Below are 60,948 nucleotides of genomic sequence, written 5' to 3' on the forward strand. Positions count from 1 at the left end.
ATGCCATGTCTTACACAATTAAAGTCATCGTCATCCACCTCTTGTGCCCCACCCCTCATAATTGCTTACTCTGCTTTTACAATACTTTAGGGAGAAAAAGGAGATCAGGGGGAGAAGGGAGATACAGGCGCTTCAGGTGCGGCCGGTCCTCCAGGAACCAGGGGTCCTCCAGGGGAGGATGGAGCCAAGGGCAATGCTGTGAGTGACCCTAATATCAAAAACCCTTTTAAAAACAATGCAACACAAACAACTGTATTAAAGTATAAACTATATAATGAATTCTAGTTCAGTTTGGTATCACTTTGTTTGCCTACTGAGTTTGAAAAGTACTAAATAATCGACTAAAAACAGGTAAAATGGTCAAATTAATTAGGTCATTGTTAAATCCAGATGTATTTAGGTTATATTAAGCACACAATTTCAGCAAACTTTTCTAAGAAATAGCTGTGCTTGAACAAAGTTATATTTCTCAACAGAGAGTTCAGGAGATGTGTGGTTTGAGGGATATGGATGGTCTCTATCCCCTCACAGGTCCAAAAGGTCCAAATAATTGATCAGAACCTGTGTTCCTTGGATTCAGTAGATCTAGAAAGTACAACTGGTGCCATAAAGGGGCATGCCAGTTGGGGAAAAAACATGTGAGATGGATAAGGAAACAACTATTACGTTTTGTTGCCTCATTTCTGAACAGACTCGGTCAAGGGAAATCTTGCTGGTGAGGTAGCTAAAGCTACCCGGCTAAAGACAAAACTTAATAAACTGGGAAATGTCTATAAGAAACCTGGGGAAACTGTATGTTGAACTGTCTTCTTGATACTTGATTAAATGAAGCAGTTTATCCAACTATAGTTAACTAGCTTAATACATCTCAGCTCAATTTAAAATACGAGTTAATTCTTTACCATATATAGTAACGTAAGAACCCATACCCACCTAAACAGAGGTACTTTTTATCTCTGACAGCTACAGACAATAAATAATCCAGCTAAAAGGATGAAAGCACATATTTAGTTGGTAGAAGCTCTGGTCTCTCCCAGTTCATGAGGATTATCCATAGCAGTGAGATATCTGAACATTTTTGTTATCATAGGCTTTTTTTTAGATAAAATGTACTCAACAGCATGTGTCTGCCATCCCAAATGTCTTAGCTTCACTGCTTCTGAGGTTACTACTCTCTGCCTCCTTAGTGTAGCGCATTATGTAAATGTTCTATTTAATGGTGTCCTAGCTCAAGTTCTTTCTTCCCACAGGGTCCGATAGGTCTGACTGGTGACCTTGGCCAACAGGGAGAGGCCGGTCCCAATGTAAGTGTCTGCTTGTAGAAATATGAATTACATCTAACTTTGAAATTATATCCAAATTTAAGGTGAAAATACAGAGCTAATATGTGTCATCACATAAACTTGACATTGTCGTAATACCTCAGTTGCTGATGTTTTCTCAACCAGTCGTCTACTCCAAGGTAGATCTTTATGTTGTGCAGTGAAATTGTGCTTTAGGTCACGGTTTTCTGTTCCTCATTAGGGTGTTGATGGCCTCCCTGGAACTAAAGGAGACACAGGAGATCCTGGAAAATCGGTGAGCTTCCCCCTCTTCACTACATACCCATAACAACTGTCAGTTCATTAACATGAAAGATGTTATCAACATGGTAAATGACAATGCAACTTGATTTCTTTCAATTTCTCAGGGACCACCAGGAGCAGCAGGGGAACCTGGACCATCTGGCGCGCCTGGGCGACGGGTGTGTACCTAAAAAAGAAAAAAACGAAACAAGGACCAAGATTTGAACCAAGACACAACCATACAGCCCATTCAGCAACATAAAATAATTATGTCAGATGCCATGAATTAATCTGATTCAGAATGTTTAGGGGGGATTGAGGGAGCATGCAATATGTTTTTGACACATAGACCACCTCAGAGTCCAAACCTTATTCCCATTGAAGATTTTTGGGATGTGCTGGTGAAGACTTTACAAAGCGGTCTGATTATACAATCCTCAATGCAAGATCCGGACGAAAAACTCATGTAACTATACATGGAAATGAATGACATTGTACAGGCTTATCGAAACAAAAGCATGGCAAATGCATGCTGGAATCAAAGCTGAAAGAGGAAAAACAAAATACTAGAAAGTAGGAGGGTTTTTTTTCCAAGTAGTATATTTTCTGTTTCTTGTCTCATTAAGTAAAGTTGAAAATGTCTTTACCTGTCAGAGTAAAGTTGGAGTGTTTGACTTAATGCATTATCACAGTTTACAGTATGTGAAGATTCAGATTAAAATGTTTTGATATATTGTTCTTCAGGGCCACCTGGGCAAACCCGGAAAGGAAGGGAAAGCAGGTTTGAAAGGAGCAAAGGTGAGAGTTAGAAACATCTCTTTGAATAATATCTCCTTACTGCTCACAGTTTCTGAGGGTATCCCTGTTTTCTGTTACTTCAGGGGGCTCCTGGATTGGAGGGTCCCATTGGAAAGACAGGGCCTATAGGTGCTCAGGGACATCCTGGGAGGCCTGGTCTCCAGGGCCTAAGAGGGATCCCTGGCCCTGCAGTAAGTACATTTAGGCACGCAAAGAAAAAAGAAGCGCACCATGGTGGCAGACCAGTCATGGCTTTTTCTGTGTATTTTTGACAGGGTGAGCAAGGTTTAAATGGACCACCGGGCCAGACAGGACCACCAGGTCCCATGGTAAGATTACCCCTAGAATAAATTATACATACTTCTGCAAAATAAATTTGTTTCCCAGACAAGAGTCAAAGGAAAAAAACAAAACCTAAAAACACCCAAAAAACAAGCAGATTAAATGTGTTTCATTAAATAATGAAGTAATAATGAAAATAAAAGCGCATTCTTCAGAGGAGATGGATAAAAAGTGAGACTTCAAACCCAATACTTTACGTGCATTTATTTAGGCCAGAACTTAAAAGGAAACATATCCAACCTCATCGAAGATTGACAGCGAGGAAAGACTAGAAAAATAGTTTTATACTGTCTTAAGACGTAGCTTTGGTTTTAGTCAGCTGGAGCTTTAGCTCCTGCTATAGTGACTATCAGAGGGGGGAATCAAATAAAGTGAGCAGTCATCTTGACCTAACACACAATCTGGCCCCAAATGCTTACTTCCCCTGATACTTCTCTGAGAGAAAGATTAGTTTACTGCCAGTATTACAGAAATTGTATTGGAAGCTGTAATCTATAGGTATCAACTCCAACTATTCCACTGATAGACTGTCAGCAGGACTTGCTGATGTTATGTTGCCCTAGAGTCTCCTGTTTTTATGTTGCTATGCAGCTTAATGACCTCTCCCATCTCTGTCAGGCTGATAAACATTTGTATTTTTATTTGTCTTGGCCTATTGTTTGCATTAATCATAACGTCTTCGCCTCAGGGTCCACCAGGTATACCGGGACTAAAGGGGGACCCTGGCAGGAAGGGAGACAAGGTGCGTTCAATTTACACACCAAAATTTACACTGACCCTTGCAGTGGCTTTGTTTTTTTATCTCATCCATGGTGTCAATGCAGGGACATGGTGGTCTAATAGGTCTCATAGGGCCACCAGGAGATACTGGAGAGAAGGGGGACAGGGGACTACCAGGAAACCAGGGACTACAAGGTCCAAAAGGAGATGAGGTGCAAATTACACTGAAACACACACACACATGCTTACACGCACTAACACAAGCCCGGGTCTTGGTCAAACAATCATCCACTTTTTTTGTAATACATTTATAAAAAATCTTTCAGTCCTGACCGCAGAGAACACACTTTTTTAAGACTACTGGAGCTGGAAGCTTGGAAACCTCTCTGTTATTGCATTAGTAGACGTTTTGTTATCAGCTTTACTTTTCAGACCAGTTACCATTGGTTTGTGGAGCTCTGTTCTGTATTATGCACAATAAATATAAAAACTGAGACCCCAGGTTCAAGTGGCTTGATTCAACTATGGCCTTCCCATATAAACACCCATCAGCCCTAACAAATGGCAGCGCTCACCAACAGTGGCACATTTCCACAGCAGGAGGAGAACATGACCAAGAGTCAGAGGTGTTCACCCACCTCCAAATTCCCCAGATACCATTCTGCAAACCCAGTCCACAAAGTTGCTTTTGTCCCCCTTTAGTTCCTATTATCATGCAATGTGTACATCACACAAACATCTGTAAATATGTAAAATACAAAACTAAAGTCTGTATATCATGTTAAAATCACAGGCAGCACCGACTTGGATTTCAGTGCTGGCTTTTGGTCGAAGATTTTCTGTCATTTGTGGTCGTAACTTTTGTGCATTTTGTGTATATATGTATGTATATATATATATATATATATAAAAATATATATATATATAGTTATAGCTCACAAAACACACAGCCACTTTGTTTGGTGGTGAGTTTAAAGAGAAACAGTATTAGTTCATTTGAAAATATTTTTCTAAACTCATAATTCACCAGCACATGAAATGTGGTTTTCAGCACAGTTCATTTGTCATTGAATCATAAATATGGAAGCTCACAAGCTGTTTGCTGACAACAAGGTGCCTCCGGACACGATAAAGGCAGCAGCTGAATACATAAATATAAAAAGCTGTAATGATCTGTGAGTAACAACTCCCAACTATTTTACTGGCAGGCTGTGATGTTTTATTGTGTATCCTGTTTTTGTGTTGCTGTGCAGCTTAAAAGGTGGTGATAAATGTGAGTCCCACATCGAATGGTGCACAGTTATATTGCCAATCATGGTGAAATATGGCATCACTGTGGAAACTGAATCAACATCTGCAACTAAATTTTGACATCTGCAACACTTTTAAACTAGATGTCTACAGACTATTTACGTCATTTATAAATATCTTTTCAACCCCAAAAAAATGCTCAGTGGGATCACTCACAACATCTCTCATGGTACTGACCTCCACTATATCTCCGTATTCTATTCATATGACTGTTTTCTTTCTTTGGGTTATACCAGGGTCCAGTTGGCCCATCAGGTCCTCCTGGCCCTCCCGGCCCCACAGGCCTGTCTGTGAGTAAAAAGAACAATCTCGACAGTACACAAACTACAAATACACAATACATTTGTTAGTGTGAAGATTTCTGGAAGGGTACTTATCTTTTACCTGCGTCTCTCTGTTCTGTCAACCGCTCACAGGGTGCTATTGGTTTAAAGGGCTCGAAAGGAAACCAGGTATCTTTGATGTTTATTGCCTTGCTGGATTTATTCAGTGATATTACTATGAACCTAAACAACTCCATGTTACTCCCATAAACTGATTTTTTGTTTCTGTTTTCATTTAGGGCCCTATTGGTCCCAGAGGAGACACTGGACCCTCAGGGCCTCCAGGACCCCCAGTGAGTTCCTCTTAAAGAAGTCAAGTGCATTCTGATTTTATTTCCTCTACTAATCTTTATATTCTCTGTACCTATTTCTCCTCTCTTTAGGGACGGCCAGCGATTGGGATTGCACCTCTGCCAGAGAGAGGAAGGAGAAGAAGAACTCACACTATGGTGGATGGTGCTGCATTCGACACTGAGGAGGAGGACATAGACGGAGAGGACGGACTGATACAAGGGGATCAGGCAGAGCAGCATGGTTGGATGAAGGATAAGGAGGACCAAGGCATGGAAGAAGTGTTTGCGTCGCTTTCTTCTATGAAGGTGGAAGTGGAAGGCCTGCGAAACCCACAGGGAACATACCACAGCCCCGCCCGCACCTGCAAAGAACTCTGGCTCCTCCACCCAGAGCTCCCCAATGGTATCAGTTTGTGTCCAGATATCTGTTTATCACAGCTATATCCCTTCTCCTCATTTATCTTTTTTTGTGTGTTTCTTGATTTATCAGCTGTATCGGAATGGTTTTTTTTCAACCTTGCTACTAGCCTTAAAGATGTTTGTCTCCTTTCAACTGCTCTCTTTCTGTTTTTCTCTCCAGGTGAGTACTGGATAGATCCCAACCAGGGTTGCCATAGAGACTCTTTCAAGGTGTTCTGTAACTTCACTGCACAGGGAGAGACGTGTCTGTACCCTGATAAGAAGTTCCAGTCGGTGAGTTTACACAGACGTTAGCCAAATTTCGATATCTTCATCATCCGTTTTGTGAATTAATGACCTGAGTTGACTTTTTTTGTGTGTGTGTGTCTTCAGGTAAAGTTGGCAGCCTGGAAAGGAGAGAAGCCTGGCACCTGGTACAGTAAATTCAGGAAAGGAAAACAGGTATAGTGTGATAATTCAATCATACTGTATCACCATTTCATTATATCACTGGAAAAAAACCAAATGGGCCATTATTTGATATAGTTTCTGGACAGATAGAGGACTGAAACTGTAGCAGCTTTAAAGGGAACTTCCCATTTTATGAGTGGGGTTTGAAAGCAGTGTTTTTCAGAAGTTGGCAGACACTGCAAAGCAGAACTACTCAGCTTTTCAGGGAAAAACATCAGACTGTCTAATGTTAGTTATGATGTCGGTGATGAGTACATTAGGAGCTGCTCCTCTGACTCAACATCTATGATTTTCTACCAGGCTTTAGCTATTTGGGAGAAGCACAATTTCAAAAATGCAAGTCTACATAAAGATTAGGCCTTAATGTGCCCACAAAAACTCTTTTCTCTGCTGTGATAATCCATTAATGTATACTGTTAAGACACATGTATGGTTCCGGTCCTCTCCTCCAGTTTTCCTACTCCGGATCAGATGGTGTTTCAACCCACATAGTCCAGTTGACTTTCCTGAAGCTTCTGAGCGCCACAGCTAAGCAGACATTTACCTACCACTGCCTCAACTCTGCTGCTTGGCTGCACACAGCTACCTTTAGTTATGAACATGCACTGCGCTTCAGAGGCAGCAACGGGGAGGAGCTCACACAGGAGAACTCACATTACATCAGCGCACTGTATGACGGGTGTCAGGTGAGTAACAGACATACAGCGTGAGTGCAAACACGCGCACTTTGTTTTCCAATCTTTTAATAATCTTTGTCTGCTGCAGACACGCTCCGGGCAGGAGAGGACACTGTTGGAGTTTGACGCTCCGCAGTCTAACACACTCCCCATCATCGATGTAGCTGTGTCTGATTTTGGAAAAGGGAGCCAGAAATTTGGTTTCCAAGTTGGTCCGGTCTGCTTCAACGGCTAACAAAGTTGGGGGAGCCATCAGCAGGAGTAATTTAATAGAAAGAAGAGCCATGGACACTTTTTACATACAGGGAAAAAACTACATTCAAGAAAACATATTTATAAGTTGATGTACCTACAACCGTGTTCTCTCGGCAAAATATTCACGCTTTTATACCTACACATTCTGGCAGTCTGTCTCTAGAGCACACACATTGATTGTTGGCCTATCCTCAGTGACATATTTTTTTTTCCTCTTTGAAGGAGTACATGATCCTCTCATGGTTTCACTCATGTCAGCTCATACAACTATCGAGCAATGCACTCAGTTCCCCTTCTATACACAAACATTATGAATCACTTTCTAAAAACACAAAAAAACCTCACTGTACTTCAGCAACACACACCAACCCATTTCTTTTGTTGTCAAATATTGTTTTGTTGTGTTTTGTTTGATGCTGTAAGTATGTGGTAATAACTATGTTATGTGGTCTACATCAATGAGCCAGAACATTAAAACCATTGACAGGTGAATTAAACAGCAATGACCGTCCACTTTGTCACAACGTACTTCTCTGCTGGTAAACCATGCCACCCCCCCCCCCCCCCCCCCCCCACCCCCCCTTCCATGACAAGTGGACTTCCTGAGTATAGCATTGAGATGCATCCCATCCCACTTAAAGAACAACTCAGGAACAGCTGGAGGAGCACAACAGAGTGGCCAGACTCTCCAAACTGTCCCGATCCCAATTTGATGGAGCATCTGGGACGCAACGGAACCGGCCAGAACCATGGGGTCCACAATCAATCCCTCACAGAAACTGAAGAATGTCCTGTGAGCGTCGTAGCTTCTAAGAAAAAAAACACATGACATCCCCAGAGGTCCTGTGTGCATCCCCTTTGGCAGAATTAGGGGGCCCTTAACAGCAACAGACAAGTGGTTTTAATGTTTGAGCTGATTAGTGTATATTGCAGTGTAATTCATCATGGTGCTATTATGTAGGTCCTAGTGAGTGAAATTATTTGTAAAAGGGATTTGGGGCAGAGCATTTTTTTTTTTTATCTTGTGAAACTATGTTTTATATTTTGTCAATATAATGAACCAAACTGTGGTACGTGATTGCCTCAAGGTCTTTCTGTTCATATTTGTGTGGCAAGTGATGAACACATTTTAATAAAAGTACATAATGTACGTTTAATATGACATTTTATTGAATACAATTACTAATCAAAAGCAAGTTGTAAAACAGGCTCCAGCAACAGAATCTCAACAGAAATAAACATTTGCTGCTGGAGTTTCCATTAAATTATGTGCATGTCACTTAATTGTTTAATGGGTTACCATTAAGTTTCGCACATCCACGGTCTAATACTTAATGACTTTTACATTATTCTGACTTTTCTTCCAGTGTAATAAGCAGGTCAAAGTATCTTTCAGCTTTTTGTGGCTGACGAAAAAAGTTTACTATGTTTATGAATTTAGCAGACACTTTTATCCTTAATTTTTTTTAGCAACTTACACTGATAGGCAGTCTTGCCTGAGGACCCTCACTGGAAGTACCTCTGCATGCAGGGGATTTGAACCCAGTTCACCCACATGAAACACTTGTTAATTCTTTCTTGACAACATGCCATTGCCAAGACGGTAAAAAGAAAGCAAATCCGAAGGATAAAATTATGACCCCCCAAAGTTATTGTTTGATTTACGATAACAACAATGAAACTCTTTAGCTAATTTGTCTCCTACAGGTTTCTGCTTTAGCTCAAAACTGTGGTGTTTGGTGACCATTTGAAAAAATAGCTGGAGGGATAACCAATAAATACAGTCTGAGGATAAGGACCTAAAAAATGTACGTCACTGAAGACATTAGCCAATCAAGGCAGAGTAGGGTTTGGAGGTTTTCAGCTGGTGCAGCTGACTGGCAAACAAATTAAACTGTGGAGTGTTTAAGTATATCCCTGTACATATATACAGAGGTAAAGACTAATGAGAATCAGATGATGGATAATTAGACTATCAGAAGAAAGATGTGATGCAAACAGACACAGGAAGCAAAACAAACAAAATATGCTTGATACAGCACAAAATATGAACCTAAAAAAACAGATAAAATAATTGAATATTGCATCATTTCCAAAGTGCATTCTAAGTACAGGAAGTAAAAGATGCCATAATTAATTTAGTCAGTAAAACACATGAACTTAGGTTATTAGTACACTAGCCTTCGGTTCTTCCTGTTTAACCTTGAATCAAATATGACTTCCGAACCTCCTGAATGGGTCTGATGATTGGTTGAAACAAAGGTCATCAGTTCCTGTCGTCTGATAAAACTGTAGCACTGTAGTGACAGGGTTGTGTGGGTTTTGTGCCAGTAATTTCATGTTCAGCATCTGCTGCAGCCTGATCATGCATCATTCATACATCTCTTTCCCTGCTTCAGTGTTTCTTTCTTTTTTTCAAGCTCACCCTCATCTCAACCCAGTCATTTATTATCCCTATGCCTGCTCATGTGTTTAACAAAACATCTGGATTGGGAACATTTCCAAGAATGATGAAACTGAAGAGAGGAGGCACACGAACAGTTAGCACATCCAGAGGTGTTTAGTTGCGGTTGGTGGGACATGAAGGTTATCACACTGTGTTTAATTAAAGTAAAAGTAGCAGAATGTCTAGTTTAAACTAGATCTTCCTGATGGCCAAATATTTCATTCATGCTCATTCCCAGTTTTATGGCAGGTTGAGAAACATGACAGTTGAAGTACCTTGTAGCAGAGCCTAAGATGAGGAAGGATCTCAGTTTCACGGTTTTACTTTTTTCCCCACACATTTAGGAAAATAACTTTTGATAATTACAAAAATAAAAGACCAAAAATCTATCACACTGTTTTATGAAGCTATAAGAAGTGCAGGGAAAACTCCATCTGTCTGTTCACATACAACAGACAGACTTCCTAGCTCATAATCGAACCAAAAAATACTTTTTTTATTATCAATTTCAGTCAAACGTGCATGAATTTGTTCTGAGCTTTCACACAGCATTCAACCTTTGTCAGTACTGTACTGTACTCCTAATAGTCATCACGACTGACAGAACAGTGAAGGAAAGAAAGAGCTGGTCTTTTCCAACTTCGGCAACAGTCACACAGACACAGTCTGTTTCTTGTTACTTGCCTTAAACCCATTTAACTCCTCACTGAGTTTAATCCGAGACGATTTACCCTTAAATAATTCACAGGACACAGCGAGAGGTTGGAGTTGTTGGTTGCAAAGCAGCAGACACAAACTGTAGATGTGAACATGAGCCTAAATCTATCTTTCTATTCTTAACTAACTCAAGGATGCTTTATTGTATTTGACATCGGGAAATATACGGACATTCCAAATTATCAACTGAAGCACTTTTACCTGTCAATAAGAGAATTTACTGGAGGGGATGGGTCAGGTGCTCATGTTATGTGACTGTATTCCAGTATTCAAAAGATAGTCACCGTTTTTATCAGAATACACATTTGCAGCATATGTTGGCAAAATCAGAAGTCTCAAGGAAATAATTGTTAAAACAAAATTTTCTTCTATCCTTTAAGGGTGATTTTCAGCGTACGTTTTGAAATATTATACTGTAAATATTCACAACTCTAATGCTCTGTCAAAGAATATCTGTCATTGAGTATTCAGATGGATGCAGACAAGAGAGCATACAACAAGGACAGATACATTTTTTGAGCCCCGTACTCAGATAACTTTATGATTCATCAGAAGTTGGTGCAAAAACAGAAATGAATATTTTCTCAGTAAGTGTCCACAGCGTGTTCACTATTTATAAAGTAGATTAGTTTCCAGTATTTGAAAAGAAGTTTTTCAGTAAGAACATCAAAGAAAGCCGTTCATTTATTGTTCGTAGATTATTCAAAAGTTGGCACATTTGTTTTTAAATATTATATAAAAGATTAGTGTGGTAAATGGACAATGTATTTCAAGAGCTAGAAAGTGTAAGTGATACCAACTATGTAGCAAATCTCTAATCATGAAGCTAGAAAGTTGCTTCAGGCCAAAACCAACAGTTTCCAACCATTCTGTATCACGCACACATCTGTCACTCCCAAGTGCCGAAACAGAGCTTTCATATTCACACTGTCTGTAGTAACGTAACACATAATCCCCCTTTTTTCTCCAGCTCCTCCTTCCCTATGCCTCTCATCAAACATTCTCCAAGACAGCTGCTGATTCCAGTATGAGCCCGAGCGTTTCTCCTCAACTTGCAGCCAACACCAAGGCTGTGCTCCTCTCCCACAGCTGGAGGCGATTCAGACACTCGTCCTTAACCTTTGGGCTAATGAAGAGAAGTGTGCAGTCTCCAGGCATACCTGAATTTATATATATGTAATTTTTTTTGTTTTGCCATGCCAGGTTTGGGAATCAATTCAAGGGAGACCCGAGGAAGAGAAAGGGACAGTGATGGGTCCACTTGAAATCCTTTGGGTGCTGCAGTTGCTGGTTTTCATCAGTTCATGCAAGGTAAAATACTGTGTACCCAAACTTAAATTTTACAACTCTTTGTTGTAGCATGGGATGTCAGACAAGCAAATATGACTGTAGTTTCTTAAGTATGTATGAGACATTCAAATCTTTGATGGAGCCTACTTTGGTACTGGTGATAATGTTTTTTTTTCTTTGGACTTTAAAGAGAGGAAATAGCTTCATAACAGCAGTCTTTTTCAATGCCAGCAGCAAAAATCCTGTCTCACTAAGAATTTGACATGTTGAAATATTTCACTGGAAGAAATCTTGGATCTCACTGAGCATTTTCTTTCATGAATGTTTCCTATCGTTCATGGATCCACAGTGTTAAATAGTCAATTACTATAATCAGTGCCGGAGGAGTTTAGACCAGAAAAGTCTTTCTTCTTAGTAAGCCTTAAATCACATTATTATAGATTGATCGTATTCAGTTTTGAACAACCCCAATTCCAAAAATGTCCGGACTCTGAATGAAATGTAGATGGAAACAGAATGAGGAGACCAGTTGAGGGACCTTCGGCAGAGGAATGCTGTCCCATTTTTTATTGATTGAGGATTCTTGCTGCTCAACTTCTTTTTCAAAATTTTGTGCTTCATGATGTGTCAAATGTTTTAATTTGGTGAAAGGTCTGGATTGCAGGCAGGTCACCCCAGTCCCCAAACTCTTCTGATTCAAAGTAATGCAGTTGTAAGAGATGCAGTATGCGGTTTGGCATTGTCTTGATGAAATATGCAAGGCTTGCAAGTCATCATCTGCATGGGAGCATATGCTGCTCTGAAAAACTGTATGTAGCTTTCAGCATTGATAGTGCCTTTCCAGATGTGCAAGTTGCCAGGTTCATCGGCATTAATGCACCCCTATAGCATTAGTGATGCAGGCTTTGAACAGAAAACTAATAAAAAGCTGGCTGGCCCAGTTCAATTGAGCTTTGGCCTTGAGAAGACTGTGAAGTTTCTATTTCATGTTCTTATATGGGTTCTCCTTTGCATGATAGAGCTTTAACCGGCATCTGCTGATTTGTGGAATTATTATCTATTCCAAAATGATTGTATTTAGAATTTTTCTTCTGATAATGTCATTGCAACCAAATATCAATTCAAATGTCCTTTGAATATGTGCAAAATCAGCTAACATCTATGTCTCCACAAGACTAAGCATTGTTGGATATCTCATTGATGTTAGTTCCTTCCTTTGCGAATAGTTTTGCTGCAAACCGCCCATGTCTCAAATGTGGGGAAGTCAGAAAGTCATTGCCACTGTCTCTGTGGAGGCAAATGTTCAGGTTTTGAATCACCTGCTGGTCAAGTTCTCCTTGCATGTACAAATAATGAATGTGGTATGTTCACACTGATGCTCATATTTCAAATACTCTAATACTGCCTGGACTCTTATCATTGCTGTTAGTGGATATGTTATCTTATTGTTAGGTCTCCTTTGTCATTGTTCAGGTTGATTGTTCTGAGTTTTCCTTATTTTCTACTCTGTTGTACTGTGCTATTTTTAGTAGCTTCACCCTTTTGCTCCATCAAAGATGTCTGCTCCTAAAAATGCAATCCAGAGTCAGTAGCTATAAATACTGTGAAAGTGTTTCATAGCTCTCGGTTGTTCTTGTTGGCTTTGTTGTACTCCTCCATCTCCTGATGACTGTGTTACTCCTAAGTACTGCTGATTTAAATATTCATGTTAGTTCAGAGTATTTGCCGAAGGGCAATTTATGTATAATCTATGTGCACCCTGCAGGATCTTTACTGAGACCAGAGAGGTCAAGCATGTTTCTGCTGAAGTGAGGCTTAATGAAATATTCAGGTTGATTAGCTGGATTGTCAACACCTGAAAAAGACAAGTTCTTCTGTGACAGCAAAGAGATGTTCACAAGGCCACATCCATCAGTTGTACATCAGCGACCCGTGTGGACATCCTCTTTAACAGCTGGATGAAAATTTACTTTGATCAACTGACAAAATATTGAACGTAAAACTAAAAAAAAAGTATTCCTAGATCAATAAAATTTGTGGTATATTTTTTCCAGATAGTAGTAGTTTGGTTCTATGCATGTTTTGAATAGTGTGGACACACTGAGCAACTGACTAAAAAAAAATGTTGGTGGATACGATACGATTCTCCCATAAACAATTACATAAAAGAAAAAAGCTGAAATCCAATTAAACTTTTAGATGGAAGTGTGAAACAGCTTTGTCTACTAAGATAAAAAAAAAAAAAAAATATATATATATATATATATATATATATATGTGATACGGAGGCATCCTCTTACAGGCAGCTAAGTAAAAAATCTAACAAAGGAAATATGATGTATGATATTTGGATAAAAAGATAAACTATAAATAAGAGGAAATGGTGAATGAAACCAACTGCAGCATTTGATGTAAATTAAATTAATTAACTTAAGGACAAATAGAAATAGAGCAACAAATTCATTGAGTTCTCTTTTTTTCCCACACTCGATTCTTCCAGTTCAGGGACGCGGGGGGCTGGAGTCTATCCCAGCTACCACAGGGCGAAAGGCAGGATACATCCTGGACAAGTCGGCAGTCCATCACAGGACCAACACAGAGATAAATCAGGCATAAACTCCTACAGTCAGTTTTGAAACACCAGTTAACCTAACATGCATATTTTTGGACTGTAGGAGGAAGCTCGATATAACCAACGCACCCTCCTTACTCTGTCTGGCAGTTCAACTCCCAGTTTTTCTCAGGTCTTTCTGTTTGGGGTTTCTGGTTCTGATTCAAGCCAGTTATGGTAATATACTGTAAGCTACTAGAGTGACGCAAATAATAGTTTATCTTAAAAACAACTATGCACATGATGACAATTACAGAAAGGCACTTAAGACAGATGAACATAAGGTACAATGTCGAGCACAGAGACTCGTCTCTGCTGTAAGGCATTTATATTAAACTACACAACACAGTGCAGCCCTTATACAAAATTAAAAACTTGAAATACCCAAAGGATATAAATAAATCAATTGTTAGATTATTTCAGACGGAAGATTTACAAAGTTCAGTAAATAAAGCTGGTGCTTTTAGAGTAATTAAGTTATTTGAATTTGTTCTCTAAGGCCACACATTAAAGGGCTGATGTAATGTAAGAGGGTAAAAAAATATTTATAAATATATAAAAACCAGCTTTTGTTGCAACTGACAGAGAGCGAGTGCCGACCAACCTCAGCACACAGCTCACAATGATCTTATTGAATCTTGGTGCAGAATGAAAAACAGTATCTAAGTTGCAGAGTTGAAGCTGAAGCATTCAAACAAAATATCACTACAATAAAAAGCATTTCCTCTCATTGCACAGGTATAAAAATGATTTATTCCTGTAAAAGAAACCAATTTTTCTTGATTTTCAGTCTTTCTGTCTGTTTTTGTTTGCTCATCCATGAAAAAACTCAAGAGACAGGCGAGATGTGCTCTGTACATCTTTACTTCTTCAGAAGATTTGATCAAATCTAATGTGACACTGCTTGCACAGTGCATAATTGCATTGTTGGCACATATCGATGGCCATATGGTGGCAGTGTTGCATTAGCTTGCTATGCTTATGCCAACACACAGTCACACATGCACACAGATAAGAAACAGGTCATTTTGGAGCAATTGCCATTTAACCAATAAAAAGGAAAACAGGGGAACAATGAACATAGAGGAGACGAAATGCTTGGGTTGATACAGTCTGGTGAGAGGAGAAAAAGAAGAAAATGAAAAGACAAGGTGGATAAATGTTGAATTATATTAAGCACTTGTTCATTAAATGTTGCTTAAGAGGAGTTTTTGCTGCTCGGATGAAGACATTTAGAAGATAAGTAAGAGTCTGGTTGAGCAATGAAGGGGTGTGTCTGAGAGAGAGTGGAGGCAGGGATGGAGAGGCAGAGAGTTAGTGGATAAATGAGAGAGCAGTGCTGGCTCAGCCACAACGCCTCACTACCAGACGAAGGAAGGAGTCCAGGACACACACACACACACACACACATTTCAAACCAGTTGTTTCTAGGAGCGTCTCCTGCAGCCTGAGCTGAGCGTCGGATTTTTGGATTTGTGTCTTCACATGGAGGCATCTGGAGTGGCTTGTGTGTCAGGATTTATTCTCTAACTTGTGGCTGTGTCGAAGGAGAGACTCCAGCAGTGGGAAAATCTCTGCTGTGTGTTTTTTTTTCCAAGAGCGAAACGTGCTTTGTGTGTGCACAATGTTTTACCTGTAGCATCATGTTGTGTACGTGCTGTTTTTAGGATGACTACTGCCAACACTTTGGTCTGTGTGTGAGAGCACGACAGAGTTTTGGATTGTGTGAATGTGTGTGCGTCAGGATGAGTGTTCCCATGTTGAAGATCGGTGCGGTGCTCAGCACCATGGCTATGGTAACTAACTGGATGTCCCAGACCCTGCCGTCGCTGGTTGGACTCAATGGAACCATCATCTCTTCTGAGGGCACACATGAGCGGATCGTCAGTGTATGTATTCCGTACACATTCACTCTATACAAAGATGAGGAGATATTTATCAAAACAAAGTATTTCATCACATTTTGGCTCTTAAAAAATTGATCTATCAGAGTCATTTAAAACATTTCGGATGATCTGTTAACCTGCTACTGAAATTTTTTTGTGTTATTTCGTGGAGCATAAAATGCATTTTTCTATTATTTTCTACACATCAACACATCCTCTCAATACAAATAGTTACATAAGCTTGGTTGCTTGGTTCTTGATGAGGTAACGGTCTGCTTTTTTGATAAGGTAAAAGAAACACGCAGAATATCCAAAATTATGTTGAATAGTCATCAAATTCAGAGAACAACGACAGCAGATTTAGGAATATTTATTCAGATTTTTATTTGTTTACTAGGGCAGAAAATAGGTTAAAGAAGTTATGAGAATAGATCAAATGCAGGAGAACATATTCACAACACATTTTGAGATGAAGATTGCAAATAAAAAAGATGAGTAGCACTGACGAATGAATTAAATGACCTTGTCTGTTACTATGACTCACGAAGAACACATGCACATATGTATCATAAAGCCCACAGCTGCACACACAGTTAATAGGATTGCTCTGTCTCAGACGTACTGGAGTGATATTTCTCCTGGGGAGGACTGACTCACCCATGGGACAGCCAGCAATTTGTTCCCTTAGCAACACCCTGGCAACTACAGACATGAAGATGGACCACTGCGCTCGTCGATGTCTTAACCTTACTGTATATGCTCAACGTACGCATGCCTGTTTGTCTTCAAGCTATTACTCATCTGTTTACACAGTCACATTATGGAGATGTGTTTTTTTTTGAGGGATGAAAAGAAAGTGTCTTTGCTGTAAACTGTTGGATTTTAAGATTCAGATCAGTTTTAGAGGCACTGGTCATCTTTGGGTCTGGGTTATAACCTCTACGAAATGAATGTAGGTTAAAGTGATGTCTTCAAAAGGGATGCGTATGTGACCAAGTGTGTGTTTTTTAGGCTCGGGCTTTGCATGATTTAGCTTTCTGGCTCAAAAGGCACCCCTCATCTGCTGTGTAGTGGCACTTTGCAAGTTCAGCAAAGTACAAGCAGTCTTATGCAAGTGGACGCCCACACACAAAACACACATAGAGGGAGCGGATGAGGACAGATGGAGCTGTTGGAAGGGCTTCTTAGGAACAGTGTTTATTCGCAGTTTATTGACAGACAATCTCTTAAATCTTAAGCTGTTGTCTTTCTGGAAAGCAGCTCGATGGCGTGTGTATTTGATTGGAAGCTAGAAAACTTGTTGACTACATTTTTTTTTCGTCTGATGTAACTCCACAGCCCTTTCAGATGAACTCCACATGAACCAACAGAAGCAGACATGTTTCAAATGTATTAACTGAATATCAATATTATAAAGTGAGCTGTTGATTTGGTAGGCTTTGTATTACAGTCGTAGAAAGAAATTTCAACCAGTTATCCATTACTTTCAGAAAACAATGCAGCTCCTGCTTGGAAATCACTGTTATAGTCTTTACACACTGAGATTTTTGTGTAAAATAAGATATGACAGATGTTTTTCTTTAAGTGTTTTACATTTTTCTCTCCTACAGTTTGCTAACTGCAGAAATGTTTCTTGTTTCTTTCCGTTCTCTCTCTGTATTTACTCCTATTACGATCAGTTCAGCTGCCTGTAGATTTTTATCATTTCTCTTGTGTGTGAAATAAGCCCTAAGGTGCCTTATGTCCTCCCCCGTTTGATTACGTTAAGCAGACGGAACAAGCGATGCTTACATTCTCATCGCATCCACGTTTTCCAATCCTAAATCGTCCCTGGGTCCCTAAATTACAGCATCAAGGTTACCACACCAAACCCAGCTGATCGATTGATCTGATGTTTCTCTTCAGGCCACCAGACTCTGATCCTGCGTTCCTTCTCCAGCCTCCATCCTTGCAGCCTTTTCCTTTGCCATTATTCTTTTTCAGAGTTTGGAGGGCAGCTTCTCACCTTACTGTGACAGGCTGGTGAATGTCAGGTGGAGCTCAGCAGTTCCTTTACATTGTTCTAAAATGTTAACAGTAAGTAGGTCAAAGAGAGGATTGGGTGAAGTCTTACTGTAATGAGCTCATAATCGCCTGTCTGCTCTAATATGATGTGTTGTGACACTGGTTTAACGTTCAGACCGCAGGGAAAAATCGCTGTTATCTCAGCAATACCTAATGAGGTCCAAAATAAACTACAAAAAATCAAGAATAGGAAATCCGATTTTTATTTATGTGACAAAGCAGATCTCTTGCGCTGAGCTGCAGCCTGAAATACCTGAACAAATAGAGGATGTGTTGTGTGTGTTGATTGTGTTTTCTTGTGCAAAAGAGTAATAGCATTTTTGTGTGTAGCCACAAATGCTCATTGGGTGGGAAACAGAGTGATGATGACGGGCACTAAACCTAAATCAAAGACACTGAACCCATTTTTCCAAAAGAATGCTGGTTCAAGACTCGTCCCACATAATGTTTTCACAGTCATTAAACTTTTATACTTCCCTCCCACTCATGATTTCTGCTTTTCTACTGCGCGCTCACCAGGGAATGGGGGGGTTAGGTGTTAAAAGTAGGTTATGTGGTCAGGGTTGGAATTAATGTACATTTTCAGGTCTACATGTTAAATACATGTTTGGATCATCACATTAATGTAAACGGAAAAATATCCGATGAATCTCCATCTCTGTTCACAACTAGGAATTGAGACAATATTACATTTGGGTCAAAAAGACAAATATATTTATCATCCGTTTTCTGGTGAGACTGATCATGACATTAATCTGAACCATTTCATCTTCAAGTTTCTAAATGTTTGATTGAAAAGAGACAAAAATCAGTGAAATATCTGAATTCCAGCTATAAATCCCCTTCTTCAAAAACCAGATTTTTGACCTGCAGTAACAAAGTTTTTGTTTCACCCCCAAAAGTGGGGGTGAAACAAAATGTAGATTAATTATTTCTTTTTATTATAACTTCTCACATGTAAAACTTGTTCAATTTTTTTAGTGATTACATAGCGTGAGGCATTTTTTTTTATGTAATGAAGGAATTTAAGTATGAATCCAATCAGTTTCAAGGCAAAGTCAAGGCAACATATCCAGGACACGCCAGATAAATATTGGCCTTCGGTTGATATTATTCCATTTAACAATAAGCAGCCAACAAACTAAATGTTGTTTGAAACTGATGCACATCTGTGCATCCTGAATTAAATGGTTAGAAGAAAACAAGACAATTCAATGAGAAATATATCAAAGAAATCAGATAACCCAGCTGTATTATTCAAGATTAGTTGTCACCATATTGTACTTGGAAAGAGATTTTTATGAAAGTACCCTGCACATCTGGCAGAGACAGAGTAATGTTTACAGTCATCTGGAGCTTTGTTACTGGCTTAATAATCTTAATAATGAATACTTCCTCTTTTTTTAATACTCTTTTTTTTTGTTCTTTTTTAGTTTGGTCTCAACCAACTATTCAGGGATACATCTGACTTGTCAGATGTGAAATGTTTCACTTACATGCAGTTGATGTTTCACATTGAGAGTGGAGAGAGCAGCAAGAATGGAGCAGGAAAGTCAGAAAAACAAGTCGTTGTTCTTTTTTTTTACTCAAGAGAAACTATCTGGTGATTACTTTCTGTGGATTTGTCAATACTGTGAGTGGCCTATTTGTCACGGAAGTAATCATGTTCTTCAGTGGGAAAATGAGAAAAAAACAATTCTCTGCTGGGAATTGTTGATGAATATTTCTGTTTTGCCCATTTGTTTTCACATTTCAAATTTTCACGCTGGAAAATTCTGAAGAGTTCGTTCTTTCCTCTTTTTTGAAAAGAGGAAAAACCCCCACCTTGAAATCATTTTTTTTTTAAATTCTACCCCATATACCCTAAACACGTAAATAAAATCAATAGAATGCATTTAAGGGCAATAAGTTTTTCAAGCAAAGCTTTTAATTAATTTAATTTTCAATGTGATAGATTCAGTTGTATAACACTGCTAAATAATAACATTACATCAAAGTCTGACTACTCAAATGAGTATGATCTGATTGTTCTATACAGTACTATTCAGGGATCTTTGTAGGTCTAAACAACAACAGAGGGAATGACATTTGCATTCAAATAAACATACTTTTTAAATTTGGAGTTTGAATGTTTTGGTTGAAAGAAGTTTTTTTTTTGTTGTCCATGAAAACATTGGCACAACCAAATATGTGAACGAAACAGCAATTATGGGCTTAGTTGTTTATTACTTCGTACTGTTGGAGGGTTGAAATCCTCTGTGGAGCAGATTTTTTTTATTAGCTTTGGAGACTTGGCGACTTTTAGCCAAGGGGATCATCAGGTGCATCTGTGGCTGCAGAGATTGGAAGCTCTCCAGCTCCGCTGCCAGCTTTCTTGGACACAAACATGTAGGAGATGTCACAGCAAGTTTTAGCTGCAAATGACGAATATCAGGTTTGGACACGGATGTCTCTGATGCAGTCATATGCAATAAAGTGCAAAGAGCTTGCTCTCTCCCTTTCGTAAACATAAATGGACACTTGAATCACAATCTGCATCCAGCATATTTTATTGTACCTGTAGGGTGAATCAGATGAAAAGCTTTTAAAGAGAAAATATTTGTTTACATGAAAGACTGCAGTCTGACTTGAATGCTAATGCTGAGATTCTGCGAAATATGTAAACAACATTAAAACATTCCAAAGGCTGTAAAGCTTTGGGTTTTAGCAGTGCCGGCATTCTTCAAAGCACAATAAACAGCATCAGTAATCTTTATTTTTGTATGTTTCATGTTATTTGTTTCTTAAAGCTCACCTTTACACCATTATATTGCTTTCTTTGTTAAAGTCATTACTTTTATCTAGCATGTCACCTTCTATAGTGTCATATATTGCAGAGCATATCGGAGGCAGGACTTGTGTGCAGCCCGAGGGTAAGCAGCTTCTGAAGGTTGTGATTCAGGGCAAAACAAGTCAGAACAGCCTCGTCTGTGTTCGTTGGGCTTGTGCTGTCTGCAAGAGAGCAGCAAATAAGTGGAGGGAAACAACTTTCACAGATTTACATTTTTAAATAAAAGTTGGACCAGTTGATATGGAATTAGTTTGTTTTCCATTCAGGATGGCTGTGCGGGATGACAATCCCCCAAAATGTCAGAAAAGAAAACGTCTATCTCAGTGTTTCTCAACTGTCTTACACATACAGATATTCTAATTTGGATTACTTTAACCTTAAGAGTGCATTTCTTAGTAACAATATTCAGGGGAAGCAAACCTGCCTGAGCCGTCTCTGTCACTGGGTGTGTGAATGTCATTTTAAAAATGTGTATGTATTGTGTCATCATCAGACTTTTTCAATCAAGTGGCAATATCAAAACATTGATTCCTTTATCATTTTTGTAAGGAAATGAAAAACAACAGTTTTTCACTGCTTTTCCACTGAGGAAATGAAAGGGTTAACTAGAAAATTCATAGTGAAATTGGGGCTTGTAGCACTTTCACAGAATTAATTATTTATCGATTTAAACGACTGACTGATTGTCAATATAAAACAACGCAGCATGCCTCGAGAACATGCTTTAAGGGCTACGAGTAGTCCCTGTAAGTGCAATTGCAATAAATTTCAATACAATGTCTTTTTTTTAACTAAAAACCTAAATCTGTGACAGCCTAAAAAGCTTCCATGCATTTTCATTGTGTATATCAGTCTGAGAAAAAGCAACTATTGTTCTCAGAAGAACTGTAAGAGCTGTTGAAAAACCGAGAACACAGTGTGTGACTTTATTTTGAGCTTCCCTTTCTTTTGCTTATCCTCTGCTCCGTTGAGAGCGCGGCTGACATGTTGTTCCTGCGGTGACTTCATTAACACAGACCCTGTTTGTGTGCAGGGATTGTACCCTGGCTCAGAGGAAGGCTGGCAGGTGTACAGCACGGCCTCAGATCCTGATGGCAGGTGTGTGTGCACGGTCGTTGCTCCTGCAAGAAACCTGTGCAAACGAGACCCTCGAAATCGACAGCTTCACCTGCTGACTGAACAGGTGAGTGTTTGTTTGATTCTTGAGTTCATCCCTGCTTGTTTGAGTGGTCAGTATTGCAATGCAGCACTGGGGAGAGGCAGCATACTGGAATGAAATATTTCAGACTGCCTCTGTTCTGACATTTTCAGAAATCACACACACGTGCCGATGTCACTGACAGATGTATCTCGGATACATCAGTGGCTGAATTCTCTGCAGACTGCTTATCATTCAACGTGCCAGAAGAGTTTAGACTCAAAGAAAACCCTGACAGATGGGTGGGAAAGAAAAAAATTGTTCTATACTGCAGGCTGAAGCTCAGTATATGACCATGTGCACTTGCTTCCGTATAAAAGTGTGTGTGCCTATGTGTGTTTATACAAGGTTATACATTTGACTGCATAAGCACATTTCTCTCAATGTATATCCCAAGAGAGGAATAAAAATGATTTGTGACTGAGACTGATGAATTATTGAACACCATCAGGCCAGCAAACATTTCTCAAAGCAGGCCCTGCTGTGAGGATCACACATAAGGATGTAAGCACAATGAATTTCTCCCAAAGCAAGAGCGAGCCACAGCAAAGCAAAGTTAACGTCACAACGGTTTCATCTCTTTTTGTCGTTCATTGCTTTATGTTACATCCTGTTCTCTTTCCAAAAAGAACCACTGAGATGTGAGAGAAGGATGAATATGATCAAAAGTAACCTCTTCTCTTCTCCTAGCTCTGATCCTGTCTGGAAGCTTTTGTATTTATGAATCTTAATCAGCTCAGCATGTCTCTGCCAGTGACACCTAGATCCTGCTGTGAGTGGGAATGCATATGTGTGTGTGAGTGTGTGTGAACGTGTGTTTTTGCATGTGTTGTCCTCCGATTTTTCTGCTAGTCTCCAGTCTCTGCAGCATGATTTACACCAGGAGATGAGTGGGTGGATTTGTTTGTTTATCAATTCTGGATATCTGGGCCATTTTCATGTATCAGTTAGCATTTCAAGATGAAGCAGCGTGAGAGTGTTTGATTCTTGTTTGTTTTTAGAGAAGAAGCTACTCTTACTGAGAAACTTGGGTTTTAATGAATCTTATGAGACCTTTTCCAAGAGAAATATAAGATGTTGTTGCATCTTTTGATGAAATAATTACCAAAATCTTCTAAACCTCGAGTGCATACCTCCAAATTGTACATTTTTAAGTTTCTCCGGAATTTTTTGGGGGCGATTTGATTCTATTTCTTTCTCATTTAGTAGATGGTGAAATATAAATATACTAATCTGGCCTCGCCCACATCTCCACCCAGCAGCAGCAGACACCAGCTTCTCCTGTCTCTGTTAATCAGTGACCAAATTACGAGTTCTAATATTGGTGTAATTCAGACATACGTTTTCATATCCGATGTGTTGTTACTGTATTTTCATGAAAGCCCAGTGGAAATAGAAAAAGAAAAAAAGAAATTCAGTCACATCTTTGAACCAGTGAATGATTCTCAAGAAAACCAAAATAATGATACATAGTTTTATGCACATGGAGGTGTCTTAATGATAGTAATTCAACCTTTTGATACTTTAACAGTAGAGAATGCAAAGTTAATGTCACCTATCGGTTTGTTTGGATGCCATAATGTAGACTCCCTTGCACTGAGCCTTTGTGTGTCTTTTGTGTTGCTCAAATCCTAAATTCTAACTTCAGAAAAGTGTATCGAGATTGTAGGATCAGCCTCTAAAATTATATCCCAATCCATTTCTAATCTTCATTACTGAATGTTAAAAGAAATCCGTCCATTGCCATAAAAAAGAAGTTAAATAATGAGTTCTAATATCATTCAAATATTAGACATTATCACAAACAATAACACTACACATAACTCAACAGAATTTTCACATTAATAGATATAATGAAAGTGTTATGATTAATTTGTTTTCTTGAATTTTTTGTTAATCAATATATCCTCCTCTCCTACATTTATATATAGACTCTACAGTATATGCTCTGGGGTCTATATTTTCAAATTTTTTATATAAAAATATTATAGCCCTAATTTACTGTCATAGACTACTTGCCACTGTGGATTGGATCAGCTCTGCATTTACACAGCCTCTACAGCTGTGCTTTATCCAGCACACACAACCTCTGAGAGAGCATGATCTAATGGACCCTCTGTGTCCTGACATTTGCAGCGGTCTGCTGTGTTTTGAAGGCCTAATGAATGTAATATAGACATGTCTAACAGAGGGACTAATTGAAAAAGTTTTACTTTCATACCTTCTGATAGCTTTTTCTCACTTTATGTGTCCTATTCCCCTCTAATTCAAAAGACTTCTTCTATAAAGTGCTTAATGCTGAAACCAGGTACAATATTTCTAAGGAATTAAGAGGCCTCGTGATCCAGCCCAAACTTACTGATGAAATTTACCAAGCAGATCAGATTTCTGTGGGGGAGTAAGTCAGCAAGTCAGTTACAGCTGCCAGTTAGTTTATCAGTTGTAAATGAGGTCATATATTGGATCAAAAGAGGCCAAAGTCATGAAATTCTCTAAGAATTTCAGTGAATTATCTTTCAACTGATCTCCTGTGTCTGAATCCCTTCATCTATCCTCACTTTCCACAAGAAAGGGGCTTTATGAAGACATACTGTAATTTAGGATTAAACAAAACGCAGTTTGCTTTGCAGTTTGAATCTTCATTTTTCTTTAGAGGAATTATATTAAAACTTAAGTGAAGAGTAAAACTTCTGTTTTTATGCTCTTTTTAGTTATGACATTTTTAAAAAGTAAAAATTCATCACTCTTTCAGGATGCACAGTGGTGTGGTGGTTAGCACTGTCTCCTCACAGTAAGAAGGTTCCTATTCTACTTTCTGCGTGGAGTTTGCATGTTCAACCCAAGCATGTGAGGGTTTGTTCCGGGTACTCTGGCTTCCTCCCACTGTCCAAATAATGCATGTTAAGTTAATTGGTAATTCTAAAATTGACTGTTGGAGTGAGTGTGCATTGTTGTATGTCTCTTTTGTATCTGCTTTGATGGAGTGGCGAACTGTCCAGGCAGGGTTACTCTGCCTTTTTTTCTTATGGCATTCAGATCTGAAAAACTCGAGCAATTGATAGTCGTTATGGTCTCATACTCTGTCCATCAGGTCCAATATGTGCTCCAAACCCTTCTTTGGTCATTTCCACAAATTCCAAATTAATTTGTTTCATATGTACTCCAATTACTCGAGACGGTTTATGGGAATGCATATGGAATATGTATAAAACCATATTAAAGGGAGTAATCGGGTTTACGAATACATTAAATTTTTAGAACACTGAAAGATCACGAGGTCAGCATATAAAGTCAGTTTACACACTTAGTTTGATAGATTTGAGCACCTCATATTTATCCACTGTGCCAGTGTGGCTCTCTGTGCCAATGTCAGGCCATTAGTCCACTGCTTTAATTAAGTCTGAGATAAGTCAGGAACTGCTGAACTGATTACCATGAAATTTATTTTCAGGCATTTTTTAGTTGCCAGAAAATTAACTGCAGGACTTTGGGCATTGTAAGTCTCATGAAAAACCTCCTAAGCAGATAAAAAAATAAATCTGCTGATGAGGTATCCATGTGCTAACCATGTTTGATGTGACTGTATGCAAACAACAGATGTTTTAAAAGTAGTAGCAACCAACTGCAATTCTAGCAAAGGTGAACACGGGCAATCATCATGCATATTAACCACGTGTGTGCATATTCTTTGTGTGTCAGGTTCAGAATGTGAGCCAGTCCATGGGGGTGGTAGACTTGCGGACATCCAGAGACCTGCAGTACGTTCGAGACTCTGAACCTCTTCTGAGAGGTGTGGATGGACGTCTACACACTTATGTGGCAAATCCCCGTACTCTGACAGCTAAAGGTCTCCAGGTACACGCACACAAACACACACTTAAAGAGTGCGTTCAGGCAAATACACAAAGAGATGCAGTTGCTTCAGGGAACACGTAACCTTCGGTGTGAAAACATTGATTTCACGCTTGCCAAGCTTAAGTTTCCTGCCTGCTGTCAGACATGCGTGCATCAGTCATCAAGGAGACAAAAATTCTCTTGAAGCTGTCAATTTCCCTTGCTTTATGTCCACAGTGTAAAAGTGTCACAGAGCATTGTTATGAAGGTGTCTGTAAAACTGCAGCATGACTGCACATATATAAGGCCTCAAGCAGTTTGAAAAAAACCTGTCCAAGGAGATTTTAAAACATTAATATTAATGATAAGATTTCCATTTACAACATGCAGTTTTTTCATTTTGGTTGTTAAAATTTAGAATTTATTGAAAATAGGTTACTATTTACTTCCTAAACAGGGATTTCTGGTGACATAAATCTAAATTAGGAGAATTATTATAAGACAATGAGAGGCTATGGATCATACATTATCTGCAAAAGTGAAAAATGGACTGTGCTTGGATGTTTGAAGTGATTTGGGGTACATCTAATTACTGTTTCAATAACATCTATTTAAATACGTGTTAGTCTGCCAAGTAGTAATGGATATCTTTAGGACTCTATGATCATTTCTCAAATGTCATATTGCATTACATGCTTGAGACCGGCTTGAGAAACAACCATATGACCTCTTGAATCTCTATAAAAGATAAATTAAAAAATTCTGAGCAAAAACTAGTAAATGCAACATCATTGTTTTGGAAAAATATGATCAGCTGACTTTTAAGCACTTCAGAATATTTTCAAATTTATGTTTGAGGATTATAAAGATCTTCTCTGTTGCATAGTTTTGTGTAGATAATCTCAGCAGCCATTAGATCCACTGGAACACTTTCTATATGACATAATACCATACAGTTGTGTAAGAATTTGTTTAGAAAATCAGAATTCTCTATGGCAGCCACTAACTAACGGAATAGCTTACCTGTTGATTTGAGTGGTTGTATCTTTACAAGCATTTTATTATCATTGTCGGGGCAGCAGCATCAGAGCCGGTGACTCAAGAAGCTGAACAAACTGATAAAGAAGGTTGGCTCTGTGTCAGGGACTTCTTCAGCTCTGCTGCCACAAAGAAAGGCAGGAAGTCCTTCCTGCCAGCAGCAATAAACACACACGGTGATTACTTATGATGATGAAAAAAACCAACAAACTGAACCATTATAATTTCCTTTTGTGATTGAGTATTTTTTTACATTTCTTTTCATTTTTAAAACCAAGTTAGAAAGTCTGCTGAAGAATGCTCAGCTCTGCTGCCACTGACATGTTGTCCTCATGGCTTGTTTTATTTAACAAGGATTCATCTCTAATGTTTTCATTCATATAGCATTGGTGAGTGTGTGTGTGTTTTTTTCTACAGATGTGAATCAACTTCCATCAGAAATGTAGTATGGTCTATCAGATGACAACATTTATGTCAAAAGTGCAGTCTGAAACGTCATCCAGAAGAAACATCATCTGGATAGGAGCAGTATGCTCTAAAACATGTATGAACTTTTCAGCACCAATGCAGACTTTCGAACTGAACCTCTATAGTCCCCACAATGCAGCATCCATAATTTCCAATAACAATGGCAGATTTAGATTATTCTGAACATAGATCATTTTCCCACGCTGCCCCAATCCATCTTAAATGAGTTTTGGCTCAGAGAAGACAGCTGTGTTCGGAATCATGTTTACAAATGGCTTCATATTTGCATGACAGAACTTTGACCTGAATCTGTGGATAGCACAACAAACTGTGTTCACTTATGATGATTTCTGGAAATCTTCCTGAGCCCATGCGGTGATTTCCATGACAAAATAATGTCGGCTTTTGACAGAATAATGTCGGCTTTTGATGTAGTATTTTCTGAGGAGCCAGAGGATCATGGGTCTCTGATATAGATTTTCATCATTGTCCTTTGCACACAGAGATGTCTCCAGATTCTCTGAATCTTTTGGTGACATTGTGTACTGTAGATTATGGAATATTTATAGTCCTCACAATTTAAAATTGCTCCACAATGTTTAGCTAGTTTTGTTGCAGTTTGCTGAACCTCTGGCCATTTTACTTCTGAGAGACTCTGCCTCTCTAAGGTGTTTTATTATAGCCAATCATGTTACCGCCCTCCTGCCAGCTAACCTAATTAGATACATGTTCCATCAACTGTTTCTTTTTTGGATGACTAATTTTTCCAGCCATTTCCCCCCATTCTGACCTTCAGACATATTAGATCCTTCAAATTGAAGATTTGCAAAATTATTTCATGAAACAGTAAAAGGTTTCACTTTCAACATTTCACAATTTCACAATTAGTTTTTAAATTGATAGGGACCAGGCTAATTTGCACGTTCACACATCTGTGCATATCAAATAAGGCAAAAGCGTAGTTACACATAAAAGGAAAATAATTGCGTTATTGTAGAAGAGTGACTTTTGCCTATGATTATGTGTGAGTGATGAATTTCCAAGCATGATAATTAAAACATGTGAAAAGTACATTTCAGAATACTACAAATTCACAACTGCTCAGCCCTCAAGTTCACTGCGCCAGCTCTGAACTGGCTCCACCGTTTGGTCATCGAGCTCAAACACTAAAACAGTCAATCATGCTCCAATTCTAACAAAATTTGGAAATACGTTAACTGTGTGCCTCTCTCTGTCCTTACAGTGAGTATAAGACTACACCTAACAGCTAAAAACATAACAAAACTGCAGGCTTGGGAAAGGACCATCCTGACTGTTTCCATTAACTGCCCAACTCACTGGCTCCTGGCAATAATGATATCTTTTCAGTACAGAGAAGAAGATTCTTCTCAAAACAGTGAAAAACTCAAACACTATAAATATCAAACAGCAAACATCTTTAGAATTTGAATTTTGTTGAAAGGATAGGCCCTTGAGATGGGTCCCTAAGTTTTTCAAGAGAGTATAAAAGACATATGTAAAAATCAAACCTTCACAGCATTTCTTATAAGAATTGCACACAGACAAGACACAGAGCTGGAACCAACACCCATTAAAAACAGAGAGAAGACCAGCTGCATAAATTTGTTTGATAAAAAGCATTAAATCAACTTATTGCCTGAGAACTACATTAAGTTAGAGCTTTTGTAAAAAGCACACAACAAAATGAAAACATTTTAGAATAAACTGAACCCACAGAGAATGCACTCTAGATTTAGGAAGAGGACCATTAGTGTTTCAAATATGAAACAATAATGTTCTACATGGACACATTAAAACAAATCCACAAAGAGAATTAAAAACAAAACATTCAGAGGTCAAAGATGAGTGCCGGAGAGGTCTTCAAGGACAATATTGTCTTTTACTATGGGCAATAAAAACTGAGAGATTCTTCTCTCTTAAACTTGAAAGGTACAAGAATCAAAGAAGCTAAGAAGTTGGCTCAGACAACCATAAGGTCTTTCAATAACATTAGTGCAAGATATTTGAGAGTCAACTTTCTTAAATGGACACCCATCATCATCAAAATAAGTATACAAATCAGGAGATGGATGTAAACTACCTAACATATCAAATAATGTGGAACTACTTCTTATTCAAAGAGAGTTGGTAATCATGAAACTATTTTTGGACCAAGCTAAAATCAGACTATAAGGAGCTCTGGATTTGTAATATATCCGAGCTGGAAGTGTAAATAACAACATCACCAGTGCAGAGATTATTGGAACAATTTGCATTTGGATAAAAGAAAGGGGTCCGAGAGTGGAACCTTTACTTATCCATACTGAACCCTTTCTATAGCCTTAAAGCAAGTCTCCATAACGACCTACTTTATGGGGGCTTTTTTTTTTTCCAAAAGGGACACAAGCCCCATATTCTGACTGCATGAACATATTTGTGACCCCATTAAAGGAGTAATATACATACACACAGAGAGACTAACTCCTACTCGCTCAAATAGATCATATTGCTGTCTTCCCATAAATCCATTCTGCCTTTCATCTTTTGCCGAGCATCTTCTTAACAACTAGGGGGTCTGTTTTTATATAGTTACTTTATGCAGTGTGAGTGTGTTACTCCTTGGGGGATTTCACAGTCATAAGCTTTTGCCTTTGCACCGAGAGGCAGAGCTCTTGAATATTTATGTGCAAGTACAGTAAGTTTATCAATATCTAAACAGTATTCCTATCCCATGGAGGACGAAAATGAGGGGGATGAAGAGCTGGAGGTCAATTAGAGAGATAAACGGATGGAGGAGGTAAAGAATAGAAACAGAGAGCAATGGGTGTCTTATTGCATGGAAATGTTACCTTTGGGAGGGAGGGATGAAGTCATCATACAAATAAAAATAGACAGAAAAATTAAAATGAAGGAGGAGACATGGCAGAAATGGGATTAGAAAGGACATGTGTTCACTATCTAATAAATGATGCCATAAATGGTATTTCATATGGGCTCATTTAAAACATTATTTGATAAACCTGTAATTGTATGCAAAGAATGCTGCTGATAATCAGGTCAGATCAAATAGACAAATTTCACTTTGATTGCTTGTATCTTTCACTGTATTCGTGTACTCTTATGACATGAAAATGGGAGAAATGGGTGAAGTGGTCGTGAAAAATGGTCTAACGTCATTTTGGGAAAGTATACAGGTCCCAATTTTTATGACAGCAGGGATGGATTAGAGACATAAAGAGTCTGCTTGATTGCCAAGCCTCTTTCTTGGATATGCTGCTGCTGTGTGTGTGTGTGTGTGTGTGTGTGTGTGTGTGTGGGAGCTGATGACGTTTTTGTCTTCATTTTGACACTTCTTTTAATCCTTCTTTCTTTTCTTTATGAAAACTGTCATGGAAGGATTTGATGGTGTAGAGACATCTAGGTCTTGAGACTGAAGAGAGATAAATCTTTTTACTGCAACACAGTTTTCCACATTTTTAATTCATGTGCATATTGATCTTCATTAAGCTGATTGGAAAAAAAAAAAAAAAGAAGAAAAAGTCTCCTTCCGTGCTTGGCTCCAGATAAGCTCCAGTGAGTTTGTAAAAAAAAAAAATCATACATCCACTTTCTGTTCTCTATCTGGGTCAGAGCAGCAGCAAACTGCCGACCAGCCCAGACTTACATCTGACATCACCTCCAGTGGGATTGTGAACTGTTCCCCGACCAGATGGGATGTGTAGTCCCTCTAGCATGTTCTGAGGGTGCTTTCCATTTGGTAAATGTGTTTTTTTTCACCACCCTCGCTTGCATCTCATCTTGTCTTAGCTCATCCCAAAGGAGAGCTAAGAGGTGTGGGGATGGAGGCAGCAATTAATCGTGACTCACAGAATCTAAGCTGCCAAATGTGTTGAAAACAAACATGTCCTCAGCCAAAAAACATGGAAAGAGCGTGGGCTATGTAACCAAGGCCCAAAGAGTATAAATAGAGTTAACTAAACCACATTGACCCTTTCAGTTTTCAATTTCTTGTTTTGTGCTGTTAATTTCTCAGTGTGGAAATGTCCCCTTCTTTAATATCTGAGTTCACTCAACATTTTTCCAACATGTTAATCACTATATTTCAAACACCAGAGTCAGACAAAATATATTGATATCAGCGCGGAAGATGTTTGTTCTTTACCAAGTGCTCTGCAATTAAAATGAAAAAGAAGGGGCAATTAGACAGTTCATAGAGACAAAAATCTTTGAACTGCTCCAATATTGTAACATAAAAAAACTAAAACTGAAACCTGCTGCAATTAAAACCCAAGTGGGCAATTCCCCAATCAATGTATTTTTGATGTGACAGAAGGTTATGCAACCAAAGGTAAACACAGAAATGAACCGTCTGGCACAGCTATCACTGACATATTCTTCCATGCATGAAGATTTGTTGGAATGTGTGAAGCTGTGGATATCTTTCAATTTAGCAGGTTGTTTATATTTACAGTATTTGAATCCTCTCTCCTCACTTGACCAGTTCCCAGTTTACAGGGAGCAGGATGGAGGAGCGATGATGGCAGGAAACATAATTAGCTGAATGAGAAAAGCTTTGAGTCTGCTCTGGGCTATCCTCCCAGTGAACAAACTGGGATGATTGTCACTCTCAGAGGGCGTCTTGACCAGAAGCATGAATTGCTACAAATGAAATGTGAAGGAGAAATACTGCAGACAGTTCCTCAGATTTAATGATGCTTGTGGTGTCCTCTTCTCTATCTTGTCTTACCTCCTATCTTTTATGCACCCACAGGAGTTAAAGGGCCAGATGTCTCAGCTTCGGCCCCTCTTGTCAGTGATGGACCAGTACAGACTGGACCTACAGACGCTGGCCACTTTGCGAATGGAGCTGCTCAACCTATCAATCATCCTCACAGCCATTCAAGAGGAGATTGGAGCATATGACTACGAGGAGCTTCAACAAAGGGTGTTACTGCTGGAGACCAGGCTGCACAGTTGCATGAACAAACTGGGTATGTGCTGGAGGACGGCAATAAAACACATTGCTGTATATAAAATGCCTGGGATTTATGCCTGTGTTCCAAAGATTTATATTTCCGATGGTTACCTTAGTTATTACATGCATTATGTGAAGGTCCGTAATAATAGCTGTTCAAACTCTTGTGGTGTTTGGAGGAGAAAATAAATCCTACTGTTCCAAAAACTGTCATTTCTAACAGTAAAACTGCAGACTGATACATGGCAACAACATTTGAATAGTGTGGATTAGGCAAAAAAAGCATGCAAGTAAAAGGGACATTATACTGGTTGGACTACTCCAAAATAGGGAAGCATAATTTTGAGTCCCACAACTTTGCTGATGTGAGGTAACAGCATTAATCACTGCACCCCTTTGCCACTGTAACATAATCTCATCATTTTATGAATACATAAAGATTATGACAGCGACGTGTTTTGAAAAGATGCAATTAAGGATCTTGTTAAGAGCAGCATTAGATAAATAGTTTGACTTTTGGACAATGATGTCCAGTTCATGCCCATATAGGCAATATAAAACTACAGCTGACAGCCTTTAGTCGCTTCTCCCTTTGTCCAGCTCTGTCCAAGGTTTGTCTCTTCCTTCCTCTTTGTGCTAATTGAGGCTGCTGGCAGCAGCCTTATATTTACTGCAAAGAAATGAGTTGTATTGAATATTTGATCTGACTCTTCGACTGAAAGTAAATAAGCATTTCCCACAAGATGTCAAACAACTACTTAAGGAGCAGAAGGCAGTCCTCTACAGCATAACTGGTGATGTCATATGTGAGCATAAAAAGCAAAGTAGTGTCAATTCTGTATTTTTTTCTGTAAAAGAAAAGTGAAAAGGTAGGACAAAATAGACATATGAATGGAAAACATCCAAATAAATTACATTTTCTAATTAATTAAATCATTTTTTATATGTGGACATTTCGGCCTTGCCTCTGCAGTGAATATCTTTCTTTATTACATTCCATTATGACTGATGTGGATCCAAACAGATGAGAAGCTTTTTAGAATTCCTTTCAAACCTACACAGTGTCTTTTATACTCAGAAGAATTTGGTATCCTCTTAAGGTTACAGTTTAATTTAGCTGATTAAACACAGCTGTAAAGTTAGGCAGCTAAAACACTTTGTTAAAGTTTTGCTGGATGCGACGCATACATTTCAAAGAGCCTTTGAGTTTGGACATGCTTTAGACATGCTTTTCTGATGCACTTTCCTTTAACTTGTGCTTTGTTCTCTTCTAGATTTTTAATTTGTAACAACTACTTGATGAAATGCTACTGTAAACTGAAATGTTAGGTGGCAGGAGGTGGCAGTTCATAAATTAGGTAGCCGAATGTCCTTAAAAGCAAACATTATTCACTCCAACACTTGAACTTAATCTTCTCTATCTTCTCCTTCTTCTTGGTGAATGTATAAACTCCGCTTTCTTGGGATCTGTTGCAGGCTGTGGGCGTCTGACTGCAGTTAGCAACCCGATCACTGTAAGAGCCTCAGGGTCCCGCTTTGGCTCCTGGATGACCGACGCCATGATTCCCAGCTCCGACAGCAGGGTAGGTTGACAGTGTACACCCAGTTTTGGGAGGACCAGATAAGTTCTAGACCCTGTGAGGGACACTTGAGCCCAATCTCAATTCCTCCCTTATACCTTATCCCTGTTTTTTATTCTTGTGGGCAGGGTAGGTTCCCCTTTTCTTTTGTAGATAAAAAAGCTGAGGCCATCGAGCAATCCAAATGGTTCCCAGTGCCCCAACTGTAGGACCACCGCTTCTTGATTCCTGAAAGAAAAGAGGCACTTTATCCCTGCAAAGCAGAGCGATAGGATGCAGTGTTGGAGCCAAGGGGAGGAATTGGGATCTAGGCGTGGTTTCATGGTTCATCTTAGATTTAGATTGAGGTTGGAGTTCTGCATATTGTGAAAAATAAATAAAACTACTGAAACAGTGCAATGGGACTACATACACAGCTTTACAGTGATTACTGATTTCTGTATGAGACAGGTACAGAAAATGCAAAAAAAAAAAAAAAAAAAAGCGAAGTGGTAAAAGCTTTACTGTCACAACAGTGTTTGGAGGCCTGAAATGCAAAAATGGATTTACAAGTACAGATTAAATAAAGTTGATGAGAATTAACATTAAATATCATATTGTTTGCAATTGAATTACATAATCTAAAAAGAAAATCACTGAATTGATTATAATCTCATTAAATCCAATTCCAGTTAAATTCAATCCACTTCATTCCAATGTAGTTCAATACAGTCCAACCTAGTATGATAACATTTATAAAATGGCAATTTGTAAAAAGTTTATTGTCATGTCAGGTTTAGGATACTGTAAAACTTTGGCAAATGAATGTGTTAGTCTGTGTTCTCTGAACAAAACACAAAACAGACCTGGTTTGTGAGTGTTTCTATGCCATGATATGTAAGTCGGGCTCATGGTTGCAATAATGTATTTTTTTCTGTCCGATTCTGCCTTATTTCTAACATGAGTCTTATATACACTCTGTCTGCACTCACTATGAGCTTCACCCATTGCAAGTGTGTGTACACACACACACACACAAATGTACAGTCTGTTCAGGGAGCGCATATTAAGCTAGTTGTCAAGGCGACTGTCTCCCAGTTGCCAGGTGTGATTTATATCGCCATGGTGACCCTTGACTGTTCCCTATTAGAGCCTCTCCTCAGTGATGAGAAGGAGCTATGCACAGCATCGGTATCCCAGTCATTGCCTCCCTTTTCCCAGTTATCGATGTGACTGTTGTTGGGTCTTTTACAGTCCTGATGTCCTTTTGCATCTTTTTCCTGCTCTCTCCGTTATTGCTGTATACAAGATGTTCCCAAATATGAGTGAGACATTCAGGAAAGCAGAGCATGTATAATCTACAACTATCCAACATATGCTGTTTCTGCATTTCTATTATATATAAAACAGGGAATCTACAAAAAACTATTGAGATCTTGGTTCTCTCATAGAATTAAAGAGCTCCGTGGAACCCACTCCAACACTTGTTTACCTTTAGCACAAAAGTGTGTATTTTTGAGGGCTTAAAGACCTGCCGGGCAGATTTCCTTCTTCAGTGAACATGAGCTGAGCTGATTTTTCAGGGTCATTTCCAGGATGTTACAAAAAATTGCTTCAAACATTTTACGGTGACATTTCTGTAATTGGAGATTGACATTTCCGATTACAGAAATGTAAAATGCTTTCAGAAGATTCCCTTGCAAAAAAAAAACAACCTTTTAAAGCTTTACCACTGATGAAAGTTTTTTTTTCTGCACAACCATGTATTTTGGTCAACATTTTAAGGAGCGCTGAATACAACATATCCCAGCTCCAGGTTTCACTTCCCTGTTGTTTATGCTAATAAAACATTTTTTAGTCATTCGGGAGGCTGTACAAGTGTGAATCTAAAGGGAATTGAAGATTCATAACCAAGTAAAGTTTTATGTGAACCGATTTGTAGATGTAATGATAACGTTATAATGATGGGCAATTGGAAAAGTCCTGAATGGCAAGTGAGTCGGAAAAATAGTTTTCAGACAATTGATTTTCTGAGCCATCAAATTGATATTCTTTTTATTTTTAAAATAATTTTATCTTTGAATTTCTCTCTGGCTTTGGCGGTATGGAGCCCCTTAGAGGCCAGAAAGGGAAAGAAATATTTTGTGGTTATATTTCATCACAGTTAAAACTGAACAAAACTACACTGTCACCACAAGCAAGTCATTGTTCATTTCAGCCTTCAAGTATTAATCAGAATATAATAACTGTTCAAAATCAGCAGGGTGGAGGAGCATAAAGACAACTGCTTATAGCTGTCATTTTCTATTTCCACGCTCAGGAAACACTGACATATTGGTAGTATATATACAGCACCTGTGTGAAGCTCTGTCCACTAAACTGAAGCACTTTATTTTGAGATTATACAGGTTTTGTTGTCTAGTGCAGCTCTGGAGTACTAATAAACAGTCATTCTCCTTAGTTGAGTTTTCCTTTAGAGAGAACTTCAGTAAATCATTTTGTATTATTTTAATTATAGTTCTTTGAAAGGAAGAAGACGACACACAGCCAAAATCGAATCAAAATCTATCAACTGAATCAGACTTTAAAAGATCTGAATCAGATGAGAAATTTCTAATCAGTGCAAATTTAGACACCGATGTGTTCTTTGTTGAACTCCGATATAGAATATGTTAATGGTGAGTGGTTGGTTTATTTAGATGTAGGGGTATAACAAAGAGGGATCAAAAGGAGGCAGTCCACAACTGCATAAGAAAATAGAGTAAGATAAACTGAACCTCACGTATAAACCAGTTGTTGTTTAGTTGTTCCTGGAATTAGATTCAAATCTGCTGAGAGCGCTTTCAGATTCTGTGGTCCAGATCTCTGGAACAAACTAGCTGCTGATCTGAGGTCCATTTCAACTGTGTCTACTTTCAAAACTTAACTTAACACAGTCTACAATTAATAACTGTTGTGTGTATCTGAACCTGTACTGTATTTTCCTGCATATGTGTGTGGTTTTCTCATGTTTAGTACATTGGGTTTACATGTGATAAAATGTGGTATATAAAAAAATGCCATTGTAAACAGGCAGGCTGAACAGTCAAACTGACCAAGAACAGCAGAGACAATACTCGACACATATTCATAACTAATTAGGTCAAAAGAAACAGGTGAGACCAATGATGGCAGAATGACACAGAAAACAAAGGGCAAAAAGACACAGAAGCCTTAATTACCTGAATAAGACAGGAACCAAAGTAAATGCTACCTACAGAAAACAACCAACAGAAAGAGAGGATCTCTAAAGATAGAGCAGAGTAGGAGCATAATAAAAGACTGAAGACAAGAAAAACAAGACCAAACCAGATGCAGGAAGCAAATGACCTGAAATAAATAAAGGAACAAATCTGATAAAACATAGCTGCAAGTAAACTGTAATGCAGAGCAAGAAAAATAATAAGGACAAGCTAAGACTATAACACCGAAACACAGGGAAACCCAAGAACCCTGACATCAAACAAAATAAACCACAGATCATGAAAGAATACAGTAGGTTGCAAGAGAATATTGTGTTGTAAAAAAGACATTGTGACTTTGACACCAATTCTCTGCTAAACCTGTTACTTTATTATGAAGCCTGTGAACTGAAGTGCAGACATCACACAATCCTACCATTTTTTTGTCTCTCTTTCTCTCTCAACAAACACAGATACAAATCCAAACTGTGTTGCCCACCTCTTGCATGTAAATAATCCTGTCGACCTTTGATATTTTACAAGGTTTTGATTATAATGTCGCTGATAATCTACTTACTTTACATTCATTATCTACTGGCAGGCAAGTAATATGATGTGTTTTTAATATCGTGTAATAAAAAAAGTAAAGTGAAATTAGTTAAATCATCAGTGAAATTTCAGGCATAACAAACCTACCAGTTAAAAATGTGTGGAGCTACTGCTTCACACATGGACACACACACACACACACTCACGCACACTGTAAGTCAAAATGAGTAAAGTCATTCTCAAAGACCCTTTGGTATCCTTGACTACCGTGTCTGCACTGGGTCCCAGTTTGACATTTATGAATTCTTCATTAGCTCTTTAGTGTGTGAATCTGTGTGCATTTATGTGCACAAATTACACACTCACACAGGCACACACCTGCCTCTGAGTTGGAAAACATCTGCTGAGGTGCAGATATCCCCTGATCTGTCAAAATGTCTCTGCTGAAAGTGTGAGACAGAGACAGGGGATGAAGGAGACAAAGCAAACCAAAGGGAGAGAATGAGGGCCGTATCAGTGATATGGTGTCAAGCAGGAAAAAGAAAATGAAAGTGGACTTTAAGAGGAAAAGGGCTGATCAAAAGAACAGGAGCTGGGACAGAAACGCAGGGCTGGATGACAGGTGTAAGGAAGTCAAAGGTGAAAGAGGCCAAAGAAGAAGAGGCGAATAACATGTGGTCATGAAATAACCCCATGTTATTAACCTCATGTTAGTGTGTTATAGATTTTTTTCTTAATTCATAAATTCAGCTGATGGTAAAATTTTAATCTTCAGCAGGGAAAGTTCGAGAAATCAAAAAAGTTCCAGCATTTCAAAGTAAGATTCCCAAAGTAAGAGTGTTTCCCTGAGACAGTCTCTCTCAAAGCCAGTCTTCTTCCAATGCTGTTGTTGTTTCCTGCAGTCCTGCCTACTGTGATCAATGTTACATATCAATTTAACTTCAGAATAATTGTTGTTGTGGTAAATGATCTTGGTCACACTCTGATAAGACTGTAAACAGCTCTGTGTTAAATGATAGATGCTGTTTTGGTCAAGTTGTGTCCCTGCAGGTATTAGTAAAAGAAAGCATTTATAGAATAGCTTTATAGTAGTTTAGTTTAAGCTTAATCTGAGTGATTGATGCAGACTTCAAGTGGCAGTCACATATCCTATGTCAAAGCCTATCAGACTGATACAAATGCTTACCACAAAGAACCATAAACCATGCTTATTGCAAAATCATGACCACAAACGGTTACAGGGTTCACTAACCACAGTAGAGTTATGGTGCAATACTTTTTTGTTGTAAAATTCTAACACTGCATCTGTAGGTTCACTTGGATAAGCCAACAAAATGTTTTTCTTTTCTAATGGTATCACATTAAATTGAAAAAAAGGTTAAATTAGATTCAGTTTTGTTCTAGAGAGCATTTTCCTTTTTCCTATGCCTTTGGCCCTTTGATGTGTTAAACTGGAGTTAAGCTTCTACATTAAATCTGTCGTACCTACAGCCCGGTAAAGCCCTGTTTCCTACACCGTAGCCTGATATGTACCATCTCCACCACTTGAATTTGCAACATTGGTGAGGGTTGGAATGTCTATCGACTGGTAAATCGACAGCTTTGCCTTCCAGCTCAGCTCTCTCTTTGCTATGACAGACCAATACAACGTTTGCATCACTGTAGACGCTGCCCCAGTCTGCCTGTCAATCTCCTGACCCTGAGATAGTGAAACTCCTCCACTGGAGGGATGCAACAGAATATAGATAGTGTATGTAATTGTAGCATCTTATTCTCTTGCCTACCAGGTCTGTTTTTACATTGTACAGTGAACATATTTCTATGAAACATATTTTCAGTAAGTAATTACTGTAAGGTCGTGATTGTCTGAGTCTTGTTTTCAGAACCAATCTATTTGTTAACTCATTCAGTCCAGTGGTTGTAAACACCATGTACTTGACTGTGTTTCCTCTTCTCTGTTGCAGTAATTTAAACAGGTGTTAAAAGGGTCTTATCAGTTGAGACAATCCTCTTCCCTGAAATGTACCCATTGGTTTAATGCTCTTCCAGGTGAGAGCAACTGCATGTGAAGCACAAAAACTGGCATCTGTCAACATAACGGTTGCATCTGAAAAAGAATGGATTTTAATCCTAAGCATGTTCGTTTTAGAACAACAACCAAGTAATGCGGTTGTCTAAATCCAACCAGGAAGTGACAAAAATGTTTTAGTAAAGTGTTGTTTCTGACAGAGCTCAGCAGTGTGAAAGCAGTTGTGACATGTTGGTTTTAATCTTGGATCACATGAAGATCAATGGTTCAAAGTGCTCCTTACTCCCTATGAGGACTTCGTGGTTTCCAAACAAATGTCTTGAAAATGATTTATGTTGATGAGTTATATTTCCCTCCTTCAGCCTGGGTCTTATCAATTGTATGAACAAATTACCTATACAGTTGTATCGATTGGAGGACTTGTTGATCAGCTCCAGCTTGGGCAACGCACGTACTTATAGAGCCAGGGTTGCAACCAGTAAATGATTGTTTTAAGTACACTGACACTCAACAAACTCAGAAGTTCTGCCTCCAACTAGTATTTTTGGTGGTCTAATTAAACTATCAGCATTGCTTACAATGCCGTAGGATGCTTGTGTGGGCTATAACATGGTCTCTGTGTCTTAAAGCAGCAATGTGAGTGCAGCGTCAGAGTCGTCTTGTTGAAGTAAGAAGCTGTAGATTTTCAGGCAGGGATGTTGTTTTTCTGTCCTCGAGGAAGACAATGATCCTTAAATTGCTCCTAAGGGTGAGGCGCATACCCTCACTGCAAATGGTGTGTGCATTTAAATGAGTCAACAAGAGGTTAGAGAATCTTTATGAATTCAGTCCCACCAGTTTGAGACAACAAACCAACAAATACGCCCACTTGAAATGTCAAAATCAGTGTAAATATTTGCAGAAATCCACAACTGTGAGTTTAAGTCTCTTTGGTACATTCACATTGATTTATAACTACATTTTAATTCAAGGAGCATTATATTTCTTTTTGTATTACAATCCTGTATGAGTAATGAAGTAGGCCAGTTGTGAGGAAGAAGAAAGGAAAGATTCCATAAATAGAATCTGTGAAAACTTAACTGAGATGAAGAAGCAGCAAAAAACCAAATACACACTTTGATGTATGCTATATTCGCTGTATATCAGCGTCTGGAGCTTGTGAATATGAAGTAAATGGTGCATTCAAATGCGAGAAGATTACAGCTGCCAGAAAACAAAGAGGCTCTTCTTCCCTTGAAACCGTTTTTAAAGGGAATCAAAACAGAGAAACCTTCATTAGTATTTAGAGGAGAGAAGAGGAAGAGAAGAGAGTGCTGGAAGTAAAACGTTTGAGTGGAGGCAATCAGTGTGTTTATTGTCTTTGCAAACCGAGCTGAGTCACAATTACGCCCTCAAAGTAACGGCAATCATTTACCTTTGTCTGAAAGTCTCTAATTCAGCTTGAATTTTAAATGTTGTTTCTACACATTAACTGTAATTTCAAGAATGGCGCTGGTTCTACATGAGAGACAATTTTCTTATGAAATTCATCGACTCACTCTTTTCTGCCCTCAGCACTTTTCTCTCTGTGCAGGCGGTATAACGAGCATCTTTTTCATCAACAATGGTTTCTTCTCTTTGTGCTCTCTGCTCTTCTCTTTAATCTCTTTCACCTCCCGTCCCTCTCTGGGTAATTAATCCTCCACACTGCCAGCTCTCAATTTTTCTCCCATCTCGTTTCCTCATCACCCTCATCTCGTTTCGCTCTCTGTTCGTTTGTCTCTCTCCTACCCCCCCATTTTCCTTGCCCCTCTGTCATATATTTACACCTCCTCTCATTACTTTTAGATTATCTGGTTTTACTTTTCATCAGACATTTCCTTAAATTTGGGTCAGCCTAATTGAGGAGGCTAGAGGTGGTGGACAGCAGTCATCCATACATGGAAGAAATAAGAATTCATTACTTGTTATCTAAAGAAAGTTAGAAACTGTGGAAATTTACAGAGCCCAAACTTTCATACTGTAATTTACCATCACTGGTATCATCCCCACAAAAGAGATAATCACCATTTTGAAGATAAGATAAGCTCTCATTCTGTCTAATCCTGAGATATCATTAAGCTGCGTAGGAGAAGGAGGAAGGATTATGATAGGATCTTCATTAGCTGATGCAGAACATCGAGGAAAATCCATGGCAATTACAGATATAAACAAAAAGACTTCCTCATTTGTTGTTGGCAACCTTTAATTTTACCATAATAAATGCTCTTTTCCAAGAGAAACCTCTTTGATGACAACAATATACCAATGCGTCTTGGTTTTGCTTGCGGCTGTGTGACTGCAGAGCACAATGATCTTGAATACTTCTTTTTCTAAAAAAGTTTGTTTTGAAGGCAATGCTGCAGGGTTTTTCTATTTTAGATGCAGAAAAAGCAACTCATAAAATCCTCTTAAGTTTTGCACATTGAGCTTCTTTATAACTACCATGTCCACAGCTTTTTGAGCTTTAAGGGGCGATCCCTGTTTCGGGTAAGGGGGGCATCAACTGGTGGAAACACAGCCACTGTTTGCCCTTGACTTGATGTACTTAATGTTATCTGTGTGGTGGCCAACAGAGACAGAGTCTGAGTACATCATGTGATTATCTAATCAAGTTGCTGGTGAGCAGGGGTGACTATGATGAATTACTCTGCAAATTAAACTAATATAGTTGCTCGGCGGGAGCTAATTTCACAGGCTGGAAGAGGAAGCCAGAGATAAGCCATCTCATTTGCTGTCTTTCCTCCATCAGGTATGGTCCATGGACGGCTACTACAAGGGCAGACGTGTGTTGGAGTACAGGACCATGGGGGATTTCACCAAAGGCCAGAACTTCGTGCAGCATCTGCTGCCCCACCCCTGGGCTGGAACTGGCCATGTAGTCTACAATGGGTCGCTCTATTACAACAAGCATCAAAGCAACATCCTGGTAGGAAACTGAATGAGACAATAAAAGGCCTTTTCATAAGAAACAAATCATTAGCAGCTTTATCAATCAGGTAAAATTACAGCATTCAGACAAAGAATATCTCCATATGTATATACAGTATATTTAAATATGCACAGTAATATTTCAGCTATATACCTTATGATAAATAAGACTATATTCAGATTATAGTGTTTACATGAGTTGCATATAGGATACTCCAGAGAGTATGAAATATAGTCCCATTAATGACTCGTGCCAACATCACAAAGTGCTTAGAGAGGCGCCAGTGTGCTCATTCAGATGATTCAGACACGGTCAGTTGCCATCAGATTAATGGAAAACAGTGCATGTCTGAAAGGGCTTTACACTTTTAAGATCGAATGACAAGTTTGAGAGTTATTGTACGTGTGTATATGTCTTTGTCTTTCAAGGTTCAGTACCATTTCCGCTCTCGCAGTGTGTTGCTGCAGCGGAGCCTTAGTGGAGCCGGATACAACAACACCTTCCCTTACAGCTGGGGAGGATCCTCTGACATCGACCTCATGGCTGATGAAACGGGATTCTGGGCTGTCTACACCTCCATTCCAAATGCAGGAAACATAATGGTGCGGCCTGCTTCTGTGTGTTCCTGCATCAGGAATTTTTTTCTACTTTATTTCTGCACGGTTACTCTTATTGAGACATTGGAAAAATAGAAACACCTGCTATCAGCAGTTTCACCTTCCAGACATCACCCATATCCATACACATCTTTAAAAGATAACTGAAACTTACTGCTGCACAGAATAATAGAAGCTGTTATCGTGAACATGATTTGTTTTTCTAACATGATTTCCTCTATTTCTCTACTCTTGATACAACCCAATATTTACATTTAAACCCAGATTACAAGAAAATAGGATGGATTATGTGTGTATCTGAGCATGTGAGAGTAATCTAAAGATTTAAATGATCTAAATGGATGGATTACTATAAAATCCTAATCTATAGAAAGAAATATAGAATAAATAATAACACAATTCTTCCTCTGAAAACAACAAAAACTAAATCACACTACAAGCTGCGGCCAAGCTCTGTCCCCTGAACTTCTACTACTGTATGCAGTGATCAGCTTCAACATTAAAATCACACTTATTTCTGTGTACAACCCTGTTAGGCCACTCAAACAGCTCTGACTTTTCAGGGCATGGACAGGGACACCTAAGCACTTCAAGGTGTTTGTGGAGTCTGGCTCTAACACAATGAGCAGCTCATTTGCTTCTGGTGGGTTGTGGGTCCTTCATCATGAAATATATATATATATTTTACATACTTAAAATGTGTTCTGGACAACAGTGAAAAAAATAAATTGTTCACATTCTGTTGTGTGACATTTGATATATTATATTTATAGCATTTTAAACATATTTAAAAATATATCTGATGACTTGCTGTAGTTGCTGTTTGCTATCATTGAGTAAATGTTCAGAAACCTGCAGAAAGTCTACCCATTATCTCATATTGGCCAATAAAAAAGAAAAAGAAAAAACTGAACAGAAAAATGGGCAGAACTTTAGTTATTCTTTTATGTTTTTAGTTTCTGTTCCTCACTGGAGGTATAACACAACATGACCCTCAACCCTTCCCTCTGTCTACAGGTGAGTCGTCTGGACCCTCATTCACTAGACGTCCTCCAGAGCTGGGACACAGGGTTTCCTAAGCGCAGTGCAGGAGAAGCCTTCATGATCTGCGGCACCCTGTATGTCACCAACTCCCACTTGGCTGGGGCTAAGGTCCACTTCGCCTACCACACCAACACCTCCTCATACGAATACACTGACATTCCCTTTCACAACCAGTACTCCCACATCAGCATGATGGACTACAACCCCAGAGAAAGAGCGCTGTACACCTGGAACAACGGTCATCAGGTGCTCTACAACGTCACACTGTTCCACGTCATCCGGAGTGATGGCTAGAATGTCACATAAGAAGTGATAAATCTTCATTTAAAAGGATATCACAACTTATGACACACACACACACGCACACACACTGGTCATTTACATCAGCAAGAAAATGAGTGTTGTCTGTTTGAATTTGAGTGACTTTAAAGAATATTTATCACAGCGAAGACATGCTGATAGAAAGACTGAGTTCAGAAATGTTGTGCTCATCCTTAATCCGTTCTGTTTCGTTCCACTCATTTATCAAGAAGTGACTTTAGAAGCTGAGGTGGAATAGTCAAAAACAAAAATACAGATTGTGAACTGAATTTCACCTCGCCTCAGACATCGAGCTGTGATGACAGCCCTGGTGGAGCAATGTTGGGTTTGTGATGTGATTGTAGACGTGTTCAGTCAGCATGATTGTTTGTTCAATAAACTTTATTGTCAAACTTTGCTTCATTGTCTTTGTGTCGTGAACAGGGAAAATTGAGGGTCCAACTTTGACAGTGTTGGTGTATCTACATCTGTGTGTTGTAGTTGACAAAGTGACCTCTATCATTACCTCTACAAATCGGTGACCAAAACGAAGACTGTTCATGAAGACTCACACATGCAAACGTATCTGTGCTGACAGAGCTAGCCTTTATCTGCAACATAAATCAGCTCAGCTTCTTTATTTTGCCCTCGAGTTGATAACCAGTTAGGTTAATTCACTGACACCACTGCTGCTTTTTGATAACAAAATTGAAACTGCTGTTCATGCTACAATGTGTAATTTAGAGCAAAAGATAAACCATGACAAGTAAATTTGTGAAAAGATTAAACAATTATGACACATTAGAGCTGTCATTCATATTAAATTATTTTACTTATGCATCTTCTATTATTGTTCTATGACTAAGCTGAGCACCGAATGACCTACTTCTGTATTCTTTATGTAAAATGAATCACAATTTTTAGGGATATAAAAAGAAAAAGGATCAGAAAATTTGACATTTGCTACTTCTGGTAAAAAATTAAGTATTCAAAGGTCCCACATATGGCAAAAAATGCTCTAGAGCGCCCACTAGTAGTCTTAAAGTCAGCCTCTTCTATTAGTTTCACCAATTTATGTGATATTTGGTACACGCGTGTAATCTGTCAAAAGATTACATTACATTCTAAAGCTCTCCTCCTGCTAATTTGATCATATTGCCCTTAAAACTTCTGCATACTTTGAAGGTCTTTGTAATTAAAAGTTCCTCAGTTTGACTTTTCATCAAAGGGCAGAACTGTAGTGGAACCTCAAATGGCAAATTTTATTTTTGATTTGATGACTGCCCTGAGCCGAATGGATCTTCTTCTCAATATTCTGTTATAACCATAGCCCTGCCCACTGGTAACATGCAGTGATATGTTATTTAATTATTTTCTGTTCTGATGCAGTCCCACACATTCACTTCAACCATGGTCAGAACATGATTAACATTTCGATGATTCCCCATTGTAAACATTGTTAATTCTAATGGCTAAAATATCGATACTTCGCCACAAAACAGGGAGTTGCATTTACTCAATAGCGGACCTCCTTATACCAATCATATTTCTCAAAATTGATAACAGCCCCCACTTCAACATATTTCTATGAGTCATCTCATAGTCACAGCACCACCTACTGGTGCCCTACAAGTACCTACAAGTACCCTTCTGTACAAATTTACTTGATGGTCTGCTCGTAAGTAAAGCAACACAATGTGTACTCAGCAGCGCTCAGCTGTCCGTAACCGGCTGAACAAACCTGCAAATAATCTTGTTACAGTCTTGCTGTCATGTTATCAGTAGCACTCCAAACATTGTAAACTCTCGTTGCCTAAATTTAGCCAAACGGGCAATACCGTCTACCTTGCAACATGAAGAAATCTGTGAAAATGCCCCCCAGCATCCTGCAGAGTGTAGCTGCCTTACAAACTAAATCTGGGATCACATTGTAAGGTTTAAGTGGTGGAACATACCTTGTTCACTGATGCCAGTAGCCACTTAAATGTAAAACCAAAGGAAGGAGCAAAGAATCCAAAATGTTTGCAGTCTTTTACTCCTTCTTTTCATGTTTCCTCTTATCTTTTACAACTTTTCATGTTTTGCATCACAATTACAACAGCAAGTACACCCTCACAACCCACATCCAGCCTTGCCCCAAGACAACTTATCCAGTATATAAATACTACACCAAGAACCATTCAATACAAGTTATGAGTGTGTTTGCAATCATGACTCCTATTAAAAACATTTTGTACACGAATAATTCTATACATACTAATCAAAAGACTATCACTATGTCTATTTACATTACACCCAGACCATTTTATTAAAACAACAAATGATACTTATGTACCAAAAAGATAATGCCACTTTTTCCAAATCTACCCCACTCGCCTCAGGTCATTTGGTCTGTGTCAATCAAACTGATTAAGCTGGGTGCGCCTTCACAACAGTGCTGATCTCCAGAATCATTCCAAAAGACTGAGTGATTAGAGGCAAAGTGAAAACATGGACTTAAGCAACTATATAGGATCCATCTTTAGTGGATGAATACATTAAGAACAATGAAAACACAATTGCTTAATTGGTATCTGGATGCATGAATGAGTTTGGGAATAAGTGCGTAAACACTGAGCAGCTCGGTGAGTGGGTGCCTGTGGCTCCCTCACAAGCATCTCTTTTTGTGTTGTCCTTTTCACGTTCAGTGAGCCAGAGATGAATGAAGAGAACACAGTAAAGTTCAATCTTTTTCAGCAAGACATTACGAGACTGTTATAACGTTGGTAAAGATTTGAACAACTACCACGTGACACCAAAGTGTCATGGTCTGTTGGTTTTGTTGTTCTGTGGTTTCTTGAATTGACGTCATGTTCTGTTATCTCCTGTTAAGTTAGTCTTGGTTTTATGTATATTGTTTTTATCTTTATTTCTATAGCTCCAGTTCTGGGAATCGTTTGTATTTGCCTTTTTATTCATGCACTGTATTCCTGCCAGCTTTAACTCCTTTTTTATGGAGTCGAGCCTGTGTTTAATTTCACTCAGCTCCACCTGTCATTCTTGGTTTCAGTTTCTGATTTGTCATTATTTACCATGGCAAATATTTTGCCTGGTTTAAGTTTATGTTATGTTTATATTTATGCACACTTTTATCCAAAGCGACTTACACTGGTAGGCAGGTAGGGTAAGGGGGTCTTGCCTGAGGACCCGTACTGGAGGTAGTACCTTTACTGCAGGGGATTTGATCCCAGGTCACCCACATGAAAGGTGGCAATCTTATCGCTACACTATTTTTTTTGTGTATTTTGTCATATTCCGGCCTTAAAGTGCTTCATGTTTTGCTTAGTTTATTGAGTCTTTTTTTCCTGCTTCGGCTGCCTCTGGGAGTTCTCTCTGCATTTTGGTCCTCATCTCTACCACAACTAATGACACAAATTGGTCGTTTCACAACCAGTAGACATGGATGGGTGTAAACTACCCAAACCCAATTCATACCCCTAACCTTCCATGTGTAGCATTTTGGATGAGGTAGGTAATAAAGTGCTGCATCAATAGTAAGAGATGTTGGACAATAAAGGAGCACAGCTACATGTGGATCCCCTTTGTGGAAATTTCACAAATGGCCATTCGGTTGCTATGGTGACTGTGATTATTTTGTGTTTAACTGCCTCGAGTACAGCACACTGTTAAGAAAACGTTAAAAAAAATTTATAAGCTCTTTTTTATTATTTTAGACAGAATTATTAGTGTACAGCATGTAGATTCCTTTGAGCAAACCACATCTTCTCTATGTGAAATCTCTAAGCCTGTGAAAAGAATGACTCCTCTGTGTTCAGATCGTTTCATTTCATGTTGAAATCTTTCTTCAGCCTGCATTATAGTCTTCATCAGTCGGTTTTCCAGGGAAATCTGCCTCTTAAGTGAACAAGCGTGAACCTGCTGCATCAACTCACTGCTTTAACCCAAACGACAATAATCAGCTGATTTTAAACATAGCTAAATCCATATTATGGTGAGTCCGATAACAAAAATCATATATTGGAAATCCCATTACAAGTTTTATTGAAAAGAGGTATAACTTGAAAGATATAACTTGGTTATAATAGTCTCCTTATGAATCACAATACAGCCATGTTGTCTCTTTAACATAACTGTTGTCATGCTCAGCTTCAAGCTATGTAATGTGACAACTTTAGTGTCATTAAATATTGATATTTACAGGAGTCATGAGAGACAAAAACAATGTGGATTTGTATACTGGTAGTGAAACTGCACAAAACAAGGAAGCGGAGAGACATATTGTTTTACATTTTCTGTATAAGTTGAACTCAGAGCTTTGGCTTAGTTGTAGGTTCAACTTCAGTGCAGGTTTAATTTGCAACCAAATATTAATTATATATTTGAATGTGGTTATAATTCATCAGCAAATAGTTGCCCATTTATCAAAACTGTGCATCCTGCTGACAAAGACCAACATAATAATTTATCTGGAGTTTCTTACCACCGCTCACTACTCCTGATGGAAAAAATGCCTTTATTGCTGCTCAGTTGTTCACTTGGATTTAATCTCTTTTTGATTTATATTCTCTCCATGACTATCATTTTACTTCTGAAGGGGAACAGACAGTGGCACAGAAAGGTGGGTCATTATTCTGCAGATACTGCTCTCTCAAAGTATAGACCTTAATTTGCTTCCCAAGTTTGGGATGTTGATTGGCTGCAACACTTAGATGCAGGATGTGCTGTTACCGGTTAATGACCTCTCCCAAAATGTTCCTAAACAGGAAAATTTTTGTTTGCAATTTAAAAAGTAATGATCAATGTTGTTTGAGGATGAGAATGCACGGACACAGACAGTCCAATAAAGAGCAAAAGGGGTAGAACACATTTATCAATATACTATTTTGAGTACTGACTATCAGTTGAAAAGGATTGAGGTTTTGTATTTGTTTCTTTTGTTTTTTAAGGTTTGTGAAATTATCCTCATTCATGTGGTAACCGGCACATGGAACAGACTTTTCACATGGATATCTGCTTTCTGTAATTTCAGCAACTAAATGCTGCTCTGTAAGACCAGTAATACTGTCATTATCTTTAGACTTTAGTGAAGCATACTCTTAAAATGTAACATCAGCAAACTTAAATCAATAACGTCAGAATTTCTCTCTGTTTCTGCTTCATTCTGCAGCCGTCACAGTCTATTATTTTCAATTTGTTTGTACTCCACTGCTGCTCAGCTCCTCTCTGGAGTGTTTAGCTTGGGAGAATTTTGAATTTCTGCTTTAAAAAAATGTGTCTGAAGAGTGAGAGCAATGATAGTGAACAAAAACATCAATAATTTGTGTGCTGGAAAATCAAAACAATGAGCTGAAAGCCATTAATAACTTCCTTGGAACAGAGAAGAACTGCAGAGTTCTGTGTGGATTTGTCAGCTAGTGAAGTGATGCATTTTATGTTTAAGTTGTAATATGATGTGTGGTAATATTAAAACATTGATTACAGCAATAGTGACAATTGGTACTTTAACTGGGAAAAAAAGACCTTTCACCTGTCAAATTAAATATGAAACTATACTCATTAAACATGGGCTTAATTTTCTTGACAATTTATTGACAACAACAGGATGAATATATGAAAGAATGGATCCCTCTGTCAGAATTGTCTCATTGCAAACTCTTACATAAAGTGAACCAAAGTCTTTGTCCAGATTTGTAAGTTGTGATTTAATCTTAGCATACAAATTGCATAGCAAGTTGACACACATTTTCAACCTGCTATGTGACACAAAAGAACATATTGTTGGATTCACACTGCAGTCGCTGGACAGACTCCCTGACAATTGGACTTTCACTTTGATTTATTTTGATCTATCTGTGTTTCTCTTCCTACATTCGTTTCCCTATATCTGCCTTGCTTGTCCATTTGTCCACCTTGCTGCTGTATCTGGCAAAGACCCAGTCAGTTTGGCATGGCCCCTTTTGCAAGGTTCCCTTCTCTCCATCTACCATGATCACTGGCTCAGATTTTTAGCACAGTGCAAGTGCTTTTCCGGAAGACAAGCTGTAATTCCACACAAGGGTACAAAGGCCAGCACACACTGTTATTGTGCATGTAGGCACACACATACAGAAACACTGCCTTGGACAAAATGTGGCTGTATGGGCCATAGACATGAGGGCTATCATTTCTTGCTTTTTATTTATTCATCTCTATCTGTTCAACTATCCACTGGCTTTTTTCTCTGGGCGGAAATTCTCCTGATGAATAATTTAGTTTTGTTAAAAAAGACCACCTGAGGGGGACAGAGGAGGGAAGGAATGAAGTAGAGGTAAAGTGAGGAATAGAAGATGAAAAGAAAAGCAACAGAGAGGGAGAAAACTTCGGATAAGAAATAAAATCCTGATATGTGAGAGATGGATGCATGTTGATGTGGAGTTGAGAACAGAGAGAGACTGATTGGGCTACTTGTGATTATGTTTAATTAATGATGGAGAGATCAGCCTATTAAACAAGGTCACAGGGTGAAAGACTAGCCTGGGAGGGAAACGTGAATTGGTCAGTGGCAGTAAGAGGTCAGGAGATAGTTTCACTTTTCAGGTGTCAAGCAACAGAGACGACATGGGGGTCTGAGCGAGCAAAGAAAGGCATCAGGTTCCATGAAGGCTCATCTGCTCTTCTATTAATAGAAGTAGAAGCACTCTAGGGAGGGGGAACCAGCCAATTAGAATCAAGCTTTTGCACTGGTGAACCCCTTACTCAGTAGCACACTCGAACACATCCTCACAGAGCTGTCGGGATGTGTTGTCACTTATTGTCACTTTGATAATCTCTTTAGAAACCTACAAAGCTATCCCATCTGGACCGCTAATGTCAGCCCTCAGTTTTGTTTATTTGACTGTGTTATGGACTCAAACGTTGCTGCATTGGCTAAAATGTACAGTTCTGAGTCTCAGGGGTTGTGATTCACTTGTGAATTTTGCAGAACGAGTGATGAAAATAAGGAATGTTGCTGCTGAAGAGTAAGAAATTCATACACAAGATCTATTTCTGTTTCATGTGTCCCCACTGTAGCAGAGCAGAAGCACTGTATTTATGTATAGCAGCCAGCAGAGACTCAACACTCAATGAAAGAGGCACAGAGTCAGAGATTCTTTGAGAAAACCCTGATCCAAATGTAGGAAATATCTCTGTATTCCCTTTTCTGATTCTCAAAAGTCTCTTAACTTGTCTGAGTTAATGGAATTTATGGCTGAGATTTTTTTTGTTTGTGCTTATACCTACAATTGCCTTAGGCTTTCACTTGAATTAGGGCTTCAAATTCAGCCAGACACATTCCACATTCCTTCCACTTTAGCCAATTTCTAGGGAAGGCGAGATTCAGTTTTCTCCTATCAGTCACTAGAGACCAATATATCTCCCAGAATTAAGCAATTTAGTTATGTTTGCCCTGTTTCCATAGGTTTGATCAAATAGTTCTTTTTTGCTTAGCAACCTTTCCAACTGAGTGAAATGACCTGAAAGTATCTGAGCTACAGTCATTATGAGAGCTGCCAAGAAAAGAAGGTCCAACGCTTCCTTTAAAGTTTTCTTTAGCATACGACATTCTTTATGAAAAGGAGATAAGCCTTTATTCTGTCTGAAACTGAACATATTCCTTAACCTGTTCAGCCCCTGGAGTCTTTCTGTGGTTCCTGCTAAAAAATGACATGCAGAGTCGGAACAAACAGGATGTTCCCCTCCTGCCCCCGGCACTGGGGGCTCCTGGGGTTGTAGAGGTTTACTTAACCACATTGAGTTACTTCATCACAGTCACCTGTGTCAATAAGATCTTTACATCAAAGGTTAAACCAGTGTTTCTCAATTCCGGTCCTCATGACCCACTGCCCTGCATGTTTTCAATGTTTCCCTCCTCCACCACACCTGATTCAAATGAATGGCTCCTTATCAGGCCACTGCAGAACTTGATGACGAGCTGATCATTTGAATCAGGTGTGGTGGAGGAGGGAAAATTCGAAAACATGCAGGGCAGTGGGTCATGAGGACCGGAATTGAGAAACACTGGGTTAAACCAACTGGTGGGTCTTGCCATTGATACTAGCCAACATTGTGTATTGATGATTGAAATGAAGTATACAAGTAAAGTAAGGATGAAAAAAAAGTGTGTTCTGTTTTAAAAACTGCAAACAAATCTGTGTAACTGAAAAATGTTGAGTAACAGTCAGCTTTAGTCTACAAACACCAAGCCTGTCTCTGACAACGACTCAATTCATCACAACTGCCACCTTGGGCACAATTTTTTATTTGACATACAGGTAAATACCTGTTGACTAATATGGACTGACAGTTTCTCACCACCAAGAGTAATGTGTTCAGTAATAACAGAACAAATTTAGACCATGAACTAAGGACAGTTACTATGCACCATGCACCCCTTTTGATGACATGGAATAGTTTGACTCCTTTGGTATACTTTCACAGTTGCTTATATAAAGACCCACATTTAAAAACTCTGTAATATTCACTTGTCTTTTTGATCCTCCACGTGTCAGGCGGCATATTCTCAGACAAAAGATTTTATATCTTCTTCACTTTTCCACAAGATCCAGTCGAGCTAGGCTACCTCTCACACATGAGAGATGTTTATTGTGGTCATTACTGAAACTTGCAGAGCCACTGAATGAGTTGGTGACTGAAGCACATAAAATAATCCAGGTAAACAGAAAAAAGACAAACTCACAATTCAGACAAAGCATCTCTGTGCCAGACCTGAAGTCTCAATACTTTGGTGCAGTTTTCAAAATCATCATTCTAAAGCTACACTTGTTTATCCAGTTTTGCATCCGATTCAGCATTTCATAGTTGCCTTTGTGATCTTCCTGGAGCCAAAAGTGACCTTTGGACAAGAAAATTGAGTTGTTAGGGAGTGATATAAATTAAATCTCTCTTTGAGGACAAATATTTTTTTTAATTACTTAACTTTTCATTAACTAAGTCATTAGTTTATGAAAGTGTAATTCTTTTTGTATGAGAAAATATGGAGACTTAACATATTAACTTGGTTGGTTCATTGACTTCATAAGTATAAACACAATACTGATAAACTGGCAAATGAGTAACAAATATCTCTGTCATGTAGAGGGCGCTGGTATCCACTTCGCCTTTGTACATCCAGCACACATACTTTGACTTTACTTTTAATATGAGAGGGATTGGTGAACCTTTGTCTGCCACTATGTACGGTCTTTGGCTGGACTGTTTCTGGTAATATACTTAGCTTGCACAAACGTTAGCAGCTGTAAGCCTGTTAGTAGCAGACACAAAGTTGAAGTGTATCATGTTGAGCTCAGCTCTGACTGAGCTCAGAGCACACCAGAAACTCTAATACAGTTCTTCCCTCCAGTATCCCTCTTTTTTGTGGTCTCTGTTTCAGTCTATGAAGCACTTAGATTATATATGAGACTATTTCTTGGCTGGTCACAGCTCCCAGTCTTTGCTCTACATTGGTTAATCTGCTGCTGGCTGTAGCTTGATTTTTAAAGTATAGAAATTAACTTTACCATCTAACTCTTCCAAGAAGTCAAATCTAGGTTGGAAAACAATTTGAAACATATTCTATATGGATCAGAAACTGAATAGCTCTCGTAGCAGTCGAACAGCCACCACAAAGGCTCAGGTTGTACTTTTCTATTTTTAGTTTAGAAATAATTGTTTTTAATTACTCATGGTGATGTCACCTTGTCAGATCAGTGTCAATTTCATTAGTGCGATGTGTTATGTGTATGCATTAACTATATTGGTTTCTGAGTTTTGGATCAAACAGAATTTCTTTCCAAACCTATGTTGCCTTTTTTTAAAAGATAAAGATGAATATCAGCCTTACAGGCTACCACTGGCTGATCATTGAGCACTGTTCACGTTAAAGAAATAATTTCCATTTCCACGCTGAATAAATTAATTGAAAGGGCTTTTCTGTAACAAACTATTTTCCATTATTATCATTATTTCAACACCACAGAATACCTCAGCTCCAAGGGTATTTTCTTCACACATCAGGTCGCTGATCTGCAGGAGACTTACAAGGAACAAATAAGCAACGAAAAGTGTAATAATGCAAAAGACTGAAGTTTAAGTGAGCAATATTGAGTCTCCAGCAGAGGCGAGATGATCCACTTTGTCATCGACTTTTAAAACTGGGCACCGAGGTTCCCCTCCAGCTCACATTATTGATTCTCGGCATTACTCCATCCTTACTACTTTCTCTCTTGTTCCTCTTTCATCCTCTAATTTGATCTCTTTCCCTCCCTCGGAGACCTTCTTCATTGAGATGCTGCCCTCTCCCTCACATCCATCAGAGCACTGCCTCCTGCTCCCACTCCTCTTATCTCATTACTCTACCTAATTAGGCTCAAACGAGCTCATAGGGACCAATAACACGCCTTTACTCAGGCATATCAATGAGTCCCACACATATGCACTTCTGCTAAGTCATGTTTGAATGTGACTAATTTTCACACAGCACGCAGCAGTCCAATGCAAGCCACTAAAACGGGAAATTTGAGCTGTTGAATATGCAATATTTTTAAAGATATTCAGTCGACTTAGTTTGGGAAGAACAAATCTCTCACTGGGGAAATAACAAGTGTTGTTGAGAGATATTAACAGAGGAGGGAAAGTTTGTACACAAAGTTTGTGACTTTTTGTTCTGCAAAGCCAATATGGTGTTTAATTGATCTTTATGATCCCCTGTTGATCTGAATTAATTTTCTAGCTTTTAAATTAAACAAAAAATTGTCCAATGAATTGTTTTAGATGTATTATGAACCATCTCTGCTCGCTAAAATATATTATTATGTTCTATAAATAGGTTATCAGATTTGCTACTGTGGTAAGATTTAAACTCAGATTTTATTACTGAGCTGTTTAATATACAGTTCAGTGGGGCGGCTGTCCCTCAGGGAGAAGAGGCGGCCGGTTTGATTCACATTTCGAAGTGTCCTTGGCTAAGAGACTAAACTCCATGTTGCATCCTACTGTGTGTGAATGTGTGCGATAGAGAAAAGGCTCTGCATAGCCTTTGATACTGTATAGACTAAGAAGTGCCACATGAGAGTGTGTGAGTGGATGAGTGAATGGGGCTTGTTGTGTAAAAGCACTTTGAGTGGTGAACTAGACCGGAAAAGCGCTCTATGTTAACGGCCCAGTTAAGCTATATCATAACAGTCCAAATGATTCTGTTCCGTAAAAGTTCCTGCTTCAGAAGTTAAACTTTGGATTTTTACCTGCCTGGTTTTCTACACCAGGGAAACCAGAGGAAAATTGTGGCTGTAGTTTGTAGTAAACAGCTTGTACATTAACTTGAACTTTGATGGGATCTCTTTAGCTTAATTGGCGACAAATACAAGCCTGAGAACATTGTTTCGGTTCAAATAACTCTGCACTTTCTCCCACTGTGTTAGACAGTTCATCTAAATTTGCTTCAATTCTTCGTTTTATTTATCTTTTTATGCAAATTATTATTGTATTAGTGAAAATATTTGCTGTCTAGTTTATTTGAGTGTTCTGCCTCAAGAAGAAAAATGGGAACCCGTCTGTCATGAATAGTTGCTTTGCAGTTTGGCAGACTTCAAGTTTGCACCTGAGGGGAAGTTTGTGTTGAATCAGACAGCATGTCATGGAATATATTTTTGATGATCTTTCTCATTTTATACTGTAGACCTCAGAACGCACTATGAGCCTCACTTTATTTCTACCATATAACAGACTTCACTGATAGATAAAACTGAATTATAAAACCATGACTCTTGATTTGGGTTTCAATAGCTGTCAATGATTTATTTCCAACTCCTACAGTAAAGTAAACCATAATTTTCTTACAAAGGTTTGAATTCAAGAGGGAGAAATATTCAGTTTAACACCTATGCCCCCCCCCCCCCCCCAGCAACGATCTGCAGTCGTAATCCAGGGGAACAGAGATCAGGGAGCTACCACATAGATGCTGCAGTTGATGTTCATTTGATTTCCACTGTCAACCTCCTGTATATTTCTTGTGATCCACTGCTGCATCCCAGGTGAGATTTGAAAGAGAAAGCCCTCAACTGTTAGTTTGAACTCAGCGTTACAGCTGGTTGTTTTTACCCAATGAAGAGCACTGATTTAACTGTCAGGCAGATGGTATATACAGTAAATCTATAGATCTACACAAGGGAAGTGTGTGTGACAACTTGATTGATCGAAATTGGTGAAACACTGAAAATCTCTTTAAAGGGGTTATTATCGGGTTTTGGTGGGTTCACTCTCCTGTGTACTATAGCATGTTTGACATGTAATAAATCTCTAGAGTTACACAGCCAGATTCTTCCCTGGATGAATGGAGTTGTATTCTACACAGAAGAAACTGCTCGTGAATGTCCTAAATGTCGTTTGTGATCTAGCTTCTTCTCTCAACCAAAAAAAAAACCAAAACATTTTCAGATGGAGAATGATGTGGCACTCTATCAGTTCACAGCATGAGAAAAAGAATGTGTGAGAGTTTTTTTTTTTACAGTGAGGCACGTGATATCTCATTCTAAAAATATAAATCCTAATTTGAAGTAATAGTTCTTAGATGACAATGCCTTTGTCATTCATACATTCGTCATTGATTTTACATATATATATATGACACTTGTCTTCCCTGATGGAAATGTTTTTCCTTACTCCAACCCCAATTCCAAAAAAGTTGGGACAGTGTGTAGATAAAAATAGAATGTGATGATATGACACACATCTCATAAACCAATATTTCCTTATCAACAGAACATAGAAAAAACACCCCAAATGTTAAAAGAATCGATATACGAGGTCATCTTGCATTTAATGGATCACCATCTTATAGGTATCTTTTTAAAGGAAAAGAAAAATGAAACAAAATGTGTGCGCGTTTGTGCATGTGCACTGCCCACCTGCAGTTCAGAAATGATATGTTCCCTGAACAAACACCCATTTCCTGTGTCCAGCAGAGGTACAAGCTGGTCATACAAGTGCGTGCACACACACACACACAGTTCATGCACACACAAAGTTCACACACGTACTCATATGCACAAAAAAATGAGCCAAAAGGAAAAAATAATCCGAACAACACCAAGCACAATCACGAGCAGTATAATTATTTCCTGCATTTACAGATTTCCAGGCCTGTAGCATCAGCACATTTCCTGTTTTCCTTCACACCTCTGACTGTTTGTACATTATACGCAGTAAATAATGAATATTGGCAGATTTTAAGATGGTCAGAGGTTTTTTAATAAGTTGTGTGTGACTGATCTGGAAAGTAACCCAGGCACAGCTGCAAGTGCAGCTAAACAAACACTCATACATAAAAGATGAGTGTGTCCCCCCCCAACACACACACACACACACACACACACACACACCCCACACACACACACACCCACACACACACATTGCTGTATCTGTGAATGTTTACTTGGGTTTATTGACAAATCCTCTCTTTGTAGGGTTTCATTTACCACCTCTGTGTACCCAGCAATTGGACAAACAAGGTTTTTCAAGTCCACTTGTTATTTTAAACCTACTGGGATCTGTGTACCCGTGGGTTTATTTCTACCTTGACTGCTGCCTCTCCTCTCCTCTGCCCATCTAGATGATAGAAAACATACCTCTCTGTGTCTTTATCATCTCCACTCAGCTATGAATCTGTTGTGGTGTATGAAATGGGTTATACTGCTTCCTGAAGGCTCAGCTTAGCCTGTCTGTAATAAATGAACAGTGCTGCATATTATGACTGTGCGTGGAGGCAGGTCACAGTGAATCAATGGTGTCTGTTGAGTGAAAGGAAAGAGAATCTCATTGCTATCTCTGTCTCACAGCTATATCTGTCTCTTTCCTTTCCTTATTGGTGCCCCCCCCCCCCCCCCCCCCCCCCACACACACACACACACACCCCTCATTTCCCTCACCCAGAGGCAATGAGTGACTTGAAGGGCAGAGGGTGAAAACACACTTTAACCACAGAGAGCATCTGAATGACAGCTAAAGAGGAGGGAGAAATAGAGGGATACACCTTGTAAAAGAGATGGGAGAAAAAAGATTGCCTCCGATATTGATCTGGTAATCCTTGTTGCACTCTGTGCCGATTCTAATCTGCCTCCTACACAAGATGAGGCGACAGAAGCAAAGGGCGAGAGAAAGACAGAAAAGGACTACGTGGAGGGAGAGAGTGCTGAGGTGGGGACGGCTGCTGCACCAGGAGGAGCAGTGCCATCCAGTGGTGCAGAGAAATGCTGCAAGACTGCCACCAGTTTCCCTTATGACCTCTCTGAAAACATCCATCAGAGTGAGCTCATCTGTGTTGGCTGATTTGTAAACACTGAGAGTGGCTCATTCACAAAATCCCGAGATGTCAGCTTGTTTGAGCCCTCAGCCTGTGGCAGAGAGGAAGATACGAGTGCTCAAATCTCCCTGTGACATAATATGACCTTGTATGAGGTTATATAGGAATTCTGGACTGTGCACACCAATACACATTTAAACACACATGATGCAAATTTGCACAAAACAAATATTTCCATGATTCCATGAAGTTTTGATACAATGGACAAATGTAAAAAAAAAAAATAACAGTCAGATTGCTGTCATTTGTGTCATCAGTTCTCAGATTCAGCTGCTGGCTATTTCCAGTAAAAAAAACACTAATACATAGTTTCACTTTGACAAGTTCTCAGAACGAAACATCACCACCACTGCTCAGTAGGAGGAACTGAATGGAGCTGATTTCAGTGCCGTTGATCTTAACAAGTCCGGCTGTTGTTCATCGAACAGCAACCACCATGTTACTGTACTATCTGCAAAGAAAATAATAGGCTTTTTTATCAACAACAGAGAGTGATGTAAGTGAAGTTATCGGTAGAGCCAATATCAATGTTCTGCTCGAAGCAATCACTGTTTCATTTGGGGAACTGCTAAAGAAATAGATCATGGTCTTGGTTAATATTAAATACATATATCTAAGCACCAGAAGGATTTAGAATATGAAACCAGTGGCATTCATTAAAGCTCTGCACTGAGCCAATCCTCTTCATATTCTCTGTATAAATGCAATATAATATACATCCGGTTCCAAGGAAATGTGGTACAAGATCAGCTTAAAATGGAAAAATTACCTCAGTTTGTTGCAGGGGCTTACTGTCACTCATCTTCCTTCTAAACAGCATATAGAATTAGAGGATCAGTTTCACTTCCTTGTGTATGAACCACAGTGGAAACTGAAAGAAGAATTAGCAGTCTGAAAAGACTGAGTTATCAGAATCCTTGCAGCTATTTTACAATACTTCTGTACAATAGAAGAATGGAGGCTTTTATTTTTTTTTACTATACATACGATCAACAGTCATGTCCTTGCACAATATTTACACATAGGCTACTGTCAGTGATGCAGCATATCAGCATTCATCCTGTTAGGAGTGTTTTCTAACCCCCACCCACACAGAAACTAATTTTCTGGCTGCCTCGATATCTCAACCTTCTTTCCCTCTGGCTGCATTTTGATGACCTCAACAGCCATTTATTAACATGGACTGAATGTCTATGCGGACAGTCCCTGACCCCCCCCCCCCCCCCCCTCCCATGAACCAATGTAGTGGCAGAAGCTTTCTTCCAAGGAGTGACTCAGAAAAAAGTGGGAGAATTAACTTTTTCACTGACCTTTCGCTGATTTATGATTCAGACTGTTTGATTTTCCCTCTGTGTTCCAGATGAACCGTCGATATCTGTGTTGTTAATGTCAAACCCCCTCTGACTCTACTCTTCTGGTCGGGAGATCAGAAAGGAAAGGGAAAAATAGATGGAAGCAGCTGTCTACTAAAAAGCTCCTCACATATCTAATCTGTGGGTATGAATTGTACAGAATATCCAATTAATTGCTCAGATCGTCACACTGCCTCAGGCACTGGCTTGACGTCTTTCCTCACTTTATCCTACCATCATCTCTTCTCTAGATACACACCAATAAATGCTCTGAGATATCCACATGATGTATAAGAGAATGGTATCAATAAGACCAGGTCGCTTCGTCCTTACCACATCAAAAACATCACAACAGGACACACAACTAGTGTGATCGGTTAATGGAAAGATGACGGAGATGCAAATTAGAGTCAGAAGAAAAACTCAAGTTACCATGGGGATA

The 60,948-nt window shown here is 38.9% G+C and overlaps 2 protein-coding genes across 2 annotated transcripts in view; both read left to right on the forward strand.

Moving 5' to 3' along the window:
* Nucleotides 1-7,652, forward strand: part of LOC140304886 (uncharacterized) — a 20,304-nt gene extending 12,652 nt beyond the window's left edge. Inside the window, exons 45-61 of the mRNA XM_072383693.1 lie at nucleotides 91-198; nucleotides 1,251-1,304; nucleotides 1,525-1,578; nucleotides 1,691-1,744; nucleotides 2,310-2,363; nucleotides 2,447-2,554; nucleotides 2,639-2,692; nucleotides 3,394-3,447; nucleotides 3,530-3,637; nucleotides 4,973-5,026; nucleotides 5,153-5,188; nucleotides 5,299-5,352; nucleotides 5,443-5,755; nucleotides 5,933-6,045; nucleotides 6,145-6,213; nucleotides 6,675-6,908; nucleotides 6,988-7,652. Coding sequence (XP_072239794.1) covers nucleotides 91-198; nucleotides 1,251-1,304; nucleotides 1,525-1,578; nucleotides 1,691-1,744; nucleotides 2,310-2,363; nucleotides 2,447-2,554; nucleotides 2,639-2,692; nucleotides 3,394-3,447; nucleotides 3,530-3,637; nucleotides 4,973-5,026; nucleotides 5,153-5,188; nucleotides 5,299-5,352; nucleotides 5,443-5,755; nucleotides 5,933-6,045; nucleotides 6,145-6,213; nucleotides 6,675-6,908; nucleotides 6,988-7,134 — 1,668 coding nt within the window. The 3' untranslated portion in view covers nucleotides 7,135-7,652. The remainder of the gene's footprint in view (nucleotides 1-90; nucleotides 199-1,250; nucleotides 1,305-1,524; nucleotides 1,579-1,690; nucleotides 1,745-2,309; nucleotides 2,364-2,446; nucleotides 2,555-2,638; nucleotides 2,693-3,393; nucleotides 3,448-3,529; nucleotides 3,638-4,972; nucleotides 5,027-5,152; nucleotides 5,189-5,298; nucleotides 5,353-5,442; nucleotides 5,756-5,932; nucleotides 6,046-6,144; nucleotides 6,214-6,674; nucleotides 6,909-6,987) is intronic.
* A 7,898-nt stretch (nucleotides 7,653-15,550) lies between these two features.
* LOC140305754 (noelin-2-like) lies at nucleotides 15,551-45,193 on the forward strand. The gene is made up of 8 exons (XM_072384731.1): nucleotides 15,551-16,107; nucleotides 22,032-22,181; nucleotides 25,896-26,051; nucleotides 32,308-32,527; nucleotides 33,988-34,094; nucleotides 42,640-42,816; nucleotides 43,248-43,421; nucleotides 44,454-45,193. The coding sequence occupies exons 1-8, from the start codon at nucleotides 15,964-15,966 to the stop codon at nucleotides 44,772-44,774; spliced, it is 1,449 nt and encodes a 482-aa protein (XP_072240832.1). The 5' UTR covers nucleotides 15,551-15,963; the 3' UTR covers nucleotides 44,775-45,193.
* Nucleotides 45,194-60,948: the final 15,755 nt, after the last annotated feature.

The sequence above is a fragment of the Leuresthes tenuis genome, unplaced genomic scaffold (assembly GCF_036924035.1).
Source record: "Leuresthes tenuis unplaced genomic scaffold, fLeuTen1.0.hap1 SCAF_4, whole genome shotgun sequence".
Classification (NCBI taxonomy): domain Eukaryota; kingdom Metazoa; phylum Chordata; class Actinopteri; order Atheriniformes; family Atherinopsidae; genus Leuresthes; species Leuresthes tenuis.

What these genes read in the sequence shown, in the direction of transcription:
- LOC140305754 (XM_072384731.1), top strand. Translation starts at nt 15,964, where the DNA reads ATGAGTGTTCCCATGTTGAAGATCGGTGCGGTGCTCAGCACCATGGCT. An exon ending in TTCACCTGCTGACTGAACAG is followed by an intron (nt 22,182 to 25,895) that starts GTGAGTGTTTGT and finishes TTTGTGTGTCAG; the next exon opens with GTTCAGAATGTGAGCCAGTC. An exon ending in TGACAGCTAAAGGTCTCCAG is followed by an intron (nt 26,052 to 32,307) that starts GTACACGCACAC and finishes ATGCACCCACAG; the next exon opens with GAGTTAAAGGGCCAGATGTC.